The sequence below is a fragment of the Diospyros lotus genome, chromosome 5 (assembly GCF_014633365.1).
Source record: "Diospyros lotus cultivar Yz01 chromosome 5, ASM1463336v1, whole genome shotgun sequence".
Lineage (NCBI taxonomy): Eukaryota > Viridiplantae > Streptophyta > Magnoliopsida > Ericales > Ebenaceae > Diospyros > Diospyros lotus.
Window position 1 is genome coordinate 26,737,398 of NC_068342.1, and position 70,820 is coordinate 26,808,217.

A 70,820-nucleotide genomic window follows, 5' to 3' on the forward strand; every position below is an offset into this window, starting at 1 on the left:
CTTTCAGGTTCGATCATTTACTTCCGTTGGCAAAGGTTTCCATAAACGCTCCATAGATTATCATATGATTGCTAGCATTATCATGCATCACTGTGTGTGCTTGGAGAAAAGAAAAGTGGTGCGTTACACCAATTTAGTTGTGAAAAATAATCTTAATTTGTTAACAAAAATAAAAATTAGAAAATCTATAAAATACTGCCAAATTCTAAATATATATGCTAATCTTTCATATTAGTAATTGATTTTTTCAAACTTTTACAGAAAATTTGATATAAAAATTAAAAAATATATATTTTCCAGAACTAACTATCCTCTAAAATAGAAAGAAAAATAAAATAATTAATGCATAAAAGAGGATTAATTATTTAAGTTTAAATTTATTGTAAAATTGGTACATGTTGACTTCATGATCTGTATGTTTTGATGATGACTGCATGATGCCAAAAACTTTAATGTCCTCTTATGTTATGATCTTATAGGTTTATTTGTATGTTTTAAGTTAGAATATTACCTAAAGGATATGTTAAGCTTTATCTTGATTATATATATGGAGGTTGCCTTGAAGATGTGCAAGGTCAAGGATCCTTGATTGGTATATATGATTGTTCTTATATGTGTTATATTTGCTCTAGCCATATGATTTAGTGATATGTTTGTGTATGCCTCTCTTTGGGGTCATCCTAAAGATATTGCATGAGTGCTCTGTGGAGGCTCATGATATTTTATATGATAAGTGATGTATAAGTCATCATTACTCAAAGCTTAAGAGTAATGTATATTTGATGTTTGAGATCTTTTAAGTAGATAATCATATTCTCAAAGTGATGATACTTGAGTTTTGATTCATAGAATTTATATTGTCTTATTTTTTCATGATAAGGTTGTGTTAACAAACTTAGCATATTTGCGATTAATCTTGCTCTTGCTTATGTGCTTAATATATTGCATTTATAGGATTGATGATTTCAAGCAGCATTTGGTGAAATTGCTAAAAATTCATCTTCTCAATTTGATATTCAAGTAATGGTCAGTCATTCGAGTAAAAATGAAGATGCCATTAAATGGTTCTATCTAAAACATCTAGATATAGTTAGAACATTTCTTGAATGAATTTAAATGCCATATGTGTTCTAAGCAATACTTTTTAGTGTTGCTCATGTTTAGTGTTAGAACGGGAGATGCTATGGCACACACCAAGAGGGGGGGTGAATTGGTATAATTAAAAGCTTGGTAGATACTTGAAAACTTTTTGACTCAATTGAAGTTTTAGTGACTTAAAACATAGAACATATGAGATGGTAAATGTAAAGCAAGAAGAATAAAAGACACAAAGGATTTATAGTGGTTCGGCTTAAACCAAGCCTAATCCACTACCTTAGCTCCCACTAAGGATTTTAAACCAATTCACTAAAACCTCCTACTTACACAAGTAGGCCCTCTAGCTACACAAGCTAGAAAATACAACCTCCCAATTTAATGGGCCCTCTAGCTACACAAGTTAGGAAAATAGAAATGATACAAATGAAAGAGATAAGCTAAGAGTTAACACTCTTAGTTACAAGTCTTCTCACAATGAAAAACAAGGCTTAACAATAAATTTACAATGATAGAACAACAAAGCCTTGGAGAGAAAAAATAAAACAATGAAAGCCCAAACACTGTAAGCTCGAATAAAATTGTTTGCAATTGCTAGATCATCTCGTTTCCATCCATTAGCCTCTCCTTGATCATCCATGAGTTGTATATATAAGCATCCATAAAGATTGAAGAAGAAACTAGCCATTTTTATGACCGTTGGAGTTGAAAAACTAGCCGTTATAAAATTCTATGAAACACAATAGTCGACAGAGAAAAGGATTAGTTGACTATTTTTACATGTAAAGCAAGAAATAGTCGACAGACAAAACGAATAGTCGACTATCTTATAACACAAATTTTCAATAGTCGACAGACACATTCCAATAGTCGACAGATGCAAAAATGTGAAGAAAATTTTGAAATTTATGAACAAAAATAGTCGACAGACCAAAAGGCATAGTCGACTATCCTTACTCGATAGTCGAAAGATGCTAAAATAGTCGACAGATGCCTTGAATAGTCGACAGATCAAACAGAATAGTCGACTAATTTTCAGGCATAGTCAACAGAATGAAAAACATAGTCGACTATCCTTTTGAAAAGATTGAAAATTTATCAAATCCTCATTTGATTCTTTTGAATCCTCATTTTGATTATTTTGAAAGCAAGTTGAGATCATCAAAAGTATATTTTGAAACAAATCACTCTCAACAAGCAAGTTTTTCAAATCACTCTCAATCATACTCAATATTTCTTCTATAAGTTTTCATATCTTGCTTCAAAACTTATATACTAAAAAATTCATTTTCTCATTCATATAATCCACATAGAAGAAATTGATTTTCATATAGACATTTATCAAAACCATTCATTACCAAGAGATATTAGATATCAAAATACTAGGAGATAGTTTTCTAAAATGAACACTTTCTAAAATGAACACACTTTCAAAAACATGTTCTAGTTGGTCTTTTGCCTTAGAATTATTTTGACCAACGATTTCAAGGAGATTCTTTTTAGATCTTAAAACTTGTTTATGCTAATATCCAAATAATATAAAAGATCATAGATCATTTTAACAAAGCACTTTGAAATTGATTTTTGTTTCCAAACCATATGCTTTGATTGAGAAAAAAAATACATTTGAAATTTTTCATCATCAAAACTAAACACAAGAGTAAAATATCATTTAGGATAACTGCATTCAAGTAAATGATCTCTAAAGTTGCTATCTTCCAAGAATTACTCAAAATTATGCATTTGTATAGAGCTTATAGAACAAAATTCATATATGCTTTGCTAAGCTAATGTGTGCTCTTACTTTGAAAAATCATGATGCTAGAGTTAGAGCATATTGATAGTTGTTGTTGTCAAAATACAACAATTAAAATTTGTGATGTGGGGTCCACTCAAGCTCGGTGTCGGGTGAAATTAGGTTGCTGTAAGAGATGTCGCCTCAAGGGAGATTGTCGTTAGGATGCTGGCCACAAGGATTCGCCACTAGCTTTTGCCATTAGCTCTCACCACTATCTCTTGTCACTAGCTCTCGCCACTAGCTCTTGCCACAAGCTCTTGCCACAGGCTTTCGCCACTAACTCTTGCCACTAGCTCTTGCCACTAGCTCTTGCCACAGCTCTTTCCACAAGCTCTTGCCACAAGGTTTCGCCACTAGGTCTCGCTGCAAGCTTCTGCCTTCATTGCTAGGTCTCACCGCAAGCTTTTGTCTTCGCCGCTAGGTCTCGCCACAAGCTTTTGCCTCCGCCGCGAGGTCTCGCTGCAAGCTTTTTTCTTTGCCAATCGGTCTTGCTGCAAGCTTTTTCCTTCACCGCAAGGTCTCACCACAAGCTTTTTCCTTTGCCGCTAGGTTCGCCACAAAGATTTGGCCCTGCTGATGCTCAAAAAATGGGTTAGAAGGCTCGGAGGAATCTTCCCCCTCAAAGACCCTTCGATGCCAAAATTAGTTTCGAATCCCAATGTCTATTCACAAAAATCGTAAAGGTGCATTCAAAGTGTCTAGATTTTACTGAAGTTGGAAGTCCCCATCAATATCCTATAGCTGGGTATTTATAGGGCACGACTCTCAAGGGTTGCTAGTGTTGATACATGGTGACTGATGAGAGGCTTTGCCGGGAATAGGCTTTTTGATGCTTAGTTGCGAGATTGTTCACAACATGCACTCGCGGCATGCGGCTGTGAGGTGGATTGCGGCTAGCAGCCGCGAGACTGCCTCTCGTGGCAAGCGGCTGTGAGGCTGCCCCTCGCGGCTAGCGGCTGCGAGGCTGCCCGTCGTGGCAAATGGCCGCGAGGCTGCTCCTCGCTGCAAACAGGTTGGCCTCGTGGCTAGCTCATGCCGCGAGGTTGGTTTCTGCTAGCGGCAATTCTCTTTTGCCACTAGCCTCTCCATCTTTCCTTCCATTTTGACCTTATTTTTTCCAATTTTCCATGGCACAACAATTGCCCCCCACTCTTCTGTTTTGTCTTTAGATAAAATTTGAAGAGTAAAATATCAGTTACGGAGTCGGGTCTAGCACCTAGACTCAATCAAGTGTTCTAGAATACCCAATGATCTTACATCGGCCGAGGGCTAGAGTACCAAATTATCTCTGGGCAACCATGCCTTCGATAGATAGGCTCCGTTGCGAAATTCTTGCCGGGTGTCCAAACTTGCCAGGAGGCCTAAACGCCGAATCAGCCAAGGAGTCGAGTCTAGCTTGGGAGCATAGCACAAGACTCAATTAAGGGATCCCGACGAGCCTGCAGGCTGCTGCATCACTCACCCTGCATTTGTCACTTTTTGTATTTTTCTTTCACTAATTCAGCTGATTTAGCAACTAATTATGTTCACAGATAGGATGAGGCGTTTAGACTCGCCAGTGCACGAGTGTGATTGTAGCAGAAAATTTATATGTAATTTTTCCGGGCAAGACCGGGTCGACTCACAGGGAGATTACTCATGGAAGGAGATAACCACACCAGTTCTTTTGATTAACAGAATAATGAAATGAGATCAAACTAAATGTGATATAACTGTAATCTGGAAATGGATAGATCTTGGGTCAAGACAAATCTGGTGCCAAACCCAACTGATTCACCATATAGCTTTCTGTGATGTAACTAGCAGCTCAAATAGCTTGGGTTTTCAACCATTAAATGTACTACTGAGATGATGATAACTCTTTGTTCAAGCAACCTCCATACATGACATGGAGACTCTATGGTAAGAAGCTATCATAAATCAGTGTATAAATAATGTTTTGACAAAATAAGTGCTCGGGGCTTGGGTATGAGGACGTTTCCAGGTCAAGCAGCCTCCATACATGGCATGGAGACTCTAGGTTAGGCGTACGAACCAATCCAAGCCTGAGGTTTTCGTTAATAATATTTCCCAAACTGCTTTTGCTTTTGTTACTTTGACATATGAAGTTCTGTTATATTGATTCATCAGTGGCTTTGGGCACCATCTTTGCCTTAACCCAAGAATCGAATTAGCCACACATCTTCATAGGAAGTGCACGACTAAAACTAATCTCTACAGATGAATACATGATTCGTAAAGGAAATAACTGAGACAACAGATAGGAACTTGGTAAATTACTGCTGTATTGATTGCTGAAACGCACTACAACATGAAGCAGAAATTAAAATGAACTTGTAATACAGAGCTAAGATTTTGCAAGAACAACTAGTGTAACTGAAGTGCTATATCAAAGAAAGAAATACAGACAAGAACAAAAATAGGAGAAACAGACAAAAGGAAAAGAAAAATCCCTGCTTTCAAAATGATCTTCTTCTTTCTTGTATTGTTTTCTTAGTATCTTCTGCACTCGTCAACTTCTGATTCCAAAGAATGTTGGTCCCTTTTTAAGCTTTTGGCGCATGGAAGTGGGGACCATTTGTTGAAAAGTTGTTTAAAAAGTTGGTTGAATTTACCGTAGAGCCACCGCGTGTATTTGCGCATGTCAGAATTTTTGTTCGGCTGCTCATTCGAATGACTAGCAGAGACATTCGAATGCTTGCTGAGCTTCTTTTGGCTGACCGGCTCATTCGAATGAATTTTAGTCCTATTCGAATGAATTTCATGATTTACTGTTCCTTACACGGCGATTTTCTCGGTCATTCGAATGCAACAGTACTTTCATTCGAATGAATTTCTAATTTTTCTCTTGACTTCTTCATTGCATTCGGATGACCTGGAGAGCATTCGAATATGGAGTTCCTTGGGTTGCTACTCATTCGAATTACTCAGCCTTCATTTGAATAGATTTCCTTTCTTCTTCAACTTCATTCGAATGACTTGGATCTCATTCGAATATGTCTTCACTGCTTCCAAACGATTATGCTCATCCGAATTTCTTCTTATGCTCGGCTCATTCGAATGACTTGGATCTCATTCGAATATGCACAATCTGGAGATCTTGATTTTTGTTACTTCTTATTCGAATTAGGACAAGCTCATCTGAATACATACCCGATATCTTGCATATTCGAATGTCTGAATGATTTATTCGAATGTTTGAGCAGCTTTCTTCTGTTTTGCTCCATATTTGAATACCTTTGGAGACTTATTCGAATTGCTTTGACTTTCATTAGGACACCTTTATTTCTTGACTTTTTATTCCTCTTTCAATCATGCTTTTGGAGAGTATGAGTCATTCTTTCATCTCTTTTCCTTCTTTTGAGCTGCAACAAGCAATTCTGGAGATTTTAAGTCGATCGAATGGGTTAGGAGGTAATAAAAACATAACAAATATTGCATTTTTCTAACATCAATCACAGGCACAGTCTTCAGAGCATTTGGTGATCTCAGGATTGATCATTGTGTTCTCCATGTCTGTCTTTCGGGGTTAGTTTACCTCAGGGAATCTGGGTTTAGCTAGTGGTTTGGCGTGGGATTCCTACCAAACATCCGAGTTTGTCGGGAGACTTAGGCGCCAGATCAACCAAGGAGTTAGGTCTAGCTTAAAAGGCATAGCACCCAACTCAAGCGAGGATCTAGGTGAGTCTGCAGGCATAGGCATCAGATGTTCTAGTGATCCCAGGCCAACTCGTGGTCATAGGCACCAGATTGCAACTGTGTGACTCAACTCCGATAAGCAGGATCATGGAAGAACTGTCATAGGGTTGTTGTCTCTTCATGCCTTCCTTGGGCAGTCTACCTCATGGGATCTGGGTTTGGCCAATGGTTTGGCGCGGGATTCCTACCAGGCATCCAAGTTTGTTGGGAGACCTAGGCACTAGATCAACCAAGGAGTTGGGTCTAGCTAAAAAGGCATAGCACCGAACTCAAATGAGGGATCCGGGTGAGTCTGCAGGCATATGCATCGGATCCTCTTGTGATCCCGAGCTAGCTCGTGGTCATCAATACCAGATTGCCACTAGGCGACTTGGCTTTTGGGAGAGGTCTTATGCTAGAACTATCATGTGATCACTTCACTTCCTTTCCGCCCTTCTAGGGCCAGTCTACCTCAGGGAATCTGGGTTTGGCCCATAGTCCGGCACGAGATTCTTACCAGACATCCGAGTTTTCCAGGAGACCTAGGCACCAGATAGACCAAGGAGTTGGGTCTAGCCAAAAAGGCATAGCACTGAACTCAAATGAGGGATCCGGGTGAGTCTGCGGGCATAGGCATCGGATGTTCTGGTGATCCTGAGTCAACCCGTGGTCATCGACGCCAGATTGCCACTAGACGACTTGACCTCTGAAAGCGAGCTGTGCTTGAGCCACTGTACCTGCATGACACATACAAATAATCTGGGCTCATGGAGATTTTACGTGGTTCGGCTTATAGCTTTGCCTACTCCCAACCGGAAAATTAAAGAACATGGGATATATTCTTTATACATCTATTACAATGGAAAATTAAAGAACATCTCAGCTCCCAACCGGTTCGAGTGACGCTTCTGGTGAGAGGCTTGACTCTACGTCTCGCGCTTCGTCCCATTCCTTGGGGTTAAAGCCGGGAAGTACCTCTCGAGGTGCACGGTGTTCAAAGCTTTTCCTATCGCCTCGCGTTGTAGTGTTGATAGTGTGCACATGTTGGGGCCTTACATCTTCTGAATTTTGTAAGGTCCTACACACTTTTGGTTGGGTTTCCCTTCCTTTTCTATTACCTTCCCCTGCGTCCAAAATTTCCATTTGAATGATAAACTGCTATGCTCGGTTGAACAAGTCAATCACAGAATTTGGCTCGGAGAAAGCTAAGGATCTTCTAAGTCGGGCGTATGTAGTTTCGTTTAGCAGGGCTGACGTCGCCAATCCGATTGGGAGATTCTTTACTTCTTGCGTCGCGGCTCTGAAACGCTCAATGTATTGCTTAAGGGATTCATTCGGCTTCTACTGTAAGCTCATTAGATATATTGCACTCTTCTTCTTTGGGAGATATGCGGAGAATGCATTTAAGAATTCTTTCTTCAATTGTTCAAATGACCGTATATGTCTCCCTGGTAATTCAGTGAACCACTGCTGAGCCTGTCCTACTAGGGAGAGTGGGAAAGTCCTGCACCTAGTGACCCCATTCCATCCATGTAACACGGCCACTGTGACAAAATGCTGTAAGTGTTTCTAGGGGTCCTTCCTTCCTGAGTATACCGAAAGCTGTGGCAGTTCAAACCCTAGTTGCACTAATTGCCTCTGGAGTTCCTCCGATAAAGGGAACCCTTTTGGGGGAGTTACCTTTGGCACCATCATTACCTGTTTCTGCTCTAGCACTTCTATGAGGCGTTTGATGTTTGACACGCTGAGTGTTTCCTGTTTTGCTTCATTTTGGCAAAGAAGTGGGTCATGGGAACTCCTGAGTAGGTGTTTTCTATTGTCACTCTATACGTGGGAGCTTTTCTTGCCCTCCTACTATTTTTCCTTCTCGAGTCTGTTACTTCTAGGACTTGGCTATTTAGCCCTGGAGTTCTGATTCTTATCCCCTACTGAGGGGCTCTTGGAGGGTTATCTTGGGATCTCCAATGTTCTCCCCTCGTATCGATTTGTCCCATGTGGGGAATGTGAATGTCCGGCATTAGTTCATGTAACAAAGTAGTGACTTCTTGTAGTCTTCTCATATTTTCCTCATTGTTCATCCTGAGTTCATCATTCTGTTGTTTCAACTCCTCAAAATTCTTCCGCAATAGTTCATAATCTGAGAGTAAAATTGTGGGTGGAGCTATTCTTGAAGTTCCCATGAGGTTTCCATTTGGAATTGAAGACTGCCCAAATGAGTGTTGTTCCTGACTAGCGAGCGCTGCGTGTGGGACTTGCTTTTCTCGCCCTGTCGTATATCTCTTCAATCTAGCTACGTGTGCTTCTCTTTGCTCTGAATGCTCCATGTCCCCTTCCGGTGGTATGGTTGCATTCGAGCATAGGAAAGTTCCCGAAACGCATTTCGTTATTAGGATAATCTACTAAAAATTTTGGTATTGTAGAGTGCACCTGATGGGAGCCTTTTGTGGCTCCAGTCCTGGTACGAGTGCTCCTTCGGGCAGGGTCAGGTGGGTTTGCCGAACTGGCTGATCTTGTCTCTCTGGGCATCTGGTGTTAATATTGGCTTTTTGTTGCATTTCCCACAGACGACGTTAAATTGTTGTTGCTAAAATATAATAATTAAAATTTGTGATATGGGGTCCACTCAAGCTCGGTGTCGGGTGAAGTTAGGTTGCCGTAAGAGATGTCGCCTCAAGGGAGATTGCCGTTAGGATGCGTGCCGCAAGGATTCGCCACTAGCTTTTGTCACAAGGTTTTGCCACTAGCTTTCGCCACTAGCTCTCGCCACTAGCTCTTTCCATAAGTGTTTTCCACAGACTCTCGCCACTAGCTCTTGCCACAGCTCTTGTCACAAGGTTTCTCCACTAGGTCTTGCCGTAAGCTTCTGCCTTCGCTGCTAGATCTTGCCGCAAGCTTTTATCTTCGCTGCTAGGTCTCGCCACAAGCTTTTGCCTTCGCCGCTTGGTCTTGTCGCAAGCTTTTGCCTTCGTCGCGAGGTCTCGCCGCAAGCTTTTTCCTTCCTCGCTAGGAATAGGCTTTGCTGGGAATAGGCTTTTTGACGCTTAGTTGCGAGATTGCTCGCAGCATGCGCTCACAGCAAGCAGCCGCGGGGCTGGCCCTTGCAGCCAGCCTGTAAGTATTTGCAAGGCTGAGCCTCACGACAAGCCATTATGCGATCGCTAAGTGGCTCGCGGCATGCTAGTCGCGAGGCTGCTCGTGGCTAGAAGTCGCGAGGCTGCCTCTCATGGCAAGCAACCGTGAGGCAGCTTGCGGCTAGCGACTGAGAGGCTGCCCCTTGCGGCAAACGGCCGTGAGGCAGCTCACAGTTAGCAGCTGCGAGGCTGCTCCTCGCGACAAGCAGGCTGGTCTCACGGCTAGCTCATGCCGCGAGGTTGGTTGCTGCTGGCGGTAATTCTTTTGCTGCCAGCCTCTTCATCTTTTGTAACACCATCTCTCCTAGAACTGTCTGAGAAAAGGTGCTACAGTGAAATAAAATAAAACTAACTGATAAACTGCAATTTGATACCATAAATGAATATCTCAATCCACTAAAATAAAACTTTGAGTCAACATAAACTGAAAAGAATCATAAACTCTCCATACATCTTTTGTCTTGAGCGGCTCCACGTACACTGTAACGACTCGTTAGAGGGCCCATAATTTATTTAGAATTATTTAATTCATTATTGAGGTTTAATTAAGAGAATTGGCCAATTAAATTTTAATGTGGCAATTTAGAGATTTTTCATTGAGAGAATAGTATTTAATTCTTTTAAATTATGGAAATTAAATGCTAAGACATGAAGGTCATTTAGCAATTTGTGATTAGAATTTAATTATTTAATTAAAGTTATTATGTTTTGGAGGAGTTTATTCGAGAGAGTGTTTTGGATTTGTAGTCTCCTAGTTGCGTGAGGAGAAGGAGTGGGCTTTAGGGCTGCTTCTCTCACATATATATGTATATATAGAGTCATAGCATTGAGTTTCTTAACGCCATGAAGATTAGAGATTGCATCGAAGAAGAAAAAAAGGCCAAGAGAAATTGCAGTAGTAGTTTCAGTAGGAGCATTCGAATCCGATCAAAGAGATTGAAAGGCAAGTATTCATCCTGTAATTCTTTCCATTACAGGTTCATATCAGTTTTGAATTCAATTATTCCAGCGTGTCGTTGTCCGAGGGCTTGGGCCACTAACGTTGATATTATCTGGCTATGGTTAGGGATCATTTGCCTGCTCTAAGGTTGAAACTTGGAAATGTCGGGGCTACCAAGGCGGTGGGTCGCTCCGAATTTTCATTAGGAGCAGCGGTTATGCTGGCAGAATCTGACCCTTTGGAGGGTAGGAAGTACAAAAGGGGTTCGGTCATTTTTTGGCGATTCAGGAGTAAGGCGATTGCTGATAATCTAGAGGAGTGCGATAGCTGCTTGATCGTGCTTTACCAGTTTGTTTGTCCTTTGTTAGATTTCCAAGGATTTATATTGTGTGATAGTTGTAGTGTGGTAGGCAAGTGTAATGTAGAACTGTTATAAGCGTGAGGCTTGTAATCAAATGTAAATTGTTTATAACAAAAATGTAAGGCTGCGTTCTTTTTACTTTTCAATTTTTAGTTTTGAGTTTTGAATTCATTTTTAGTTTTCTATTTTGGTAGTCTGTTTTTAGAAAATTAAAAACCCATTCTCTTTGTCATTTTGAAAAACTATTTTTCAAAACAGAAAATTAGAAAACGCGTTCTCTTTGAAATTTTGAAAATATTTTTTAATGATATTTTATTTAATAAATTTGATTATTAAGTAAATTATAAATATTTAATGTTAATATATTATTAAAAAAATATATACATTTTAAAGTTAATAAATTTTGTAATATTTTTTCCCATTACAATAATAAAATATGAATAAATAAATAAATAAATATGTTTCGAGTTTTGAGTTTGTTTTGAATGAAAATACTCAAAACAACTTTTTGTTGTTTTCAGTTTTCTTTACAATTTTTTTTTTGTTTTCAAAAATGCATATTTAAAAATAGCAAAGATGAAACATTTTCATTATTTTAGAAAATTGAAAACTAAAAATGACTTGAAAACAATAAAGAGAACGCAACCTAAGTAAGGTTTTTTGTGTACTTTGTTTTGTGTTGTGTCCTGATGTAAGGTTTTCTGGGATCAAACTCAGGATCCGATGTGTGTCTGTTCGAGTCCCTAGGTCCGCGCGGGGTATGTGCGCCTGTTTGATACAAGACGTGGCTCAATAGGGCCGAGACGGGCTTGAGGCGCTTAGAACAATGACGGTGTTATGCCCAAGGTCCGCTCGGGACAGACTGACCATGTTGGTCTGGATCTCGAGCATGGCTTAAAGAAGACTCGAGGTCCTGTGCGCCTATTTGATACAAGGCGTGGCTCAATAGGGCATGCCTAGATACAATCAAGCGGGTCCTTCATATAGAGAGGATCCCGCACTTCAATTCCTGCCAAAGGAAAGTTTTATTTACACTAGTACCCCCTTCTAGAAATAACTACCCAACTTCTTAACCATTCATGTGACAGTCCTGCCACTTGCATGTTATATTCCCTTGTCGTGACTTATATCATGACAAATCACTGCTCAGAAATCCAAAACTAAGTAACTGATTTACCATGCATAGTTTAAGGGGAGGTGTATTTTGCCAATCAAGTTTTAATGGAAACTCTGGCACAATACGAGCAGTCCCCTTGCGAACAAAAAGAAAAAGAAAAAAAAAAAAAAAAAGAAAACAAATCAACAACAAATTAGCCAAAAGAAGAAAAACTTAATTATGAAATCTAATTTTCAAATATAAGAATAGGAACAAGGGAACTCAGTGACCCAGTTTCCAGTTCAGATATATAGTTCACAAATTGTTGAACTCTAGCAGAACAGGGTAAACCTGTAACTGATATACATAGGAATACAACAAATTTTTTTACAAGTCCATGTAGATTTCAAATGGCTAATACATAACAGAAGAACTGGAATCTTGCATTTGAATATTTGTATAGACAAACAATTGTCCGTATAGAATAGGAAAAAAAAACATTTGTGGAACTGAAAGAAAAGATAGAATTACGAGCAGAAGTAGAGGGGAAAAAATCAATGAGAATATAATTCAAGAAAATGTCATCAGGATCATCAATACCTTTATTTTGTTCAAAAGAGGGTCCGGCTACTCCAAATAGCAAGTTCCAGATGGCCTTTAGAGACGCATATTGCATTGCCTGCAAAGTAGTAGCACTCCAAGGAATATTAAGGATTTCTAGATATCATATTTAAACTAACTCAACAAGGGAAAAAGAGGATATGAGTCTCGAGACGAAACCAAAATACTTAGACCGTCCATATTTCTTTCCAGTTGCATACTCGTACCTTCCAGTTAGTAATCGTGAAAATGAAACATGAGGTAGCAACCCCCAGACTTCCATATCTTAAAATATCTCAACAAGAACCCTGCAATCCGTCAATAAATTATGTCTGCAACTGAAAGCTACTTGTTCTGAACTACAGATCCCATATAATTTCCTCAAAGTTCCACACTGCTACCTTACATATTTATGAACTCTGAATAAACTCCACAATTAGTAGAAGCAGATATTTTCATTAAATTGTTGTAGACAGCTTATAAGAGTAAAAGTCATTATCAATTTGCTGCAATGTTAAGCGTAATAGGTCATGAAAAATAGCATGGATTCATTCATTCCTGGACTGAAAGATAAAAGGAAAAGCTATAGGATAAGAATTGGTCTAAGTCCATATTCATACAACCATAGATGAGGTTCATGAGTTTAGATACGAATATGGAAAAAGGAAAGAACCAATAATGAGAAACAGTAAACATAATTACAAACTCTAGAGAATGGAAGCTTTTGAAGACATGAAATTTAAGCAAGCAATGAAGGAAAAACCCTTAAAATTCATAATAATTGGAAATTCCAACCAAGAAGAATTGTCAAATAAAATTCATAATAATTAGCTTGGATGCTAGCAATTAAAATATGTATTTAAGGAATGACTACTAACTGTTATTTATTTATTTATTTTTCTTTTTTTTAGGGGGGGGGGGGGGAGATGGTTGGGTATCCAAGTTCGCTGCAACCTGAACTCACCAACAAAATTCAGTCATGATAATTTCAGATGTTAAAAGATACATACAGTACCAATTGTTGGGAACTCTAAAAGTAGGTAACACGTGCAAAAAAATGTTTCAGCATCTAAAGTATGCAAGTAAAAAGCTTTGATATCTTACTAAAAAAGATGAAACTAATTTGATATCTGAATTCTATGAACACTTATAAATTCTGTAAAGTTTTGCTTAGTTTCTCCATTCTAATGCACCAGATTCACCAAGTGTTCACTCTCAAGTTTAAGATTGCGTTTCTGGTTAAAGACTAAACATGTGAACCAGATGCAATTATTTCTTTGTTTTTGAGGGAAAAAGAGACTATATTCGTAGACAATAAAAGGTTAACAACATACATATACAAATAAGAGGTTCAAGAGGGATAAACTACAGGCAGCCAATTAATCAAAAGATGAATTGATCAATCATTCGAGATACAGAATCTCTCTTACCCTCCAATTGAGAAGGCTGCATCATTTGAAGAATTTATATCTGGGAATGACCCACTCTCTCTCCTATCCTTGAGAGGTGGTGGAGACATTTGAGCAGAGGAATTACCAAGTTGGGCTCCCTGCATCTTCTCGTCTGCAATGGCCACCATCATCAGACCTCATTTTTCCACATAATACATAATCCTAACAAATACCAAGCTAATACTGCAAAGAGAATAATACAGTCAGAGTGAAATGTAGTCTTCCAATCACAAAAGAAAAAAACTACAAACTAAGAAATAGAGTCAATTAATTAATAGTGAAGAATATGCTTCAGCATTAATGAGAAGAACATTCAAACAACTAGAATGCACATTATAAAAGAAAAAGATCTTACTCATAGTTCTTTAGAAATGACACATAGCTTCACTATTCTGATTATTGATGGTACATAAAGACATTTGAAATATACATTAGGTAACTACATACTATTTGAAACAGAGCCACCACTACTTATGTCATCAAGTGAAATACTCCGTATCTCCTGTCTGATAAGTGATGGAGCAGCCTTTTTTAGAGTGTCTTCTGACAATGTTGTTGTCACGCTATACATCTCCAAGAAGAACTTGTTACTGCTATACTTAAAAAAAAAATATGCTATTGCTACATAAGAAACATAATTTTGGAGCTAAAAAGGCTTGCTAAATAAAGAATAAATAGATAAATATCTGTGCTGTATCTATAATTATGAGTGGAAACATATCGACATCCACCCACATATCTATATTTAAGTAAAATGTGCGTCCAAAGACATATTCAACCTCATCTGCACAGCTCTAGCAGCTTGCACTCCAGCTAATGCATCTTCAATAACAATACACTGAGCAAATAAGTGCATGAAATTAATGCTTTGATATCACTTAAATTGAAGATAATACAGAAATAAAACTGATCAATGGACCAGAGACCATAATGTTGGGCAGTGTTCTAATACACGCTAGGCGCTAGTCAGGCGCTAGGCTAGGGCCTAGTGCATAGGGCACCTAGGCGGGGCCTAGGAAAACTATTGGTTTTTTTTTTTTTTTTTTAACTTTGTGATGTAACTTGATGTTATTTTCAATTAAATTAAAATTGAAAGTGGCATGAAAATATATATATATATATGTTATATATATTAGATATATATCTAACATATAAATAGAAAAGAAAAAAAATATATATATATATCTAACATATAAATAGAAAAGAAAAAAAAAATATATATATATCTAACATATAAATGAAAAAATTAAATAACATAATAAAGTTTATATGTTAAATAAACCCGAACAAAATCAGTTCACTAGCTTAAAGCATTGCTAGTTGATATATATATATATGTTATTAAACATATGTTAAATATATATATATGTATAAAGTTATTAAATAAACCCTAACAACACCCAACAACAAGAGAAAGAGGGGTCTGAAGCAGATATGGAGCTTGACAGCGGCAGCAACATTGACTGAGTGAGGACGCGGCAGCTTGACAGCATAGAAGCGGTAAGGAGGTCGCGATGGAGCTGGAGGTAGCGAGGAGGTACCGGCGACGATCTTGGGCTGAGACGAGTATGAGAGGGCGAGACGGCTGAGAGGAGTAAGAGAGGCTTCGAAATCGACAAAGGGTAAGATTTAAACCCAAAAATTAGGCGTCCCAGGCGACTAGGCGCCGCCTGGGCATCGCCGCAGCTCGATTAATCAGGCTGGCGCCTAGAGGGGCCGACTAGGCCATATTTGCTGCGGCCAGGGGCTGCCTAGGCCAATTTTTAGAACATTGATGTTGGGAGTTTAAAGCTACAACAACAATCACTAGGCTTAATCCCACTAGATGGGGTAGGCTTAATCCCATTGGCACACACTCCCATATTTTTGTCCACGGTAAACCAATATATGGAGAAGATTTTTAGAAACTTTTTTGATTGGAAAATTAACAGTCTTATTCTGTTTTCTGCTTGCAGTTTGACAAAGAGATAATTTCTCAACTAATAAAGGTAATAATATTGGATGGAGAAATATGTGACTGTAATATCAGTATCAATAACTCTTTCAAGAGAGTGAAATGTTCTTGGCATGGATGTCTAGATAAATCCACAAATATACCTCATTACTTGGCATATAAAAAATTTTAGAAGCAGACAGAAAAATATCAGGGGCAGGCTTTAGATTCTCAAATGCATCTGCAGACACAATAGCATCAAACTTGCAAAAGACATCAGAATGTGTGTATTATTAAGTAAATCTAAGGAAAATAACTGTAACACCATGATTCCTCACCCACACCTACTAGTTGAAGGTAACTCTTAGGTTAATGGGACCAAGTAATATATCCAAAACCTCCAAGGTAGACCATCGATGCGGGATTTGGGTTGTGACAATAACTAATCCAATGCCATTGTAAATAAGCATATGGGAAAGAACTGTTATTGCAGCACATCAATCTGAGTCATGTCCTCCCCTTATTTTATTTTATTTTTATCTAAAATTACCATATTAACTTGTCCTTATTGTGAAATATCCATGTCTTACATCTATTTTATGCTTCTTACTCCACCTTGTGTCCCCCATAACACAAAATATACTTTCATCTTTTAGGCAACAATGACATTGCAAGAATACAAGCTCATAAATGAACTAAACCAGATACATATGCAAAAACTGAGACAAGAACAAGAAACAACAAGAAAAACAATCACAAACTTTTAATTATCAATTAAAATAAAAAAAAAGGTCAAAATATTCAGATGCATTCTTAATCAGGGCTTGGAGAAATACTCTCCATCAAAATGATAGGATACTGAAAATGGAGAGAAAAACAACTAGAAAATTAAGCAAATGAAAAGAAAATGGACTTTCGAGAGGTCCACACTCTCCCAATATCCTCACTAAAATATTCCTTCCTCCTACTCTATTTGGTTTTCTATTTATAGGAATCTGTTGCCCTCACATACCCCCATGTTCTTCCCATTCTACTCCTTAACTGAATTTGTTAGTCTGCACATGCACCAATTGGCCTTCTCCTATTTCAATTCCTATTCTGTCCTTATTGCTTAGGTCTTTGGTAGTGGAATGTTATGGGCTGCCTATCAATACTCCCCCCCCCACGGAACTCACCTTGTCCTCAAGGTGAAAAACAAGGAACTATTGTAGGGTTCCTAGGTGATCCAGGACCCAGTTGATCTTGGAGTATGTGAATCTTGTCTTCAATTTGTTGGGTTGTCTCCATGATTTGCGATAGACTCGATGGTTGTAACACCCTAACCTCTGCCTTGATTTCTGGCTTCAACTCGTTAACTAAGAGGCTTTCTAGTATGGCCTCTAAAACTTCGCCCACCGGGGTCACCAGTGTCTCAAAGAGGAGGCGGTATTCCGGCACGGAGTCCTCTTGCCTGAGGGCCAAGAGCCTCTCCTCCATTGATCCCTTATGCGAAGACCGGAATCGTCTACGTAGATGGATCGTTAACTCCTCCCAGCTCCTGACTCTATGCCGCCTTTGTTCCCATTGAAACCAGGCGAGTGCAGGCCCATCGAAACAGAGAGTTGCTAAGTCTAATTTCTTAGCCTCCGTCAGTTGGTTGATTATGAAGTATCTCTCGGCCTTGAAAACCCACCTGTTAAGGTCGCCCCCTTCGAAGATCGGCATCTCCAGTCACCGACTTCTACCATCTTAGTTTTTTTTCCATCTCTTTGCCACAAACATCTTCCATCCCTTCCACTCTCTCACAAGAACATCTATTGGGTTCTTGACACATAAGCAAACCATCTGAATTGTGTTTCATGCATCTTATATTTACTAGGTGTCACTCCAAGCTTATTATGAATAAGTTAATTTCTAATCATGTCTTTTCTTTTATGGCCACATATCTATTGTAACATCCTCATCTTAGATCTCACATTTTAAACATTCCATGCTGAAATAAGTTTAAGATAGCAGAAAAGCTTCAATGATTCATCCTATAGGGCCAAATGAAATATATAGACCCTAGCTGCTAATAATTCTCCTACAATTTAGGAGAAGATATAAGCTATCTACTTCCTAGAAACTAGGATATTTTATCTCCTAAAACTTGGGAAATAAAAACAAACTTATACAACATTATCTACAATTTAAAATACAACATTTAAACACTTGTAATTATCTATTTTAAAAATTGAGCAGCTCCCGATTCTTTATCACTTTTTCTGAGATTCTCCAACACTCCCCCTCAAGCTGAGGAATAGATACAAGTCATTCCCAGCTTGCCAATTAGTAACTCGAACCTTGGCCTTGTTGAAGGATCAAAAACGAGGATACAAAAGCATGCAACGGAAGCGTTTTAATCAAAAAAACGATCCTCGTATTGGTTAGAGTCTAGGAGACTTACTTTTACGGCGGATTACCGGTCGGAATGGGGCGATAGGGGCAGGATGCGCGGTAGCTTCTTCGCGTGGTGGAGACGACGGCTGTCCTGCTATCCTTCGGCTCCTTCGCATCAGAACTTCGAGGCTCTCTTTCGATCTTCCGAAATATGACTCGAACTCGTGGCCTCTCTTCGGTGAAGAAGAATGAAAAACGACTTGGATGAAAAAACAAATAATGAGAGAATATATAGGGAGAACCCTAGGGTTAAAACCCTAGTGGGCCAAACCCTAATGGGCCAAGATCATTTAATTAATTTTCTAATTGGGTTAGCCCAATTAATTAATTAAAAACCTTAATGAACTATTATTTTATTCTAGCCCAATTAATTATGGACCATTCTGAATAAAATAATTCTCTCTCAATGTAATTCATCCAACAAGCCAAATGTATTAAAAAATACATGAGTTACATCGAGCTACCCCGGGGACCAAAAGACAAATTATTCACGGCTACTAAAATGACCAAAATATCCCTGCTACCTAGTAGCTATATTTTGTCATTCTAAGTGTTCCAACTATCACCATATGGTAACACTGACCCCACGAATAATTTTGCATATGCCATGTCTTTGACCTACTAGTGTAATGACGAAAATACCCCTCTGCGTAACACCCATCATTTAGAAAGGAATAATGTACTAACACCTCTCTAAATGATTTCTACCATCCTTAGATCACTAGTCCAATAATCCGTGACTACTCGAATGTACTTGCTTATCACTGGGAGCTACCCAGAAGCACACACTCTTAAGTCACGTTCCCAAGGCCCTGGATTATTTGATTATTCTTGGACAATCACAAGGGGGTGAATCACAGAAACTATCTTGTATTAGTTTGTCTTAGCTAATTAGAAACCATACTCCCAACTCAAAAGGATATTGATCTTTGATAGACCTCACCTACAATGAATCTAAGAATATAGCTCTAGGTTCACTAGACCACCAACTAATACTCAAGTATTAGAGTACTCGTCCACGTAATAGCAGTGATAGACTAGCTCCATGATAATTAGTACTTTGTCATTAGCTTCTATCACAGGTCCACTCTACGCATTCCAAATGCGCTTGTACAATTAGAGTAAACGGACTGTTTACTGGCTAAGGCAAGCCATCCTCCATTAGGATCTATTGCACAATGATCTTATCATGATAGAATGCCCAGTTCTATCAAAACATCAAGAGTAATATTTTCTTGCTTATTAAGTACCCATGATTCATGCCTAACTGTGAAGAATGACCCATCACATGAATCACTTACTTAATAGCATGGACACATTTCCAACAATTAAATGCAAATAATATATGTGCCATAAACTGAATAAAAGAAACATCATTACCATAAATTAAACAAAACGTGTCTTTAGGGCATACATTTCCAACACTTGTAACGGTTTTTGTGAAGATGTCAGCTACTTGATCAGTAATTGGAATATAGGATAAGTTGATTCCTCATTCAATTTCCCTTGTTATAAAACTCTTGTCAATTCTTACATGTCTCATTCAGTCATGCTAAATTGGATTCTTCACAATACAGATAGCAGATTTGCTATCATTATAAACTTTTGTCAGTTGAGATAAAGACAACCCCAAGTCTTCCATCTTCCTTTCTAGCCAAATTACTTCACATATCCCTTGAGCAATATCACAAAATTTAGCCTCGGCACTGCTTCGGGCCACTACAGACTATTTTTTGCTCCTCCAAGTAACCACATTACCCCATAACTTGGTGCAATAACCCGAAGTTGACCTGTTATCCTCACGTGAACCAGCCCAATCAGCATCCACAAAACATTCGATTCTTCTTTCATTAGTCTTCTTGAACATCAGCCCTTTTCCAATTGTTCCATTGAGGTATCTTAGAACATGGAACACTATATTCATATGCTTTTGAGTAGGGGAATGCATATTTTGACTTATGTCACTTACTACATAGGTTATGTATGGCCTTTGAAGTGATAAATAAATTAGTCTACCAACCAACCTTTGGTACCTTTCTTTTTCAATAGGAGTGTCCTCTTTTTCTTCAACATTCCAACCCTTTTCTAGAGGAGTACCAACTGGTCTACATGCTAACATCCCAGTTTCCTTTAACAAATCAAGTGTGTACTTCCTTTGAGAGATGATCCCTCTTTACTTCGAGCCATCTCCATTCCTAGCAAGTATCTCATGACTCCTAGGTCTTTTACCTCAAATTCAGTTTTTAATTATCTTTTCAAGTTTTCAATTCCCTATAAGTCATCACCTGTCACAATAATGTCATCAACATAGACAATTAATATGGCATTTTTACCTTCTATTGTAGACTTTATAAATAGGGTATGATCAGTTTGGCCTTGTTTATATCCCAAGCAATTTAGAGTCATGCTAAATTTCTTAAACCAAGCCCTTAGAGTCTGCTTTAATCCATATAGGGATTTTTTTAATTTGCACAAATTTCCACTGCCAATTTCCTGTTCAAATCCTAGGGGTATTCTCATATATATCTCCTCATCCAAGTCACCATTCAAAAAAGCATTTTTAATATCAAATTGAAGTAGAGGCCAATCAAGATTAACAACAAGAGAAATTAATACCCAAATTGAGTTGAGTTTGGCCATAGGAGCAAAAGTCTCCTCATAGTCGATCCCATATATTTGGGTAAACCCTTGTGCAACCAATATTTCTTTGTATCTTTCAACACTTCCATCTGCATTATGTTTTACAGTGAAAACCCATCTACAACCAACCACCCTTTTGTTTGGAGATAGTTTAACAATCTCCCATGTGTTATTCTTCACCAAGGCACTCTTTTCCTCCATAGCTGTAGCTTTCCACCTAGGATCACTCACTGCCTCCTGAATATTTCTTGGAATGACAATGTTGTCAATGCTTGCAATAAATCCCTTCTATTGAGGGGACAATTTAGCATAAGTCAAGTGATTAGACATGGGATACTTGACGCGAGATCTTACCCCTTTCCTTAGAGCAATAGGCATAGCCCAATCCAAATTATCACTGCTGGTAGGCTCATTTATAGTGTTGTTTTCCAGTAGACCAGCATCTGGAAGTGATGATTGGTTTTGTTGTTCTTGAAGATGGGCCTTTAGACATCTAGAATATACTTGTAAAGGATGTTTAGCTGCTGAATATGGAGTTGGGACATGTGGTTCAGTTGCAATTTCTGGCTAAGAGAATGAATTAGGAGAAACAAGAGAAGAACTTAAGGAATCTGCCCTTATGCTATCAGAACTTAAAGAATTAACAGGTAGAGAGGCTAGAAATTCTCCCCATTGAGAGCATAAGGACAGAGGAGCATCAAGAGAAGGAAAGGAAATAGGAGTAGGATCCAGGAGAGATGGAGATGTAGCAACTGAAACCGATGAGGGGTAAAATGATTGGAGTAGGATCCGTTCTCCAAGGACGTGCTTAACCATGCGCTTCCTCCTAAGTTCAAGCTACCACACTTACTTGAGGATAGTGGCAGAAAGGACCCCATCCTCTACACACAGCTCTTTGAATCCTTGGCATATCTTTACAAGTGGGGTGAAGCTACTATGTGTTCAGTCTTCTCGCAATCGTTGATGGAATACGCTCACGCATGGTTCAGCGAATTGCCCTCCGACTACATTACCTCCTATGAGCAGTTATAGGCATACTCGTCACATCATTTGCAGCCCATGCCTCAAGAGAAAAGGCTCCCACCTACCTCCTTAGTGTTTGATAGGGTCCCAAGGAGTCCTTCAGGTAATACATCGATCGCTTTTGGAGCACTAGAGGTACAAGACTTATCGGTCGGTGTAGCCGTCTTAGCCTTCTTACAAGGAACAACCCTCATACCCCTCAAGGAATCTCTTGCCCTCAAGCAACTAACTACTTTGGCAAATCTGTTTGCCCCGTGCTAATAAATATGTGGTATATAGCTAGACATCATGCGGACTTTTGAATTAACTAAGCACCCTGAAGAGGGAACCAAAAAAAGAGGCCGACCTGTAGGTGATAAGAACAAACAAGCAGATGGAAAGGTTCCTCAACCCGATGACTACTTCAGGCACTGTCACCAAACATACATACCACCTCCATCTTTTACCGTCCCTCCTACAGGACTTATCAACTTCCCTTTTTTACTCTAAGGAGCCGAAAGAGAAGAATCCCCCTCCTTTTTGCGAACTTGATCAGTGCTTAGGTCACTCCACGAAGAATTGTTACACATTCTGTGAATAAATAAAAAGATTGGCCAGGGAAACCAAGGTCGACCAATTTCGGCCTATGATAGCCGAAGCGCCTCAAAAAGCACCACATTATCCACCTCGACAAGATAGGTTCCCCAGGGAAAATCATGGCCCACCAAGAGGACGATCTCGGGGTGGCAACAATTAGTTGTATCGAGCTCCCCCCAAGCAGTAGAGGGTACCCCAATAAGGAGAGCCCTCCCTCTACGGACAATGAGCCCACACTAGAGGACATCCATGTTATATCTGGAAGAGAAACTTTAGCTAGCGATTCTTCAGCAGCCCGCAAGTCATATGTGCGTCAAGCTCAGCATGTGGATTATGTGGCTCACGTGGCACACAATGAAGAGCTACAGATGGTGACCTATTTATAACATAAGTTGCAATTACTATTTAAAGTCAAGGCTTTGAAACCAGATTGTTAAATAAAGAAGCTCTCTAATAGAACACACTCACAATTCACACACAAAAAATGAATAAACACAGAAATAGAATAGTAAGAACAAAACATACAAGGCACAAATTTATCATGGTTCGGATCATCAGGAATCTGATGAACCACATCTTGCCTTAAACTCAAGAGCAAGATTTTACTATCTTGATATTCAGACCAATGAAGGAAATGGAGGTCATAGGATATCTGCATGCTGACTATAGGGGCTCACTAGTGGATAGAAGGTCAACTACAGGGTACTGTGTCTATCTTGGAGGCAACTTGGTATCCTGGAGAAATAAAAAACAAAAATGTGGTGGCTTGGTCTAGTGCAAAGGCTTAGTTTAGAGTAATGGCCCTTGTTTATGTGAGCTATTGTGGATAAAGATAGTGCTGGAAGACCTAAAAATCCCTAGCAATGGACCAATGAAGTTGTGTTGTGACAATCAGTCGGCTATCAACATTGCACATAATCCTATGCAACATAACAAGACCAAACATGTTGAGATTGATTGTCATTTCATTAAAGAGAAGTTGGAAGCTAAGGAGGTTTGTATGCCCTTTGTTAAGCAAGTCAGATTGAACAAAGGGTCTACCTATCAAGAGATTTGAGAAACTTGTAAGCAAGCTGGGAATGATAGATATTCATTCACCAGCTTGAGAATGAGTGTTGAATGATTCACAAAGATTGAAAGAGATTAGAGGAAAGGATCATGAGCTAACTTTCCTACAATCAAGACAGATATCCTCTCCAAGATTAGGAATGTGATCCTAATTTAAGAAGTTTCCTAATTCTGTAATTGTATCTTTTAGTTTCCTTGTAATAGTGTACAACATATTTACTTTCCTTTTCTATAGCTTCCTATTAGTAGGGAATGCATTCAGTGTCTATAACATAATAGAACGATTTCATTCTTCTTCTTGTTCAATCTATACCAATTTTTACAAAAACACATTAAATATTGAGAAGATAATTGTTAGTATAACTACTCAAATTTTGTATTGATAAATATAAAGTCTATCATGTAAGCCTCAATTTAGATTGTCAATGACAACTAGGAGAGCTATTCAAGGCCCAATCTAATTAGGATTGCTACATATAAATAGATATCCCCGATTCAATTGTTAATTAGAATATGCCTTGAGATTATTTGTATCTTTGAAATTTGACAAACCAGTTATCGAGAGGTTGTGTTCCAGGTGTTTCACAGTTAGTTACTTAGATTTGTTGGGATTATGAGGGCTTTCTCGGTTTGTCATAAAACTGGATTATTCTAGGGATTTTAGTTATATCCAACCAAAAACTACTTGGTGGATCTTATAGTTTTCCTTTCAACAACTATGTTTGGTGGATCATTCCATTATTGTGAGAACGTTGATGTAGGAAATTGCCCAACCAAGTTAAATTTGTTGTGTTCCTATTTTTCTCTTGATTTCCATGTTTGATGTGCCCAATCCAGAATACTAGCAGATTTTGTCACAGCGAAACATTCTTCAAGATACTCTAGGAAAACACAGAGATGAAATACATTATACATTGTACTCTCTAAACCCTTTTTGGATCATGCTTGTAATTGCAAGATGGACTAACATAAATTGTTTAATTGTTAGATAAAGTATGGTTTTGCGCAGGTAATTGCCAGACTTATCAACATAACTTTATCAAATGAGGTATTCAACTTGGTTTCATGGTCGGTAATGGCAACACGTAACAAAATAAAGTTATTTTATGGAGAGATTCAGCAGTTAGGAAACTAAAATACAATAATACTAGCAAACCTAGTCAATCAAGGAAGCTACAACAACTGCAGCTTGTGTCTTGTGAGAAAGTTCACGAAGAAAGCACCCAAACTGCAGACGGCAATGGAAAAGGCCAAGAGGGACAACCACCAAAGCTAGCACACAAAATAAATAGTTAAAAAACAAGATGACATTATCAAATTTGGATTGCATGAAAAAAGAAAAGTTCATAGCTACGCCATAAATGGTTGAGAAACTACATCTTAACTAACATGAAGTAAAAATCATGAAACCAAGACCAATAGACATGGTAGAAACATTCCTTGCAACCTCAGAAATTTACACTACGTGTCCTTAGATAGGTTACTTACCAGTTCCCCACTGCGAGTAACATTGAAAAATGCTATTTCCTGCAACCATCAGCAACTATGAAAAACCTTCACATAGAAATTGTTTCAATGCTATTAAGTTTGAAAGTATGTGGAAATGACAAGAAAAATGAATCTCCACCAACAAAATGGGATTCACTGTGTTAGGATAGATTATTCAACTTACAGGGAAGACTTGAACTAACTTGGTGGATGACACGATTGAACAAGTGCTTCTCAACTGAACAACAATCCTTTCACAAGCAAAAGAAAACAACCATGCCTGAAGTGCTATGGAAACTAAGCTATAACGGAACAAGAGATTTCCAACTTCTTGGGATGAGATAATTATAAAGTATACATGGCTTGAAATGAAGTGGTTACTTAATAGAAATCCAATCTTTTAATACTCAAAAGTAAGAATAATCCATAACCAAAATTTTCAATCTTAGAAGCTTTGGACTTCCCAAGAAGATGTCCATAGCACCACATTTTAATCTTAATGATTGGGTTTTTGCTGTTAAGATAAAAAAAAAGGAATGCAGCATATCACACAAACTAAAGCCAATGAGTTTTGAGATAGTCTCACCCAACTATGACAACAAACAATAGGCCAATTATGTTGCTCTTGATAGCATCTAATGTTTTAGCCGTTTACTATGTTGTTTTGACATCCATTGGCACAACAACAAAGATTTTGCCACATCATTTACGCTGCACCATGAATGTTAAAAAGTAGAAAGCTATCGTGGCCCAATTTGTTAAAAATGGAAAAGGACTATTTTAGCATCATGATTGAAATAGGCAAGATAGATAAAAAAAGGGATAGAAAAAATAAACCAACAGATTCATATCAATAGAGAATTAAAAATGCATTAAGTATTAGAGAGAGAAATAGGGCGCGGGGGGTCGGGGGGTGTTCTGGGGAAGGAGGGGCAAATTTGGAGTTTTTAGAAATTTTAGTTGTGAGGGTAATTGTTAGGATAACTCTTCAAATTCTGTTATGATAAATATAAAGTCTAATATAGGCCCTAATTTTGATTGTCAATGGGGAATAGGAGAGCTACTCAAGGCCTGGACTAACTAGGATTGTAGCCTATAAATAGATATCCCTGGTTCAATTATTAATTTAGACCCCACCCCTCAAGATTATTTGTGTTTTCAAAACTTGATGAACCAGTTATCAAGAGGTTATGTTTTCACAAATAGTTACTAGATTTCTTAGGATTATGAGGGATTTTTTGGTTTGTCATAAAAGATGGCTATTCTATGATTTTTAGTTATCTCATACCAAAAACTATGTTTAGCGGATTATCGCATTATTGCGGGATTGTGGATGTAGGCAATTGCCCAACCATATTAAATTTGTTGTGTTCCTATTTTTGTCTAGATTTTTGTGTTTGATTGTTCTCCATCCAAATTCCTAACAAATTTCGTCACAGTGCACATTCTTCAAAATACTCTAGGAAAACATAGAGATAAAATACCTAATATCTTGTACTCTGTGAACGCTTTTTGAATCATGCTTGTAATTGCAAGATGGAATAACATAAAGTTGTTTAATTGTTAGATATAATATGGTTTTGCGACAAGTAACTACTAGACTAATGCAGCTATCCTAATATTGTTTGTATCGTGTAGTGTTTTATTTGTTTGTTTAAATTTAATGTATTTAGCAGATGTAGTTTATTTCTTTTTCCTTTTTGTACATATTTCCTAAACTAGTTTAGTAAACTATCTAATTAGGAAACTGTTGGGATTCCAAACAAATGTTTTGAATTTCTATTCAATTCCTCAATTCCAATTGGAGTTTCTACACAGCTTGCTAAAAAGAAAGAACAATAGGGCATTCGAGAGGCCCCAACTCTCCAACAATGTAACACCCGAGATTTTGTTTATTTCCTTTCTCGGTTCAAATATGTAATACCCAAAAATTTTATATTATGTAAAGGTTGCATGTTGTAATAAAATGTTTCAAATGAAAGTTTAGAATTAAAGTATAAACATGAATGGTTTTAGGGCATTAAACCGAACCCGAGTGCAAATATCACAACTTGAAAAAGGGATAGCTTGTTTCCAACAAAAGGAATGAATGCAATAATGAATCCTTATCCTATAAGCTATGTGTTGGAGAGATAGGATTGGTTGAGAATTTTTCTAAAGTCTTAAAGTGTTATAATTGTAATGATTGATTTCTACCCTAAAAGTCTAAACTTGGAGGACTAGGATTGGCTAGGATTTGCTTGCAAAGAAAGAAGATGATAAGGGCTTATCTTGAAGGTGTATTTGGAGGCCTAGGATTGGAAGAAGTGGAGGCTTACTTGAGAAGATTGAAAAATTTCAAAGTTGTGATGATTACTAGGGTGAAAAATGAGTAACTTGGAGGCCAAGTGAAATCTTGAGGATTTGGGAATTTAAAGGCTATATAAAGGGCAGGAGGTAAGGCCACGTGAAGCTAAGGAGAAAGGAAACAAGCAAGTGCAAGAAAAATCAAAGAAAAAGCAAAGAAGAAAGGATAGGGAGACCTGATCGGAAAACCATGAAAACAGAAAGGAAAACGAAAAGGTAAGCTAATTTTATTTCCATAGAGTCGTAGAACACGAAAATAGGAGTCCGTAGGTTCAAACGGAGAGCGAATCGGATAAAAAATGAGCAAGTTATAGCATTTTTAATTTTGGATTGCAAAATCCGTAACAAAGAAGGAGGAGGCGCGTGGCCACTCTTCCGGGGGCGCGTGAGCTCGCGTCTAGCCTCTGTTTGGCCTGAAATTTTTACTGTTATTCTCCTATTTTAATTACCTACAACCCTATATAAAAATAATTTAAGTTTGTCTTATAAAAACCCATATTTTCTACAGAGAAACAAAACCCATTTAAGGTGTGAAGGCCTTAAACCTTAAAAAAATCTGTCCAACCAAGTTGAGGTAAGTACACTATGAACTATTTATGATGTTTAAGCTTGCCCATGAATTATGTTATGTGGTCCCTTATGATATGTTATGTTCACGCAAGTTTCAGGACCGGAGCTTGGTAGCGCTACGCACAAGGGTTCTTACCCCTGCAAGTTGGTGGAACCTCTTGTGTCTCCATATGACATGCTATGTTATGTCATGACTTGTTTAAATACATATGATGGTTCTCTTGTACTTACTAAGACTCGCATGAATCTCATCCCATATTTTTCTCCCCCAGGTGATTATGAATGAGGAGATCGGAACGTGGACGTGGAGTGTGGTGGCTATTTAAAGATAATTTTTAATAGTCGAAATGATGTTTCTCTCTTCTTGTATTAGAAATATTTTCAATATTACACTCTTATGATATATGTACACTATTGCTACACTGTATGTCATTAAAGCTTATATAAGTTTATGAAAAGAGCCAAGTCTCATTTTAAGTCCGGATTTCTCAGTATGGATGCTATTATATTTGCTAAGTCTTTCTTTCTTCTACTGAAGCCATGTTTTCAATATCAAACCTTATATTTACACGAAACATGCTCTGAATCTTATTATGTTTGAAACTTTACTAAGTTTATAAAAGTTTTGTTCCTCAAGTTTTCATCTGCGCTAAACCTTGAAGTCCATAAGAATATTAATATTATCATTATTATTATTAAGTATGTTTTAAGTCACGGGTGTCACAAACAACCTTCTACAAAATTCCACACCTCTTTCTCACTTTCTTTCTCTTATTTATTCCCCATCCTACTCAGTATAACTGCCTCTGGTAACACAAGCTGGTTTGTTACAAACAAACTAGCTATTTCCCCTACTACCCTCCACCCACTTTACCTCCTTGCCCCTGTCCCTTGGGATGCCTTTGATAGGTCCAAAGGACCGGGGGCCTATCATTATCCCCCCCTCACTTTCACCTTGTCCTCAAGGTGGAAATCTGGAAATTGTTGCTGAAGGAGGTTAATCGGTTCCCATGTTGCTTCTAAAGGGGGCAGCCCCTTCCATTGTATTAAAACCTCCTTGCCTTGTAGATTACTTCTCGTTCTCGATCGAACCCCCAAAATTTCCTCGGGCTCCACCAATAGCTCCAAATCTGCACTCAGCTAGCTGGGAACTTGCACACTAGCCCTCAACGCCCCTCTTGCCTCACGTAATTGGGACACGTGGAAGATGGGGTGGTTATTGCAATGGGAGGGCAGTGTTAATTTGTAAGCAACCGGTCCTACCTCCTTTTCAACTTCAAAAGGACCATAAAATCTAGGAGCTAATTTCTCGTTGGAGCGACTCGCTAACGATTTCCGACGATATGACTGCAATTTCAAATAAACAAAGTCCCTCACTTTGAAGTTTACCTCTCTTCTCTTCCTGTCAGCACCTCTCTTCATTACTGATTGAGCCCTCGGCAATTGAGTCTTCAAGTCATCCAAAATCTTGTCCCGTTCAACTAGTTGTTGTTCCACCATTGACATGGGTGTGGTACCTCTTTCAAACCTCACCAAGGCTGGAGGTTCTCTGTCATACACCACCTGAAAAGGGGTCTTCCTTGCAGCTGTATGGTAGGATGTGTTGTACCATAGTTTAGGCCAAGGCAGCCACATGGACCATGATTTCGGTTGAGAGGAAGCAAAACAACACAAGCAGGTTTCCAAGGTCCGATTCAGTACCTTTGTTTGCCCATCAGTTTGTGGCTAATAGGCGGTGCTTCGATTTAGTTTAGTACCTTGGAGGTGGAACAATTCCTCCCAAAATCGGCTCATGAAAATTTTATCCCTATCCGATACAATGGACCTTGGGAGGCCACATACCTTACTATTTCCTTAACAAAATTTCCAACCACTTCCCCTGCAGTAAACGGATGTTTCAGCCCAATAAAGTGCCCATATTTACTTAGTCGGTCTACTACAACCAATATTGAATCCATTTTGCCCAACCTTGGTAACCTTTCAATAAAATCCATAGCAATATCCTCTCAAACTTGATTAGGGATGGGAAGAGGCTGCAATAATCCCCCAGGTGTTAAAGCTGAATATTTGTTCTGTTGGCAAACAACACTTCTCCTCACATAGTCGTGAATGTCCTTCTTCATCCCTTGCCAATAAACACTAGCCGCCACTCGCTTGTAAGTCTTCAAGAACCCTGAATGACCCCCGAGACTGCCATCATGTCCCTCATGTAGAATCAATGGAATGAGAGATAACCCTTTTGATATGTACAACCTCCCTTTGTAGAGTAGTTAGCTGCCTACCCATTGAAAATTGGGTTCGGCAGAAGGATCAGTGTGTAGATCCTTGATAATTTGCTGCACCCTGTCATCTGTTCCTACTTCGCAGGCTAATTGATCTAGTTGGATTACTTTTGGTACTATCAAAGCCATGAAGGCTGTTGTATGGTTGATGCGTGATAACCCATCAGTGGCCTTATTCTCCAATCTTGGCCTATAATGAATCTCAAATTGAAATCCCATTAGTTTCACCATCCATCTCTGATACTCGGGGCTTACCAACCACTATTCCATCAAGTATTTGAGGCTCTTTTGGTCAGTCCAAACCTTAAATTTCCTCCCTAAAAGATAATGTCTCCATTTTTACATCGCAAAGACTATGGCCATCAATTCCCGCTCATAAACTAATTTCATTCTTCCTAACTGATTGAAAGCTTGATTGAAATGGCAATGGGTCGGTGATTCTGCATTAAAACAGCACCCATGCCCTCCCCCGAAGCATCCGCCTCTACCATAAAAGGTTTATCAAAATCCGGCAAAGCGAGAACGAGTAGGGAAATCATCTTCACCTTAAGCTATTGGAAAGCTTACTCGGCTACCACATCCCAATAGAAATTATTCTTCCTCAACCGTTTAGTTAAGGGTCTTACCATCTTACCATAGTCTTTCATGAAGTGCCAATAATATCCCGTGAGCCCCAAGAAACGTCTCAATTCCTTCATTGTTGTAGGAGTAGGCCAATTTACCATCGCTTGCACCTTAGCGTGATCAGCTGACACACCTTGTTGAGAAATGATGTGGCCCAAGTATTCAACCTCCAGCTGCCCAAACAAGCACTTTTTCCTGTTAGCAAGTAGCTGATTTTCTGCCAACACTTTTAAAACACAACATAAGTGCTTTGTGTGTTGCTCTAAACTCTTACTATACACTAATATATCATAAAAAAAAACCAATACAAATTGCCTTAAATACTCCCTAAAGATATCATTCATTAGTGATTGAAAGGTTGCGAGTGCATTTGTCAACCCGAACGGCATAACTAGGAACTCGTAGTGGCCTTCATGTGTCCGGAAAGCTATTTTGGGAACATCTTCAGCCCTGACCCTTATCTAATGGTAGCCAAATTTTATCTGATGGAGAAAACCACAGCCCAGTGCAACTCGTCCAGCAGCTCCTCAATCACAGGTATAGGGAATTTTTCGGGGATGGTTACCTTGTTCAAAGCCCTGTAGTCGACACAAAATCGCCACTCTCCATCTTTCTTCATAACCAACAACACCGGGCTAGAAAATGGACTGCAACTTGGCTGCACAATCCTAGCTCCCAGCATCTCGCTCACCAGCTTTTCAATCTCAGTTTTTTGCATGTAAGGGTAATGGTAAGGTCTCACATGTATGGGTGTTGTTCCTGGTATCAAGTTAATAGCATGGTCTCTTTTTTTGCATGGTGGCAGCCCCTCGAGATTAGAAAAGACCCCTTCAAACTCGTCCAACACTCCTTGCAACATCTTAGGGATTGCCCACTGTTTTTCTTCAAATTTTGTTCTAATGGCTCCCAACTCCAACAACATCCCCTCCCCACTTCCCTTAAGAGCTTTCAGCATGGCCTTCAAAGACACAATGGTTTTACTTAAGCTTGGGTCTCCTTGCAGTGTTACTACCATACCCCCTACTCGAAACTTCATTGTTAAAGTTTTCCATTCCATATTCATTTTCCCAACTGCGACTAACCACTTCATTCCTAAGATAACATTTGAGCTACCCAGCTCTAAAGGCAAAAAATCCTCCACAATTTGTAGGTTTTGTAGGTGCAATTTCACCCCCTTGAAAATACCAGCCCCTTGCACTGCCATTCCTGTCCCCATAATCACCCCATACCCAGCCGTTTCTATTCTTGGCAACCCCAACCGCTGCACCAACTCGGCTACTATAAAATTATATGTCGTCCCTCCATCAATAAGTACTACCATTGGCTGCCCTTCAATATCCCCTTGTAGCTTCATGGTTTGTGGCGTTGTTAATCCAACAACTGAATTCATTGAGAGTTCAATGACCTCGCTGCCTTGCTCCACTTCTTCTTCCCTCTCTTCCCCTGTTTCAGCCTCAACTCCTTTCTCTTCCATCTCTTCATCATAAATCATCATAACTTGTAGCTCCCAGTTCTTACACCGGTGGCCAATAGAATATTTCTCATCACAATGGAAACATAGACCCTTTTCCTTTTTAGATTTCCACTCGACGTCATTGAGTCGTTTAAAAGGGACAGTGCTGCCACTGGCAGCTTGTTGCTCACCTGGCTAACAACTCTCGAATGAGGAGTTGGGCTTTTTGATTGTATGAGAGGGGGTCGAAAAATGTTGGTTGTAGAGTGGGTCGAGAAACTACTCCTCGCTGGCCCGAACGTCCTACTACAGCTGAGCATGGCTGCATTCTTATCCTCGATACATTGAGCCATCGACATGATCCGATCCAACCCCCTCAGTTGCAGTACCCTGATCTCAGCCCGTATTTCCGGCTTAAGGACATTAATGAAATGGCCTTCCAAGAATGACTTAGAGACTTCCGTCACTGGCACGGCCAAAGTCTCGAACATCAACCTGTAATCCTTGACAATCCCTTCCTTTCGGAGAGCCAAGAACCTCTCCTCTAGTGACCCTCTTGGGTTGGGAGGAATTGGTTGAGAATACCTTGCTTGAGCCCTTCCCAGCTGCGGATTCCCCTGCGCCTAGACTCCCACTTGAACCAAGGAGGGCCTCTGCCTCGAAGTAAAATGCGGCGGACTCGATCTTCTCATCATCATACAGTTGGTTGATCATGAAATACCTCTCCGCCCGGAATATCCAGTCATCCGGATTCTCTCCCTCGAAGGTCGGCATCTCCAGCTGCCGACCTCTCCCATCTTGCCGCCATCCGGCGCTCGTGCCCCCCTCCATTCTTCAGTTCATGCCGACTCCAAGGGTCACGTCAAAATCTTGGGTAAACTCCGTTGGCCATTCGCCCCCATGGTGTTAGTGTAGGTGCTCTAGACCCAATCAGATTGGGCATGTTGTACACTGATAATTGTAATCATGTTTATTATTTGAATAAGGAGTTGTTCAAATTCACAAGATGTCATTCTATTAGTTTCTTGTTATTATTGTAATAACCGAATGAAACTAGATAGAAGTCCATATGATGTATATTGTGATTAATCTATAAAGATGTGAGATGATGCATCACAGTTTCTAGACATAATTAAACGTCCCAAGTCGTAGCAATGTCAAGAATGGACATTGACAATTACAGTAAGACTTGTATGTGCTATGTTTTTTCTATGTGATAACAATGGGGGTCTCACATTCATAGGCATGGGGATGCCTAGATAAGTACATAGGTGACTAATGTTGGAGAACGTGTCACTGGATTTGACTCGCCATGAGAATCCATTTTGGTTATATGTTGATGGTATTCTCATACGAGATGGGTGTAACTAACCTTGGACCTGAGGTTATCACGGTCATCTCATAAGAAGACCGGTATGCTTTGACATCGTTTCGATGGGCCTAGACAAAGGCTGCACGTGGGCGATCGTTGGGTATATCGTGAGGCTTATGGAGATTGGTGTATAACTAAGATGAGACTCGTCTATCCCTTGATAGAGGATGATGTATCTAAGGTGCCTTCGGTGGATATTCACTTTAAATCCATGGCCATGGTGAAAGAGATCAATAAAGAGTTATTGATTTACTTTCTATTAAGTGAAGATATCCGGAAGACCGAAGAAAAATCATGTGATCATTATCAAGCAACACATCGCCATACTTGAGATCACATAAGATACATTGACGAGAGGATCGAATTACACGGTAACCATGCTCGTGAAAGGTTATCTGCAGATTATGAATCCTTCTGAATAATTGGGTAGGCATGATGCCTTACTAGAGGCCAATCTTGTCTTATGTGTTCGTACCGACACATTGCCAACATATTCAGAAGCGTAATGATTCATACGCAATAGGCACGGTCCCTGGCTTAAACTAGGAGAGTGGACGTATGGTTAAGTGGGACACTTCGGCAAGAAGTTGTGTCGTCGTAGGTTCTCATGGAAAAAGAACAAATAGACGTAATGACGTCGATATGACGAGGAGTCATCATAATGGAAAGAGTTTCCTAAAATGGCAATTAATTAAATTAGGAAGGAGTTTCTAATTTAATAATTTTCTATTTGTTGGAGTGGCAAATAGGAAATAAAATATATTTGGGCTTAAGTTAATATTTGGACTAAATTAGATTTGGGCTAAATATTAAATATTATATTTGGACTTGAATTAGATTTGGGCCAAAATATTTTATTTAAACTTATAAAAGGATTTGGGCCATTTAATTATATTTCTAGTTGGACTAGAATAAGCCCACTTAATATTCTAATTAAATTAGAATTAATGGGCTAGCCCAATCTATTAGGGTTTTAGAAACCCTAGGATATTTCACTATAAATATCCCTTTATGGGTTGCCCAAAATTACAGGGGTTTTTGGTGTCATTTTTCAAGAGTTGAAAAAAACGTATTATCGCTCACTCTTTCCCGTTTCTTTTGGCATCAATAGGAAACGAGGGCGTTCTTCTTCCATTCATACACAAGCCGCGCAAAGGAAAAGGAGCTAGCACTCCTATTCTGCTCTCCTTGCCAACGAATGCGTACCGTGTATCACGAGTTAGAGGCCGAATGTTTGGACGGCTCGAATCCGCAAATGACTCGATAATCTAAAGGTTAGATTTATTTATTTATTTGTGAATGATTTGATTTCGACGTTGATCCAATCGCTGGGATCGGGGTAAGGTTCAAAATTTTTGAACTACGCTGCTTGCCCCGTAGCGATCATGCTTTACTTTCACATGGGTCTTCGCCTTCCTCTCCTGCTCCTGTTCGTCTGATCTTGTTCACAGGATGGCGAACTGTTCGAGCATCTCCGCTATGTTCCGGTCTATGGCTTGAATTTCTCCCCTCATGGTATCGACCTTCTCCTCCAGGTCCCCCACTCTCTCGCTCAAGTTTACCATGGTGATCGACAATTGCTCTAATACCAAAATGTTTGGATTCCAAACAAATGCTCTGAATTTCTATTCAATTCCTCAATTCCAATTGGAGTTCTACACAACTTGCTAAAAAGAAAGAACAATAGGGCATTCGAGAGGCCCCAACTCTCCAACAACCTTCTACAAAATTCCACACCTCTTTCTCACTCTCTTTCTCTTATTTATACCCCATCCTACTCAACATAACTGCCTCTGGCAGCACATGCTGGTTTGTTACAAACAAACTAGCTATTTCCCCTACTACCCTCCACCCACTTTACCTTCTTGCCCCTACCCCTTGGGACGCATTTGGTAGGTGCAAAGGACCGGGGGCCTATCAAAAACTTCCTAATTAGACAGACTTATGTGTCTGGAATCTATTAGAATGAATAAGATTGGTTTTTTACCTTCTTCTTAACATGGTATCAAAGCCCTAGGTAGTGTTTGAAAATGCGGCCTAAGAGGTCGACTAGGCGCTAGGCGGTCCCTAGCCGTCGCAATTAAGGGCAACTCAGCACCCCTAGGTGTCGAGCTTGATAGATCGCTGGTGGCGGTGCCTAGCCACTTGGGTCCGGCGCAGCTGGTTCCCCTTCGCCTTTCCCTTTCTCTCTCTGGTTGTTCATCACCTGGGTCGTTTCTCTCTCTCTCGCCGCCATCGCCGATCTCGTCCCTTAGTCGTTCTCTCTTGTCATTGATCTCGTCTTCCTCTACTATGTATGGATTGCTCCTTGCTACAGCAAGAAGCATACGTAACCGACTCTATAACAGATGCTTGTTGTTGCCGCTCCTTGCTGTAACAACTACTTGTTGCAGTTGTTGCAGCAAGCAAGAACCTTTGTCCTAGGCGCCCTAGGCGCTAGTTGGCCTCCTAGCGCCTAGCACATTTTAGAACACTACTAGGTTCTGTCCTCGAAGTAAGGTGTTCCTCAGTTGTTTGTGAACGAAACCTTCTTGAACCAATCTTCTTTCATAATCCTAGAATTATATCAGACTCCATGGAATCCAGCAACACAACTAAAGTCCCATTTACGAGCAGTTCTAGCCATTGTGCGATCATCAATGGAGAATTACAAAACATCCAAGTAGCCTATCAGCTGAATGGAAAAAACTATCTCAAATAGTCCTAACTGATTAAAACGTTCCTAAAAGGAAAGAGAAAGTTGACTCACTAGCTTGGAACCAGGCTGAAGGAGAGTGATCCCACGTATGTGCAAGGCGTTAGTCGAGCGCCTAGGCAAGGGCTTAGGAAAACTGTGTTTTTAAGAACTGAGGCGGACTTAGACAATGCTCCTGTACTCCTAGTCCCATTCGACATCATCAGTTTATATATATACACTTGTAATCGAATAAAGCCTACAACAAATACCTATATAGATATATATATATATACACCTACAAACAGAACGACGACAATGGGTTGGGTTCGGAGAAGAGAATGATGATGCGTTGGGTTAGAGACTCTACACGGTACAAGAAAATGACAACAAAGGTGGGTTGGGTTGGGTTCGGAGAAGAGAACGATGGCAGGAACGATTCGGACAAGAAAACAACAATGGGTTGCAAACTTACTTACAGTGGTGATGGGGGAAAGAGACGATGGCTGTAGGCTGTAGCAGCAGTAGCGAAGAGGGAAGAGTGAGGAGAATTAGGGATTTCTTTGAGGAGAAGGTTGAGGTATCACACGAAGTAGGGAAGGGGGGATTTCTTTGTGGATTAGCATCATTTTCTGCTTTGGCCAAAAGGACGTCCTCAAAAAAATTAGGTGACCCAGGCAGCTAGGCACCACTTGGGCCTGATTAATTGGGCCTGATGCCTAGCATGCCGACTTGCACGTATTTGCGGAGGCAAAGGGTCACCTAACGCCTCGGCCACGTTTTAGAACACTGCTCACTAGTCATGTCCTAGCTCTGGAACGCCATGATTCTAGCAATCACTGACACGGTGATGTTCCTTACAACAGCTAGGCACATTTAGGGAGCAGTGAAGATCACATATTCAAACGTAAATGATGCTACACAAATCTATGAGATTGGAACCAAGGTAGCAGCTACTAAGCAAGGAACTAGGTCAATAACTGAGTATGCCAATTTGTTGCAGAGCTTGTGGCAAGAATTGGATCACTAGCAGTGTATCCAAATGAAGTGCAGTGAAGATGCTATCATTCAAAAAAGGTTTGTGGAAAATGAGAGAACCTATTATTTTTTAGCTGGACTAAACGTGGAGTATGATGCAGTTAGGGTCCATATTCTTCGCAAGACAAATTTGCCTTCCTTAAATGAGGCAATATCCATAGAGCGTGCGATAGAAGGCAAAAGAGGGGTGATATTGGAGAATAATCATATGCAGAATTCAACCCTTTTAACCCTAAAAGGCTTTGGTCATAAGAGATTAACTAGAGAAGATAGGAAGGTTGTGGATCCAAGTAAAACCACAAACAATGATAATTTGTGGTGTACATATTGCAAGAAACCTAGGCATACCATTGGAAAGTGCTGGAAGCTTCATGGGAAGCCAATCAAATGAGGACAACCAAAGGGATAGGCCTATGTGACTAATAGCCAGCAGGTTATAGAAGGGGAACCTCCAGAACAGGCTAAATTAATGGAGCTCAACTAGGAGGAAATAGAGAAGCTGAGGAACCTACTAGGAAACTCTTGAAAAGGGGCTAGAGGTAGGTACTTCTAACCCATCCTTCATAGGTATTACTTCCACTTCTCTTAACTTACATGCTTTAGATTTAACCTTTAAAAATACTTGGATTCTTGACTTCAAAGCCACAGACCATATATCCCCTTCCTCACACATATTTTTGTCCTACAAACCATGTCCTAGCACAAAAAAAATAGTATTAGTCGATGGTTCCTTAACAATTGTAGTTCGAATTAGGGATATACTTATAAACAACCACCTAACCTTGAAGGATGTCCTTCATGTCCCTAAGCTTTACACCAATCTTATTTCCATTAAAAAAATTAACCCATGATGCTAATTGTCGTGTCATCTTATATCCTTTCTTTTATGAATTTCAAGAAAAGGACTCGAGGAAGATGATTGAGCATGCTAGGGTAAATGAGGGACTTTATCATCTTGAAGACCTTAGTGGACAAATTGCTAAGAGACAGATTTCCCCTGTATCATTTTTAGTTAAATCCAATAAGGATGTACTTTGGTTTCATCACTTTCACCTAGGACGTCCATCTTTTAAAGTTCTTCAATTTATGTTTCCTTCTTTGTTCAAGGGATTAGATACTAGGGATTTCTAATGTGATGTTTGTCAATTAGCTAAACATAGAAAGGTTTCATCCCTTCTCAATAGTAAGAGAAGTTTTCTTCCCTTTACTCTAATTCATAGTGACATATGGAGTCCTCCTCTCATTCCTAATCTCTCAAGTGCTCAGTGGTTTGTGTTGTTTGTAGATGACTTCACACAAGTGGTACAGTTATATCTATTAAAAGTCAAATCAGAAGTATGCACCATTTTTCCAAACTTCTACACTATGATTAAAAATCAATTTGGAGCTGAAATAAAAAGGGTTCGAACATATAATGCCAAAGATTTTTCAACCAAACCTTATCCAATTTTTTCAAAAGAAGGATATAATCCATAAGTCTTCTTATGTTTATACTCCTTAGCAAAATGAGGTGGCTAAGTGGAAAAATGGCCATTTGTTTATTGTTACAAGGGCCTTGTTGTTCCACAATAACGTTCCTAAACATTATTGGGGAGAATTTGTCTTGACAGCAACCTATCTCATAAATAGTTTACCCTCTAGAAGGAAGAACTGAACTCACAATTGGAAGCCATTAATGCTAGTTAATTGGCTTTGATACCATGAAGTGAGAGCTTCACAGTCGAAAAGAATAACAATCAGAGATAGAAAAATACCTCAAAAATATTAATCTTTTGTGCTTGCTGAGCTGGAAGTGAGCCAAGAACGAATAGAGTTTCTTTCATGACCTTCGCACCCATAAGTAGACAAACAGTTTTTACTTTCAAAAAAGTCAAAGATAAACAGAGGTCATAGAAAATAACAAAAAGAAATATGTAGTCTCTAGATGAAACTACTGGTATGCAAACTACCTAAGCCCACCGCCACGTAATGCCTATCATTTTAAGTTGTGTATTGTGTCCCCTACCCAAATTTACCGTGATCTAGGTGACCATACTCTAAACTTATTACAAAAAAACCCTAATTTCAATTTCTATCTTTCCTTGCATGCCCACACATCCATTGTAATATCCTCAATTAGCTACATGCATATTTTGCTCTAATATTCTATGAGATAAAACAAACTTGATCTTATAGTCATCCAATAAAACTTTCTTTTAAGTTTGAAAGGGAATTTTATAATTGCATAACATGGTGGAAGCATTTCTCCACTCATTTCTTAAAAAAATGAGAAATCTAATCTAATTTCTTAAAAAATTAATTTTGGGAAATCAATGATCTCCTCATTTCTTGAAAATTTGATTTTGGGAAATCAATGATCTCTTAATGATCTCCTCATTTCTTAAAATTTTTTTTTTGAGAAATCTAATATAATTTTTTCTTGAAATAATTTGATCCAAGTCTCATCATAACATCATCCATAATCCTATTTTTACTACAATTACATCCATATATTTTATTTTCAACCCACTCAATTTGAAGCCTTCTTATGTGTGCCTCCATAAGTCCATCTTAGTGTTCGTGCCTACTTTTATATCATTAACTAACACAATATCTTTTGCGAATAGTGACCAACACACCTCTTCTTAGGCATGCCTAATCAGTTCATCAATCACTAGAGCAAAATGTAAGGCTTAATGCAATTCCTTTGATGTAATCCAATTGCAATTGAAAAGTCATAGTATCTTCTTCGTGAATCCTAACACACGTTTATGCTCTACGGTACACGTTTTTGATAATCTAAATATAAGCAACCCAGACTCCCTTTCAAAAACCCTCTAAAGGAAACACCATACTTAGTAACATAAATACTTTTGCTTATCTCTATGCCACTACATCAAATGCCCAAGCAAATAAATAGCTATTGTTGTTTACCTACTAAGCATGAAACTAAATTAGTTTTTATACTAGGATTCTTTTCTTTAGCTTTTGCTCAACAATCATTTTCTTTGATCACAACCTAAAACATTAAGTCTTAACCACCACCATTGTAAGCCAGCTATGAGAAATTAGAAGGTTCTTGCTAAGAGAGATTACTAGATTTCTAAAATATGACAATAGAATGTTCATATAAAAAGTGTATAGAGTTTGTGGTATCCTTGAATCGAGTACCAAATAAAAAACAAATGATAGAGGAAGGTCAAGAATCCAAAACTGACTTACCTATATGAAAAGAGCCAAAAAGTTGCGCCATTATTCTTGTGATCACATCTTCATCATCAATAGCCAAAGGAACCTATTATTCATTTATAAGGTTCAAATAAAATGCCAATTTCAATACCTTCTATGGAAATCTAAAATTTCAGATGAGCAAAATATGTCGTTATCATTACTACCGTTGCAGAGTGGCTCAGGTTCTCACAATCATTGTTGTTAAAATCATGAGTCAACTCGTACGATTTTACAAGTCAAGATGCATAAAATGAATCAACTCGCTTGTAGGATCGGGTTTTATAGAATCAGACCCGAGTCTACGAGTTTACCGATCTGAGTTTACGAGTTTATTGGATCCGAGTTTACGATTTTACGAGTTTACCAAGTTTAGTCTTGCTCACAATTTTGAGGTTAGAAACAAAATATTTTCATCCTAACCAACATATATATATATACAATTGTTGTCAATCTCCTATTATGGTTCTTCTACAAACCCTAAACGACGTTGTGTCTACGTGCTTGTTTCATTCACTTGTTGTGTCTTTCTGCAAACCCTAATTGTTGTTGATCTTGTTTTGACTGACCTTCTTCTTTCGCTCACCTTAAAAGTTCGAAGAATCAAACCCAACCCAAGTATGTGAGTGAGAGTGACTATGTTTTGCTAAGTCCGATAATCAAATGTCGCGTGTGCGTTGTGCTGAGCTCTATGTTGCGTCCAATTAATGTGTTGAGTGAGTGTGTTGTGCAGCTGTACTTGTGTGTGTACATTCTCATTTGTGATGTTGCTATCTACACATGTAAGTAAGTGCAGATTCAAAGAATTAATCTTAAATATGTTATAATCAGATTGTGGGTGGGTCTAATTTTATATTAAGATTGATGATTAGCAAGAAACAAATATACCTCTTTGGCATTGGTAACGTAATTAGCGTAATGACATAATATAGAAGTTTAACAATATTTGTTGTTTTTATGACTTAGTATTTTTAGTTATTTTTAACAATGTTTGTTGATGATGATGGCAATGTTTGTTGTTTGAAATTTTGATTATGGATGGATGAATGATGAATTTAATATTTAGAAATTTCATATTATTTAGTATTTTTGAAATTGATATATAAAGTAATTTTGAAATAGGTACATCTATTTCATTTATAATAAAGAATATGTCATTATAAATATATATTTACATAAATTAAAGGGTATATTTAATTTTTCGTATAATCTTACGATTTTACAATTCGATTTTACGATCCGATTTTATGAACCCCCTTACAATCCCACTTAAAATCTCAATTTTAACAACCTTGCTCACAATCTTCTCACCCCATATATGTCACTGGCTCCTCAGCATCACTTCTTCGCTTATTTGTTTATATCCACATATAACATTGACCTGAGTAATGTTAGTTATTACAAGTAAAATAATTATAAGAAACAGAGTATTATTAACTAACATATAAACTTTCTCACTTTCTTAATAGACTTAAGCCAGGCATGAATATCAGGATGTCATGTACTAACTTGTAAGAGGGAGTTTATTATAATTAAAGATAGTAGGAGGGTGAAAATAGTATATTTTGTAAGCTGGATGTAATGGGTTGTACCTATTAGTTGTTGCATCAGGCACCGGTACATTCCCATGCACATGTGAAAGAACAAGAATTAATCTTTCATATATCAAAACTAATTAATACAATCTTACTTATAACACACATACTCATAATCCTTGAAGAATTCTAAGACTATTCAACCTCCTAACAATTCTCCTAATGCATAGGAGTTGATTATTCTCTTATAAATTAGGAACCCTACTAGATTACAACAACTCAAAACATTAATGAAATAAATCAACTGATAAATCCAACTACCAACAGTCCCCCTCAAGCTGGAGAATGGATGTCCCACATTCTTAGCTTGCTTGCTAGATCTTCAAATCTTTTTACTGGCAACCCTTTTGTCAATATATCATCAACTTGTTCCTCTGATGGAACATATGGCAGGTGAATGAGTCCAGCTTCCAACTTCTCTTTTATGAAGTGTCTGTCTATCTCAACATGCTTAATCCGGTCATGTTGGACCGAATTATGTGCCATACTGATTGTTGATTGGTTATCACACCACAACTTAACTGTGTCTTGGACTAAAATTCTTAGATCATCAAGAACAATTCCTATCCATAGAATTTCACATAGAGCAAGGGCCATAGCCCTAAATTCTGCCTCTACACTTGATCTTGCCACAACACTTTGCTTTTTGCTTCTCCAAGACTCCGAATTCCCTCCTAGGAATACACAGTAGCCACTTATAGATCTTCTATCAGTCATGGACCCTGCATAATCTGCATCTGAAAAACCTTGAATGTTCAATTTATTTCCTGCTTTAAATAGGATCCCTTTACTTGGAGTAGCCTTGAGATAACACAAGATTTTTCTAACCGCTAACATATGCTCCTCAGTTGGGTTGTGCATGAATTGACTTACCAAGCTGACAGGAAAGGCAATATTTGATCTTGTGTGAGAGAGATATATCAATCTTCCAACTAGTTGTTGATACCTTCCTTTGTCTATAAACTTGCTAGTAGGGTTGTTTCATAGCTTGCAGTTAGGTTCAATAGGAATTTTTGCCCTTTTTCCTCCAATCAATCATGTTTCAGTCAATAAATCAAGCACATATTTCCTTTGAGAGAGAAAAATACCTGCCTTAGAATAAGCTGCTTCAATTCCCAAAAAATACTTGAGCACACCCAGGTCTTTGATTTCAAATTCCTTAGCTAGCCTTTCTTTAAGCTTTGCCTGTTCTCCTTCATCATTACCAGTTACTATCATGTCATCCACATATACCAATAGCACAGTAACCTTTCCTCCTATCGAGTGTTTGATGAATAAGTTATGGTCCCCTCCCTACTTTGACTATAACCGATAGTATGCATGGCTTTAGATAATCGCCCAAACCAAGCTCTAAGGGATTGTTTGAGCCCATATAAGGCCTTATTTAGCCGACATACCTTCCCATTGAGTCTCTCATGAAATCCTAGTGGTAAATCCATAAACACTTCCTCTTCTACATCTCCATGGAGAAACGCATGTTTAACATCTAGTTATTGTAGATTCCACCCAAATGAGACTACCAATGATAGGAGAATACAAACTGTGGTCATCTTTGCCACTGATGTAAATGTCTCTAGGTAGTCAATCCAATATGATTGAGTGTAGCCTTTAGCTACCAGACTTGTCTTATGCCTCTCAAGTGTCCCATCGGCCTTATACTTGACATTAAAAATCCATATACACCCCATTGGATTAAGTCCCTCAGGTCTGTCCACAATATCCCATGTATGGTTCTTTTTTAAAGCCCTCATTTTCTCAACCATAGCAAGCTTCCAATTCTGATTTCAGAGCCTCAATTACTGATTTTGAAATAATAATTGAATCTAGAAATGTTAGGAAGCTTTTATGGTTTTGGGAGAGGCAATGATAGGATACGTAATTAGCCATTGAGTGTTGGGTGGTGGAGCTTCTAACTCCCTTCCTAAGAGCTATGGGAAGGTCGATATCATCAAGGATTTAGTTGATAGAGGCTGGAGGTATTGTCTGCATGTGATCCCGGCTTTGAATGGGAGAGGAGTTTGGAGCTTGTTGGTCTTCTAGGTTTGGTTGTTTTCATTTATATACATAAGGAGACCCCTTATATCTTCCTTGCAATTGCTGGTAGCCTTCTTGCTCATCAAATTTGGCCTGATCATCACCATGGTTAAGGTTGTTTGAGTGCTAGAGAGATAGACTGGTTGTAGGGTCAGGATTAGAGGCATGACTAGGCTGAATGGAGACCAAATGAGGATCAGCATTAAGCTGAAGAGTGGACTAGGAAGATGGTAGAGAAAAGAAGATGTCACTTGGGTCACTATAGAAAGTCTCCCCCTGGTGACCAACTTGGATAGAGCCAAAGAATGGAGTAGTCTCGACAAATGTGACATCCTTAGAGACATAGAGCTTGCGAGTGGGAGGATGATAGAATTTATAACCTTTTTGTGTGGGGGAATACCCAAAAAAGACACACTTCACAACTCTTGGATCAAGCTTATCCCAAGAGGATTTGGAAATATGAATGAAGGAAACACACCTAAATACTCTAAGAGAAAGAGTGGTGTGGAAATTAGAGTCGGGAAAGTGAGTAGTAAGGCAAGAAAGAGAACTTTGTTAGTTTAGAACATTGGTAGACATGCAGTTAATAAGAAATGTGGCCGTAAGGACAGCCTCCCCCTAAAAGATTTTAGGAACAGTATGATGGTGAAGCAATGCTCGAGCTACATTAAGGAGATGACTCATCTTCCTTTCAACTACTCCATTTTGTTGTGGAGTATCCACATAGGAAGATTCATGGACAATCCTTTCTTGTAGGAAAATGTGGTTCATATAAGAGTTAAAATAATCTTGAGCATTGTCAATTCGAAATTTCTTTACAAGAGTTCCAAATTGAGTCATCATCATTTTACAGAAGCTTGGTAAGACTGTTTGGATGGCTACTTTGTCTTTTAGCAAAAAAACCCATGTCATCCGAGTACAATCATCGATAAATGAGTCCAATTCTGCCTACTTAGATATGCTGGAGAGACCTAAGGAACCTATGGTTATTCTGGATAAAAGGGTGATATACAAGCACGGGGCTCCCATCACTCAAGTATTAGTACAATGATCAAGCCTTCAACTAGACAATAATACCTAAGAATACCTTCCAGATTTACTCAACCAATTCCATCATGTGGCAAGCCTTCTCAACATTTCTTGGGGACAAGAAAATTTTGAAGGGGGGGTATTTGTCATGTATTAACTTGTAAGGGGGAGTTTATTGTAATTAAAGATGGTAGGAGGGTGAAAACAATATATTTTGTAAGCTGGCTGTAATGGGTTGTATCTAGTTAGTTGTTGCATCAGCTGCTAGTACATTCTCATGCACATGTAGGCGGTTACTGCACATGGGAGGTTAGGAAATCAGCTATATATAGTGTTGAATTTCCCTTCCACGGATATATGAAGAAATCTAAGAATATTCAGAATCTTTTTATCTCTATTCTCTCTCCCTTAATTCTACATTCTTCTTCTCCCAATTCTCTATCGATATCTCCCTTCCTTTCTCTCTCGATCCTTCTATTGATCGAGATCCATTGTCAAAATCCGAGGAGTTGACACAAGACTTGCATGTTCCTAACCATCACAAGTACCGGAACCCTAGCCCATAGTGTTCAAGGTATATATCTGGAATTCAGAAATCATATTTTGAAAATAGCACATTTTAAGATGTGATATATAGGAAGGTGAATTGCATGGGACTTCGATGAGAAAGAATCTTTTAGTTCCTTATCCACAAATAACCATATATTTATCTCTCACAAAAAATTAGCAAATACAAGTGTCTAATATGGCTATCAAGTTAGAAAAACATCTTGTACCCTAAGCAATATCATATCACGTTGGCATAGGCAGTTGTAAATGATAGTCCTTGTAACATAATATACTTATGAGGATGACATATTTGACTAATAATAATAGTCAATTGTAAAAGTTAGATGGACAATACCTTAAGGGTAAAACCACGCCCATGCACTGCACATCCTTGGAAGCGCAACGAGACCTCTTTATAGAGGTTCATGAGAAAATGATGACACTGGAGTAAAGAAGTTCACTATTGTCACCCAATAAAATAAACGAAAAGAACAATAAATGTTTCCATAGCATCAAAATGCCCACATCTTCCAAATCATTAAACCTCACACCCCAATTTACTTCAACACCTATAGACTTGCTTTCTTGTGGATTACAAGAAGTTGATATTGGTAAAGAAACATGTTTAAATGTTTTTATAAACCAACACAAAAATATTACTAACATGGAAAGATAACAAAGAAGTAGAACCTGACGGATATAACTAGATATAACACAATAGGGAACGTTGGACCATACAAGTCTTTTACTCAAGTAAAAAATGTTTTACAAGCATAGATGTCTCAATTGTTGAACTGTATCTTCATCAATCCACCTAGATATGCAAGTGTTGTAATCACAGTACCATCATTACACGATTAATCATAGTGGTTTGACTGTATAAAACACTAAAACATATATCAATATCGAGTTCGTCACAATTGTCTTAGGCAAGGTGTGGCAAATGATATTTATGCCTCAATTTATTTTCAACAATAAGTAAGCATAAGTTACACAGTACCCTTTCTAACATACCCCTTAAGACAATATTTAACAAATATTTATCTCTCACTGGTTAACGTAATTTTGTCACCCCAACCTCATCAAATATATGCCAAACCAAAACAGCAAGGAATAAGAAGAGAAACACATATCAAACCTCAATCCCACAGCAATAGGATAAAGAAAAAGACAGTAGTAGAATAGAATATTACCTTCAAAAAAAGGAATAGTTAAATCAATGTCTTTGTCAGCTACCAAGAATCTCAAGTTCGAAAGAAACAGAGCACATTTGAACATTTTCATTGAGCCACAAAATCACAATTTCTCGCTAACCAAAATGAAAAATTATGGGGCAACAAGAATCACAATTAATTAAATAAAAGGAAAGCAAAAGGCAAATACTTGTGGATGAATCTGAGTACATAAATAAAAGCATAGCATATTATAGTTTCTGCAAGGTCAAAAAATGCAGCAAGATAACATCTCTCAATAGAATTTAGATAACAAAATCCACGAGGGAATCAAAACAGCATTCTATAAAGAATAAATGTTCTAGAAACTTTAGAATTCTGAAAGAAACATTTAAGAGGAACAATCCAACACCCATACCGTTTCCTCCAGCACTGGCAAAATTTTCGATGACACGGCATAGACTAAACATGCCTATCCCACCAATAATAACACTTGTTGATATAATAACCCCAATATCATTTCCATGTACATCAAACATATGTAATTCAACAGTGTTACTTAAGATTCCTATAAAATCAAACCATATTTAAGTACAAATAGGTAATCTAAACTAACTTAAAGTAATAATAGCCAAAAACACAACAGAAACCATCCTCGTGAAAATTGCAAGGATAGTAGCTCACATGGTCATAATTATCTCTTATCATAGAACTAAGTTGCCATCAGTCATTATGAAACATTGCTATAGACGGATTATACTTGGTTAGATCTTGCTTTGTGAAGGCTAGCAATCAACTAAAACATATATCAATATTGAGTTCCTAACCAATGTCTTATGCAAGGTGTGGTAACTAATATATATGCCTCAATTTATTTTAAACGATAGGTATGCAAAACTTACATGGTACCCATTATAATATACCCCTTAAGACAATATTTAACTGTTATTTATCTCGCATTGGTAAATATAATTTTGTCACCCCAACCTCATCAAATATATGCCAAAAAAAAAAAAACAGCAAGGAATAATAAGAGAACAACATATCAAACCTCTATCCCACATCAATAGGATAAAGAAAAAGACAACAATAAACCAAAATATTACCTCCAAAAAAAGGAATAGTTAAATCAATGTCTTTGGCAGCCGCCAAGATTCTCAAATTCAAAAGGAACAGAGCACATCTGTACATTTTCATTGAGCCACAAAATAACAATTTCACGCTAACCAAAATGACAAACTATGGGGCAGCAATAATCGCAATTAATTAAATAAAAGGAAAGAAAAAAACAAATACTTATGGGTGAATCTGAGTACTTAAATAAAAGCATAGCATATTCTAGTTTTTGCAAGTTCAAAAAACACATGAGAATAACATATCTCAACAGAATTTAGATAACAAAATCCACAAGGGAATCAAAACAACATTCTATAAAGAATAAATGTTCTACAAACTTTAGAATTCTGAAAGAAATACTTAAGAGGCACAATCCAACACCCATACCATTTCCCCCAGCAATGGAAAAATTTTAGGAGACAAGGCACAAACTAAACATGCCTATCCCACCAATAATAACACCTCTTGATATAATAACCCCAATATCATCTCCATGTACTTCAAACATATGGTATTCAACAAAGTTACTTAGGATTCTTATAAAACGAATCAATATTTAAGTACAAATAGATTATCCAAGCTGAGTTAAAGTTATAACAGCCAAAAAAACAACAAAAACTTGGGAAGAAAGGAGACTACATAATCAGTGCCATTAACGTCAAAATTGCAAGGATAGTAGCTCACAAGGTCAAAATTATCTCCTATCATAGAACTAAGTTCCCATCAGTTATTATGAAACATTGCTATAGATGGATCATACTTGCTTAGATCTTACTTTGTGAAGGCTAGCAATCAACTAAAACATATATCAATATTGAGTTTCTCACCAATGTCTTATGCAAGGAGTGGCAACTAATATATGTGCCTCAATTTATTTTAAACGATAAGTATGCAAAACTTACATGGAACCCTTTATAATATACCCCTTGGGGCAATATTTAACTGTTATTTATCTCTCATTGGTTAATGTAATTTTGTAACCCCAACCTCATCAAATATATGCCAAATCAAAATAGAAACGAATAAGAAGAAAATAACATATCAAACCTCTATTCCACAGCAATGGGGTAAAGAAAAAGACAAACGTAAAACAAAATATTTCCTTCAAAAAAAGGAATAGTTAAATCAAAGTCTTTGGTGGCCGCCAAGAATCTCAAACTCGAAAGAAACAGAGCATATCTGTACATTTTAATTGAGCTACAAAAGCACAATTTTCCACTAAACATTATGAAAAATTATAGGGTAGCAAGAAACGCAATTAATTAAATAAAAGGAAGGCAAAAGAAAAATAGTAATGAGTGAATCTGAGTACTTAAATAAAAGCATAGCATATTATAGTTTCTGCAAGTTCAAAAAACACAAGAGGATAACATCTCTCAATCGATTTTAAATAACAAAATCCACGAGCGAATCAAAATAGCATTCTATAAACAAAAAACACCCAAACCGGTTCCTCCAACAATGGCAAAATTATAGGTGACAAGGCACAGACGAAACATGCCTATCCCACCAATAATAACACCTATTCATATAATAACCCCAATATCATCTCCAGGTACTTCAAACATATGCAATTCAACAGTGTTACATAAAATTCCTATAAAACCAAACCATATTAAAGTACAAATAGGTTATCTAAACTGACTTAAAGTAATAACAGCCAAAAACACAACAGAAACCATCCTCGTGAAAATTACAAGGATAGTTGCTCACAGGGTCAAAATTATTTCCTATCATAGAACTAAGTTGCTATCAGTTATTATGAAATATTGCTATAGACGAATTATACTTGCTGAGATCTTGCTTTTTGAAGGCTAGGAATCAACTAAAATATATATCAATATTGAGTTCCACACCAATGTCTTATGCAAGGTGTGGAAAATGATATTTGTGCCTCAATTTATTTTAAATGATAAGTATACAATATTGAGTTACACGGTACCCTTTATAATAAATCCCTTTAGGCAATATTTAACTGTTATTTATTTCGCATCGGTAAATGTAATTTTATCAGCCCAACCTCATCAAATATATGCCAAACCAAAACAGCAAGGAATAAGAACAGAACAACATATCAAACCTCTATCTCACATCAATAGGATAAAGAAAAAGACAACAGTAGAACAAAATATTACCTTCAAAAAAAGGAATAGTTAAATCAATGTCTTTGGTGGCCGCTAAGAATCTCAAGTTCGAAAGAAATAGAGCACATTTGTACATTTTCATTGAGCCACAAAATCACAATTTCACGCTAACAAAAATAAAAAATTAAGGGGTAGCAAGAATCGTAATTAATTAAATAAAAGAAAAGAAAAAGAAAAATAGTTATGGGAGAACCTGAGTACTTAAATAAAAGGATAGCATATTATAGTCTTTGCAAGTTCAAAAAACGCAGGAGGATAACATCTCTCAATAGAATTTAGATACCAAAATCCATGAGGGAATCAAAACAGCATTCTATAAAGAATAAATGTTCAAGAAACTTTAGAATTCTGAAAGAAATACTTAAAAGGCACAATCCAACACCCATATCGTTTCCCCCAGCAATGGCAAAATTTTAGGTGACAAGGAACAGACTAAACATTCATATCCCACCAATAATAACACCTGTTGATATAATAACCCCAATATCATCTCCATGTACTTCAAACATATGCAATTCAACAGTGTTACTTAATATTCCTATAAAACCAAACCATATTTAACTACAAAAAGGTTATCCAAACTGACTTAAAGTTATAACAGCCAAAAACACAACAGAAACTTGGGAACAAACGAGGCTACATAATCAGTGCCATCCTCATGAAAATTGCAAGGATAGTAGCTCACATGGTCAAAATTATCTTCTATCATGGAACTAAGTTCTTATCAGTTATTATGAAACATTTCTACAAACAGATTATACTTGGTTAGATCTTGCTTTGTGAAGGCTAGCAATCAACTAAGACATATATCAATATTGAGTTCGTCACCAATGTCTTATGCAAGGTGTGGCATTTATTTTCAACGATAAGTACGCATAAGTTACACGGTACCCTTTATAATAAAACCCTTAAGGCAATATTTAACTATTATTTATCTCGCATTGGTAAATGTAATTTTTCCACCCCAACCTCATCAAATATATGCCAAACCAAAAGGGCAAGGAATAAGAAGAGAACAACGTATCAAACCTCAATCCCACGTCAATAGGATAAAGAAAAAGACAACAGTAGAACAAAATATTACCTTCAAAAAAAGGAATAGTAAAATCAAAGTCTTTAGCAGCCGTCGAGAATCTCAAGTTCGAAAGAAATAGAGCACATCTGTACATTTTCATTGAGCCTCAAAATCACAATTTCCCGCTAACCAAAATGAAAAATTATGGTGCAGCAAGAATCGTAATTAATTAAATAAAAGGAAAACAAAAGAAATATAGTTATGGGCGAATCTGAGTAAATAAATGAAAGCATAGCAAATTATAGTTTCTTCAATTTCAAAAAATGCAGGAGGATAACAACTCTCATTAGAGTTTAGATAACAAAATCCACGAGGGAATCAAAATAGCATTCTATAAAAATAAATGTTCTAGAAACTTTAGAATTATGAAGGAAATACTTAAGAGGCACAATCCAACACCCATACCGGTTCCTCCAACAACGGCAAAATTTTAGGTTACAAGGCATGGACTAAACATGCCTATCCCACCAATAATAACACCGGTTGATATAATAACCCCAATATCATCTCCATATGCTTCAAACATATGCAATTCAATAGTGTTACTTAAAAGCCCTATAAAACTAAACCATATTTAACTACAAACAGGTTATCCAAATTGACTTAAAGTTATAACACCCAAAAACATAACAGAAACTTGGGAACAAAGAAGACTACATAATAAGTGTCATCCTCGTGAAAATTGCCACGATAGTAGCTCACATGGTCAAAATTATATCCTATTATAGTCCTAAGTTGCCATTAGTTATTATGAAACATTGTTATAGACAGATTATACTTGGTTAGATCCTGCTTTGTGAAGCCTAACAATCAACTAAAACATATATCAATATTGAGTTAATCACCAATGTCTTATGCAAGGTGAGGCAAATGATATTTGTGCCTCAATTTATTTTCAACGATATGTATGCAGAAGATTGCGGTACCCTTTATAATAAACCCCTTAAGGTAATATTTAATTGTTATTTATCTCACATTGGTAAATGTAATTTTATCACCCCAACCTCATCAAATATATGCCAAACCAAAACAGCAAGGAATAACAAGAGAACAACATATCAAACCTCTATCCCATAGCAATAGGATAAAGAAAAAGAAAACAATAGAATAAAATATTATCTTCAAAAAAAGGAATAGTTAAATCAATGTCTTTGGCGGACGCCAAGAATCTCAAGTTCGAAAGAAACAGAGCAAATCTATACGTTTTCATTGAGCCATAAAATAACAATTTCATGCTAACCAAAATGAAAAAATAAGGGGCAGTAAGAATCGCAATTAAATAAATAAAAGGAAAGCAAAAGAAAAATAATTATGGGTGAATCTGAATACTTAAATAAAAGCATAGCATATTATAGTTTTTGCAAGTTCAAAAACGCAAGAGGATAACGTCTCTCAATGGAATTTAGATAGCAAAATCCAGGAGGGAATCAAAACAACATTCTATAAAGAATAAATGTTCTAGAAACTTTAAAATTCTAAAATAAATACTTAAGAGGCACAATCCAAAACCCATACCCTTTCGCCCATCAATGGAAAAATTTTAAGAGACAAGGCACAGACTAAACACGCCTATCTCACCAATAATAACACCTGCTCATATAAGAACCCCAATATCATCTCCATGTACTTCAAACATATGAATTTCAACATTGTTACTTAAGATTCTTATAAACCCAAACAATATTTAAGTACAAATAGGTTATCCAAACTGACTTAAAGTTATAACAGCCAAAAACGCAACAGAAACTTGGGAACAAAGGAGACTACAAAAACAATGTCATCCTCACAAAAATTGCAAGGATAGTAGCTCACATGGTCAAAATTATATCCTATCATAGAACTAAGTTGCCATCAGTTATTATGAACCATTGCTACATACGGATTATACTTGCTTAGATCATGATTTGTGAAGGTTAGCAATCAACTAAAACATATATCAATATTGAGTTCGTCACCAATGTCTTATGCAAGGTGTGGCAACTAATATATGTGCCTCAATTTATTTTGAATGATAAGTATGCAAAACTTACATGGTACCCTTTATAATATACACCTTAAGGTAATATTTAACTGTTATCTATCTCGCATTGGTAAGTGTAATTTTGTCACCCCAACCTCATCAAATATATGCCAAACGAAAATACCAAGAAATAAAAAGAAAACAACATATCAAACCTCTATCGCACAATAATAGGATAAAGAAAAAGACAACAGTAGAACAAAATATTACCTTCAAAAAAAGGAATAGTTAAATCAATGTCTTTGGCGACCACCAAGAATCTCATGTTCGAAAGAAACTGAGCATATTTGTACATTTTCATTGAGCTACAAAATCACAATTTCTCGCTAACCAAAATGAAAAATAATGGGGCAGCAAGAATCGCAATTAATTAAATAAAAGAAAACCAAAAGAAAATTAGTTATGGGTGAATCTGAGTTCTTAAATAAAAGGACAACACATTATACTTTCTGCAAGTTCAAAAAACTCAGGAGGATAATATCTGTCAATGCCATTTAGAAAAAAAAAATCCACGACGGAATCAAAACAGCATTCTATAAAGAATAAATGGTCTAGAAACTTTAGAATCCTAAAAGAAATACTTAATAGGCACAATCCAACACCCATATCGGTTCCTCCAACAATGGCATAATTTAAGTGACAAGGCACGTACTAAAACTACCTATCCCACCAATAAGAACACTTGTTCATATTATAACACCAGTATTAATTCCAAGTACTTCAAACATCTGCAATTCAACATTGTTGCTTAAGATTCCTATAAAACTAAATCATATTTAACTAAAAACTAGTTATCCAAATGGACTCATAGTTACAACAGCCAAAAACATAACAAAAATTTGGGAACAAAGGAGACTACATAATAAATGCCATCCTCATGAAAATTGCAAGGATAGTAGCTCACATGGTCAAAATTATATCCTATCATAGATCTAAGTTGCCATCAGTTATTATGAAACATTGCTATAAACGAATTATACTTGCTTAGATCTTTCTTCGTGAAGGCTAGCAATCAACTTAAATATATATCAATATTGAGTTCGTCACCAAGGTCTTATTCAAGCAGTGGCAACTGATATATGTGCCTTAATTTATTTTCGACGAAAAGTATGCATAATGTACACGGTACCCTTTATAAAATACAACTTAAGGCAATATTTAACTGTTATTTACCTTGCATTGATTAATGGAATTTTGTAACGCCAACCTTATCAAATATATGCCAAACAAAAACAGAAAGGAATAAGAAGAAAACAACATACCAAACCTCTATTCCACAGCAATAGGATAAAGAAAAGACAACAGTAGAACAAAAAATTACCTTAAAAAAAAAGGAATAGATAAATCAATGTCTTTGGTGGTCGCCAAGAATCTCAAGTTTGAAAGGAACAGAACACATCTATACATATTCATTGAACAACAAAATCACAACTTCCCGCTAACCAAAATGAAAAATTATGGGGCAGCAAGAATCGCAATTAATTAAATAAAAGGAAAGCAAAAGAAAAATACTTATGGGTGAACCTGAGTACTTAAATAAAAGAATAGCATATTATATTTTTTGTAAGTTCAAAAAACGCAGGAGGATAACATATCTCAATAGAATTTGGATAACAAAATCCACGAGCGAATCAAAACAGCATTCTATAAAGAATAAATGTTCTAGAAACTTTAGAATTCTGAAAGAAATACTTAAGAGGCACAATCCAACACCCATACCCTTTCCAGCAATGGCAAAATTTTAGGTCACAAGGCACAGAATAAACATTCCTATCCCACCAATAATAACACCTGTTGTTATAATAACCCCAATATCATCTCCATGTACTTCAAATATATGGTATTCAACAAAGTTACTTAAGATTCTTATAAAACCAAACAATATTTAGGTACAAATAGGTTATCCATAAAGACTTAAGAGTTATAACAGCCAAAAACACAATAGAAACTTGGGAACAAAGGAGACTACATAATCAGTGTCGTCCACGTCAAAATTGCAAGGATAGTAGTTCACGTGGTCAAAATTATCTCCTATCATAGAAATAAGTTCCCATCAGTTATTATGAAACATTGCTAGAGCCGAATTATACTTGCTTAGATCTTGCTTTGTGAAGGCTAGCAATCAACTAAAACATATATCAATATTGCATTCGTCACTAGTGTCTTATGCAAGCTGTGGCAACTAATATATGTACCTCAATTTATTTTAAACGATAAGTATGCAAAACTTACATGGTACCCTTTATAATATACCCCTTAAGGCAATATTTAATTGTTATTTATCTAGCATTCATTAATGTAATTTTGTAACCCCAACCTCATCAAATATATCTGCCAAACCAAAAGAGCAAGGAATAATAAGAGAACAACATATCAAACCTTTATCCCACATCAATAGGATAAAGAAAAAGACAACAGTAGAATAAAATATTACCTTGAAAACAAGGAATAGTTAAATCAAGGTCTTTGGAGGTCGCCAAGAATCTCAAGTTTGAAATGAACAGAGCACATCTGTACATTTTCATTGAGCCACAAAATAACAATTTTCTGCTAACCAAAATGAAAAACGACGGGGCAGCAAGATTCGCAATTAATTAAATAAAAGGAAAGTAAAAGAAAAATAGTTACAGGTCAATCTGAGTACTTAAATAAAAGCATAGCATATTATAGTTTTTACAAGTTCAAAAAACAGAGGAGGATAACATCTCAATAAAATTTAGATAACAAAATCCACGAGGGAATCAAAAAAAGCATTATATAAAGAATAAATGTTCCAAAAAATTTAGAATTCTGAAAAAACACTTAAGAGACACAATCCAACACCCATACCGTTTCCCCTAGCAATGGCAAAATTTTAGGTGACAAGGCACAGACTAAACATGCTATCCCACCAATAATAACACCTCTTGATATATTATCCCAATATCATCTCCATGTACTTCAAACATATGGTATTCAACAAAGTTACTTAAGATTTTTATAAAACCAAACAATATTTAAGTACAAATAGGTTATCCAAGCTGATTTGAAGTTATAACAGCCAAAAACACAACAGAAACTTGGGAACAAATGAGACTACATAATCAGTGCCATCCACGTCAAAATTGCAAGGATAGTAGCTCACAAGGTCAAAATTATGTCATATCATAGAACTAAGTTTCCATAAGTTATTATGAAACATTGCTAGAGATGGATTATACTTGCTTAGATCTTGCTTTGTAAAGGCTAGCAATCAACTAAAACATATATCAATATTGAGTTCCTCACCAATGTCCTATGCAAGGAGTGGCAACTAATATATGTGCCTCAATCTATTTTAAACAATAAGTATGCAAAACTTACTTGGTACCCTTTATAATATACCCCTTAAGGCAATATTAAACTGTTATTTATCTCTCATTGGTTAATGTAATTTTGTCACCCCAACCTCATCAAATATATGCCAATCAAAAACATAAAGGAATAAGAAGAAAACAACATATCAAACCTCTATTCCACAGCAATAGGTTAAAGAAAAAGACAACAGTAGAATAAAATATTTCCTTCAAAAAAAAGAATAGTTAAATCAATGTCTTTGGTAGCCCCCAAGAATCCCAAGTTCGAAAGAAACAGAGCATATCTATACATTTTCATTGAGCCACAAAAGAACAATTTTCCACTAACAAATATGAAAATTATGAGACAGCAAGAATCGCAATTAATTAAATAAAAGGAAGGGAAAAGAAAAATAGTTATGAGTGAATCTAAGTACTTAAATAAAAGCATAGCATATTATAGTTTCTGCAAGTTCAAAAAATGCAAGAGGATAACATCTCCCAATCGAATTTAGATAAACAAATCCACGAGGAAATCAAAACAGCATTCTATAAAAAATAAACACCCATACCAGTTCCTCCAACAATGGCAAAATTTTAGGTGACAAGGCACAAACTAAACATGCATATTGTAATACCCCAAGAGCCCAGAGAAGTTAGTATATATCGAGGATAGTGTAAGAAAGGAAACAACACCAGTTGGATACCTTTTGGGCTGAATGTTGGCAAAGAACTCCCAAGTTAAGCGTGCTTAACCTGGGGTAATCCAGGGATGGGTGACCCCCCCTGGGAAGTTCGTGAAGGCCCATCAGGGTAAGTTGTTCCGGTCCTTCCTATCGCTCGATCGGGTCGTTACAAGGTGGTATCAGAGCCGACCCCCAAGCCTCTGAGCGTGGTGGTGGGGCAAACCTCAGCAAGGAGGCTGAGTCCCGAGGGGGGTGTGTGTAGGCCCCTATGGGGGGTGCATGTAGGCACCTTAGGCGAATCCCACGTCGGCCATGCAAGGGGGGAGATCTGGGATGTTAGTGTAGGTGCTCTAGACCCAATCAGATTGGGCATGTTGTACACTGACAATTGTAATCATGTTATTATTTGAATAAGGAGTTATTCAAATTCATAAGAAGTCATTCTATTAGTTTCTTGTTATTATTGTAATAACCGAATGAAACTAGATAGAAGTCCATATGATGTATACTGTGATTAATCTATTAAGATGTGAGATGATGCATCACAGTTTCTAGACATCATTAAACGTCCCAAGTCGTAGCAATGTCAAGAATGGACATTGACAATTGCGGTAAGACTTGTATGTTCTATGTTTTTGCTATGTGATAGCAATAGGGGTCTCACACCCATAGGCATGGGGATGCCTAGATAAGTACATAGGTGACCAATGCTGTAAAACGTGTCACTGAACATGACTCGCCATGAGAATCCATTTTGATTATATGTTGATGGAATTCTCATACGAGATGGGTGTAACTAATCCTTGGACCTGAGGTTGTCACGGTCATCTCATAAGAAGACCGGTATGCTTTGACATCGTTTCAATGGGCCTAGAAAAAGGCTACACGTGGGCGATCGTTGGGTATATCGTGAGGCTTATGGAGATTGGTGTATAACTAAGATGAGACTCGTCTATCCCTTGATAGAGGATGATGTATCTAAGGCGCCTTCTGTGGATATTCACTTTAAATCCATGGCCATGGTAAAAGAGATCAATAAGGAGTTATTGATTTACTTTCTATTAGGTAAAGATATCCAGAAGACCGAAGAAAACTCATATGATCATTATCAAGCAACACATCGCCATACTTGAGATCACATAAGATACATTGACGAGAGGATCGAATTACACGGTAACCATGCTCGTGAAAGGTTATTTGCGGATTATGAATCCTTCTAAATAATTGGGTAGGCATGATGCCTTGCTAGAGGCCAATCTTGTCTTATGTGTTCGTACCGACACATTGCCAACATATTCGGAAGCCTAATGAGTCATACACAATAGGCACGGTCCCTGGCTTAAACCAGGAGAGTGGACATATGGTTAAGTGGGACACTTCGACAAGAAGTTGTGCCGTCGTAGGTTCTCACGGAAAAAGAACAAATAGACGTAATAACGTCGATATGGTGAGGGGTCGTCATAATGGAAAGAGTTTCCTAAAATGGCAATTGATTAAATTAGGAAGGAGTTTCTAATTTAATAATTTCCTATTTGTTGGAATGGCAAATAGGAAATAAAATATATTTGGGCTTAAGTTAATATTTGGACTAAATTAGATTTGGGCCAAATATTAAATTAAATGTTATATTTGGACTAAATTGGATTTGGGCCAAATATTAAAATAAATATTATATTTGGACTAAATTAGATTTGGGCCAAATATTAAATATTATATTTGGACCAAATTAGATTTGGGCCAAATATTAAATAAAATATATTTGGGCTTGAATTAGATTTGGGCCATAATATTTTATTTAACCTGTAAAAGGATTGGGCCATTTAATTATATTTCTAGTTGGACTAGAATAAACCCACTTAAGATTCTAATTAAATTAGAATTAATGGGCTAGCCCAATCCATTAGGCTTTTAGAAACCCTAGGATATTTCCTTATAAATATCCTTTTATGGGTTGCCCAAAATTAAGAGGTTTTCGGTGTCGTTTTTCAAAAGTTGAAAAACGCATTGCCGTTCACTCTTCCCCGTTTTTTTTTTTTTGCATCAATTTGAAACGTGGGTGTTCTTTTACCGTCCATACACAAGCCGCGCAAAGGAGAAGGAGCTAGCACTCCTATTCCGCTCTCCTTGCCAACGGATGCGTGCCGCGTATCACGAGTTAGAGACCGGACGCTTGGACGGCTCGAATCCGCAAACGACTCGATAATCTAAAGGTTAGATTTATTTATTTGTTTGTGAATGATTTAATTTCGACGTTGATCCAATCGCCGGGATCGGGGTAAGTTCAAAATTTTGAACTACGTTGTTTACCCCGTAGCGATCTTGCTTTACTTTTATGGGATTGGTTGTACGGTCGCATGACGAGAACGTCATGTGCTTAAGGGGGGGAGAATGTAATACCCCGAGAGCCCAGAGAAGTTAGTATATATCGAGGATAGTGTAAGAAATGAAACAACACCAGCTGGATACCTTTTGGGCTGAATGTTGGCAAAGAACTCCCAAGTTAAGCGTGCTTAACCTGGGGTAATCCAGGGATGGGTGACCCTCCTGGAAAGTTCGCGTAGGCCCATCAGGGTAAGTTGTTCCGGTCCTTCCTATCGCTCGATTGGGTCGTTACAAGGAATGTAATACCCGGTATTACGTGGTATTGAAAAATAAATAAATTTGGATTACTTTGTCAGGACCTCGGGTGGTCCAGGAAGCCCAAGAGTTGGTTTCGAGTAATTAATTATTAAGATTTGACGAGTTAGCGGCCGGGAGTGCCTCGGGACTTGGATGTCCAGGGAAGAGGACAAGAGATTGATGAGTGTCTCGGGATGAAGATAATGGTGCTGAAAGCAGTTCGATTGGGAATAATTTTTGGAATAAATTCTATATAAGCCTGAGTGGGTGCTAATACCGAATTGTCGGAGGGGACCTCCTGGAAGCTGAGGGGACCCTAGGGGTGGTTCGGTTTTCTAAGTAAGGCAACCCTTAAGTGTTTTCGAGTCAAATAAAGGTCCCGTGTAGGCGCAGGGACGAAGCCGGTATTCCCGAGTAGCGATAGACTATTTATTTTGATAAATGAAGATTTGGTGTAGCTTGGTGGTATAATTTAAAGTCTTGGGAGGGTCCAAGAGCAATTATAGAAAAATCCCTAAGTGTAATTATTATATTCCTTAAGTGAAATTATGGAGAAATTAGTGGGTTAAATATGTAATTAGTACATATATATATATACATATAAATAGGCGTGAGGAAGCTTCCTTGAAGCTTCGCGCCTCTGATATTGGAATGGCTGAAATAGAAAGCTCGTGTGAGGTAGAAAAGTGGCTGAGTGATGGAAGAGATTGTGAGAGAGAGATGATGCGAGAGATGAAGAGGAAAGTGGTGAGAGAGGGAGAGCTCAAAGCGGCGGCAGCCATGGTTGCCGTTCGCTGGCCAAACCAAAGAAACAAAGAGTGGGAGATGGAAAGCTGAGGCAGAGCAATGGGAGAGAGGGGGAGCCGAGCCAAGAGATCAAGAGGTGGCCGGTTGAAGGCAACCTGAAACGACCGGGGTGGCTGGCAGCGGTGGCCGCTTGGAGTAGCGGCCATGGCCGACACATCAGCAGCAGCGGCGAGCTTCGGGAGATTGGGATAGAGGCTAGCAGGGGCTCGCGACCGAGGCGACGCTTGCAGTGGTGGTCGACGTTAGCTTGAGTAGCAGCAACCGACGGCATCGGTGGGGGGAACCAGGGGCCGCGTCAATCGGCCATGGCAGCTCGCGAGTGCCGCTGTTGTGCGCGGGAAGCTAGGCTGTAGTGGGTTGCGTCTAAGGCGGCGGTGGCTGACGGTTGCGTGGCGTTGAGGAGCGACCGGCAGAGGCGTGCAATTCGGCAGTAGTGTGCATGGCCAGCAGCCATGCACGGTGAAGAAAAGAGGAAGAAGAAGGAGCAGTGAGGAAGAAAGCGCGCAGGAGAGAAGATGAACAGGGGAAGGGAAGAAAAATAAGGAGAAAAGAAAAAGAAAAATAGAAAAGAAAATAAAAGGAAAATCTGGAAAAATGGGAAAAATATAAATAAATTCCAAAAAATTCTAGAAAAATTCTAGAAATTATTTTGGGGCTTGAGGAGTGTGTCAGAAGCTCGAAAATGGGTTTTGAGCGCAAGTGGGAACTCGAGAGCCAACGCCAATGTGGGCGTCTGATCGGTTTTCTCCTTCAAATTAGTCGAGGTAAATTAATATTTTTTCCCCCAGTTATTTGCATTAAGCGAGTTAATGTAAAATAGTTAATTGTTGGATTAAACCCTATGTCGGGGTTGTTTGGAAAATTATTGATGGCTGGTCTATGCCAAGGTTGGTATTATTTTGCTGAGTTGTTGATGGATGGTTTTGATGGTGTATGTGGCGAAGTTGAGGGCATTGGTTTAATGTCGGATGTTGATAGAGTTGGGTTTGTGTATATTGTACCTAGGTTCGACCGGGGAGGCAGTGATCTTAGAAGAGCTTGGAGTTCGGGCTGGAGTTCATGTCGAGGCAGAGATGAGGCTTCGAGCCAGGTAAGGGACTGCCCCATGTGGAGGTGGCCTTGCAAGTTGGTAAATGTGTTTGATAATGTATCTATGTTGCATTGGCATGTAGTGATCATATCTTATGTGATGCAAGACCTAGTGGACTGATGGCCATATGGAGTACTAGTGTGGTAGGGGCTGATAGGTTGATGCCTCAAACCTTAGTGGGTTGTGAGGATGAGTGGACCTAGCCTCATTTGCATGCATCGGCATACATAAATATGATTATATTCATATTTACATGCATTGCACCCTTACTGAGTCTTTATGACTCATGAGGTTTTACCTCATGTGTAGATGATTCAAGTCCAGATGCAAGCAGGGATGGCGCCGGGAGGCTGTTGTGGCAATTACCTTGTTGCCTGAGATGTGTTGTTGTGTAATCTCCTGTAATTTTTATATGTATTCATGTAATTGAATGTAAACGATATTGAGCACTAGATGTAATTAATTGTTGAAATCATCGTAGTGTGATAAATGATTATGAGATTGTTCGTGGTATATGGCTTAGTTGGTAAAGCCAAGTTTCGGATCGAGTAAAGATCAACGAGGTATGTTCTCATAAATCCCCAATACTCAGCGATGTGTTGTTATGCTAGCTTTGTGCCTGGGTCACCTCTGGCTTGCTATGGGGAGAGCTGAAGAGAGGTGAAGCTCACTTAGGTTTCGGGTCTCGGTCCGCTGAGTTTTTCTTGTTTGAGTTGAGATCGATTCCTGAGTGGAGCGAAGGGAAGGATGAAGCCTAGTTCCCACCTAGGGTGTTTCCTGTTGAAACATAGTCCAACTCTTCAGTTGTGGTTCGTCGGGTGAGTAATCCGGTCGATTATTTACCGGTGGCGCCCGTAAGTGGGAGCGGGTTGTTGCACTTATCCCACCAATAATAACACTTGTTCATATAATAACCCCAGTATCATCTCCAAGTACATCAAGCATAGGCAATTCAACAGTGTTACTTAAAATTCCTATAAAAGAAAACCATATTTAAGTACAAATAGGTTATCTAAACTTACTTACAATAATAATAGCCAAAAACACAACAAAGACCATCCTCGTGAAAATTGCAAGCATAGTAGCTCAGATGGTCAAAATTATCTCCTATCATAGAACTAAGTAGCCATCAGTTATTATGAAACATTGCTATAAACAGATTAAACTTGGTTAGATCTTGCTTTGTGAAGGCTAGGAATCAACTAAAATATATATCAATATTGAGTTCCTAACCAATGTCTTATGCATGGTCTGGCAACTAATATATGTGCCTCAATTTATTTTAAACGATAAGTATGCAAAACTTACACCGTACCCTTTATAATATACCCTTAAGGCAATATTTAACTATTATTTATATCTCATTCGTTAATGTAATTTTGTCACCCCAACCTCATCAAATACATGCCAAACCAAAACAGCAAGGAATAAAAAGAAAACAACATATCAAACCCCTATCCCACATCAATAGCATAAAAAAAAGACAATAGTATAACAAAATATTACCTTCAAAATAAGGAATAGTTAAATCAATGTCTTTGGCGGCTGCCAAGAATCTCAAGTTCGAAAGAAACAGAGCATATCTGTACATTTTCCTTGAGCCACAAAATCACAATTTCACGCTAACCAAAATGAAAAATTATAGGGCAGGAAGAATTGCAAATAATTAAATAAAAGGAAAGCAAAAGAAAAATACTTATGGGTGAATCTGAGTACTTAAATGAAAGCATAGCATATTATAGTTTCTTCAAGTTCAAAAAATGCAAGAGGATAACAACTCTCATTAGAATTAGATAACAAAATCCACGAGAGAATCAAAACAACATTCAATAAAGAATAAATTTTCTAGAAACTTTAGAATTCTGAAAAAAATACTTAGAGGCACAATCCAACACCCATATCGATTCCTCCAACAATGGAAAAATTTTAGATCACAAGGCACAGACTAAACATGCCTATCCCACCAATAATAACACTTGTTCATATAAGAACCCCAATATCATCTCCATGTACTTTAAACATATGCAATTCAACACTGTTACTTGAAATTCTTATAAACCCAAACAATATTTAAGTACAAATAGGTTATCCAAACTGACTTAAAGTTATAACAGCCAAAAACACAACAGAAACTTGGGAACAAAGGAGACTACAAAATCACTGTCATCCTTGCAAAAATTGCAAGGATAGTGGCTCACATGTTCAAAATTATCTTCTATCATAGAACTAAGTTGCCATTAGTTATTCTAAAACATTGCTATAGAGGGATTATACTTGTTTAGATCTTGCTTTGTGAAGGCTAGCAATCAACTAAAGCATATATCAATATTGAGTTTGTCACCAATGTCTTATGCAAGGTGTGGCAACTGATATATGTGCCTAAATTTATTTTCAACGTTATGTATGCATAATTTACACAGTATCCTTTATAATATACCCCTTAAGGTAATATTTAACTCTTATTTATCTCGCATTGATTAACGGAATTTTGTAACCCCAACCTCGTCAAATATATGCCAAACCAAAACAAAAAGGGATAAGAAGAAAACAACATATCAAACCTCCATTCCACAGTAATCGGATAAAGAAAAAGACAACAGTAGAACAAAAAAATATTACCTTAAAAAAAAGGAATGGTTAAATCAAAGTGTTTGGCGGCGACCAAGAATCTCAAGTTCGAAAGAAACAGAGCACATCTATACAATTTCATTGAGCCACAAAATCACAATTTCCCACCAACCAAGATGAAAAATTGTGGGGCAGCAAGAATCTCAATTAATTAAATAAAAAGAAAGAAAAACAAAAATAGTTATGGGTGACTCTGAGTTCTTAAATAAAAGGACAGCATATTATACTTTCTCCAAATTCAAAAAACTCAAGAGGATAACATCTGTCAATGCCATTTAGAAAAAAAAAAATCCACAACGAAATCAGAACAACATTCTATAAAGAACAAATGTTCTAGAAACTTTACAATCCTAAACGAAATATTTAAGAGGCACAATCCAACACCCATATCGGTTCCTCCAACAATGCCATAATTTTAGGTGACAAGGCACAGACTAAACATGCCTATCTCCCCAACAATAAAACCTGTTCATATAATAACCCCAGTATAAACTCCATGTACTTCAAACATATGCAATTCAACAATGGTACTTAAGATTCCTATAAAACCAAACCATATTTAACCTCAAATAGTTTATCCAAACTGACTTAAAATTATAACAGCCAAAAGCACAACAAAAACTTCCGAACAAAGCAGACTACATAATCAATGCCATCCTCGTGAAAATTGCAAGGATTGTAGCATACATGGTCAAAATTATCTCCTATCATAGAACTAGGTTCCCATCAGTTATTATGAAACATTGTTATAGACATATTATACTTAGTTAGATCTTGCTTTGTGACGGCTAGCAATTAACTAAAACATATATCAATATTGAGTTCGTTACCACTTGTCTTATGCAAGGTGTGGCAACTAATATATGTGCCTCAATTTATTTTCAACGATAAGCATGCATAATTTGAACGATACCCTTTATAACATACCCCTTAAAACAATATTTAAATGTTATTTACCTTGCATTGATTAATGGAATTTTGTCACCCCAACCTCATCAAATATATGCCAAACCAAAATAGTAAGGAATAAGAACAAAACAACATATCAAACCTCTATTCCACAGCAATAGGATAAAGAAAAAGATAACAGTAGAACAAAATATTACCTTCAAAAAAAGGAATGGCTAAGTCAAGGTGTTTGGCAGTGACAGAATCTCAAATTCGAAAGAAACAGAGCACATCTATACAATTTCATTGAACCACAAAATAACAATTTCCCACTAACCAAAATAAAAAATTATGGGGCAAGAAGAATCGTAATTAATTAAATAAAAGGAAAGCAAAAGAAAAATAGTTATGGGTGAATCTGAGTTCTTAAATAAAGCATAGCATATTATAGTTTCTGCAAGTTCAAAAAACTCAGGAGGATAACATCTATCGGTGCCATTTAGAAAAACAAAATCCATTAAGGAATCAGAACAACATTCTATAAAGAATAAATGTTCTAGAAACTTTAGAATTCTGAAAGAAACACTTAAAGGCACAATCTAACACCCATATCGGTTCCTCCAAACAAGACACAGACTAAACATGCCTATCCCACGAATAATAACACCTGTTGAAAAAATAACCCTAGTATCAACTCCATCTACTTCAAACATATGCAATTAAACAATGGTACTTAATATTCCCATAAAACTAAACCATATTTAATTACAAACAGGTTATCCAAACTAACTTAAAGTTATAACAACCAAAAACACAATAGAAACTTGGGAACAAAGGAAACTACATAATCAGTGCCATCCTCGTGAAAATTGCCAGGATAGTACCTCACATCGTCAAAATTATCCCCTATCATAGAACTAAGTTCCCATCAGTTATTATGAAACATTGTTATAGACAGATTATACTTGGTTAGATCTTGCTTTGTGAAGGCTAGCAATCAACTAAAATATATATCAATATTGAGTTCATCACCAATGTCTTATGCAAGGTGTGGTAACTGATATATGTGCCTCAATTTATTTTCAATGATAAGTATGCATAATTTACACGGTAGCCCCTTATAATATACCACTTAAGGCAATATTTAACTGTTATTTATCTTGCATTGATTAATGGAATTTTGTAACCACATCCTCATCAAATATATGCCAAACTAAAACAGAAAGGAATAAGAAGAAAACAATATATGACCTCTATTCCACAACAATAGGATAAAGAAAAAGACAATAGTTGTAATACCCGGTATTACATGGTATTAAAAATAAATAAATTTGGATTACTTGGTCGGGACCTCGAGTGGTCCGGGAAGCCCAAGGGTCAATATCGAGAAATTAATTAATAAAATTTCTGAATTGGCGGCTGGGAGTGCCTCGGGACTTAGATGTCAAGGGAAGAGGGCAAGAGATTGATGAGCGTCTCGAGATGAGATTAATGACGCTGGAAGCAGTTCGATTGGGAATAATTTTCGAAATAAATTCTGTATAAGCCCGAGTGGGTGCCAATACCGAATAGTCAGAGGGGACCTCCTGGAAGTTGACGAGACCCTAGGGGTGGTTCGGTTTTTTGATTAAGGCAACCCTTAAGTGTTTTCGGGTCAAATAAAGGTCCCATGTAGGCGTAGGGATGAAATCGGTATTTTTGAGTAAATGCTGGTTATTAATTTTTGAAGAAATAGAGTTGGGAGTGGCTTGATGATAATTAATTTAAGCCTTAGAGGGTCTAAGTGCTATTATTGAAATCCCAAGTGTAATTAAATTTCCTTAATTATAATTATGGAAATTTAGAGGGATTAAATAGTAATTTGTGTGTTTATATATATGTATATATATGTATGTGATTACGTGAGTGCTGGGAAGATTTCAAATTCAAAATTTAAAACAGAGAGGGAGATTGAGAGAGAAGAGCCGAGAGTGAGCTCGAGAGAGTGAGATCGCGAGAGTGTGAGAGTGAGCTCGAGAGAGAGAAAGTGTGAGAGCATTGCGGGAGAGAGAGAGAATGCTGAGAGAGCCGGATGGCCGATCGGCCATGGCCGACGAAGAAGAGCTGCAGCAGCAGCGGTCCAAGTATGGCGCGCGGAGAAGCAGTGGCGGAGGCAACCTGAGGGGTCGCGACGGGGCCGTTTTAGGCTGGCTGGTGGCTTGCGGTAGCTGATGGCTGGCCGGTTTAAGGGCGGCCATGGTTGTTGTGACTGAAACAGCCGCGACCAATGGCAGTTGAACAGCAACGGTGTGTGTGCAAACTGCTGGGGGGAGGCCGCCGTGCTCGGCGAAGCTGGCAATGTGGGCTGGCGATGGCAGTAGGGCCGAGGACCATGGCTGCTAGTGCGCAGCCGTGTGCAGTTGAAGAAGAAGAAGCAAGTGAGGAAGAAGAATGAACAGTGTTGCGTGCAGGAGAAAGAAACAGGGGATAAGAAAATAAAGAGAAAAGAAAAAGAAAAATAGAAAAGAAAAGAAAAAATTTGGAAAAATGGGAAAAAAATAGGAGAAAATTCCCAAAAATTCCAAAAAGGTTCTAGAAATTATTTCAAGGCTCGTGGAGCATACTGGAAGCTCGAGAAAGAGATTTTGGGCGCAAGTGGCGGCTCAGGAGCCAACGCCGGTGTGGGCGTTTGATTGGTCTTCTTCTCCAGATTAATCGAGGTATTTAATTCAATTATGTTCTAGTTATTTTCATTATGTGAGATAATGAATTGTGTAGTACTGGTTGGATTGAACCCTCGGATAGGGTTGATTGGAAATTTTTAAACGGCTGATGTATGCCGTGGTTGGTTGTTTGGAGTTAGTGTTGATGGTGATTTTGCGATGTGTGGCAAAATTGAGGGCATTGGGTTAATCCCGAATTTTAATGGAGTTGGGTTTTGTGTGTTTGCCTCTAGGTTCGACCGGGAAGGCGGTAATCCTAGAAGAGCTCGGAGTTCGGGCTAGCGTTCTCACCGAGACAGAGATGAGGCTTCGAGCCAGGTAAGGGACGGCCCCATGTGGAGGTGACCTTGCAAGTTGGTAAATGTGTTTGATAATGTTTTTATGTTGCATTGGCATGTAGTGGTTATATCTTGTGTGATGCAAGCTCTAGTGGACCTGTGGCCATAAGGAGGACTAGTGGTGGGGGCTGATAGGTTGATGCCTCAAACCTTAGTGGGTTGTGAGGATGTGTGAGCCTAGCCTCATTTGCATGCATTTGGCATACATAAACATGATTATACTCATATTTACATGCATTGCACCCTTACTGAGTCTTTATGACTCATGAGGTTTTACCTCATGTGTAGATATTGCAAGTCCAGAAGCAAGCAGGGATGGCGCCGGGAGGCTGTTGTGGTAATTAAATTTGTTGCCCGAGATGTGTTGTTGTGTATTCCCTTGTAAACTTTTATACGTATTCATGTAATTGAGTGTAAGCGATATTGAGCATTAGATGTATTTAATTGTTATAATCATCATAGTGTGATAAATGATTGTGAAATGGTTCTTTGGATATGGCTTAGTTGGCCAAGATGGGTTTTTGGACCAAGTAAAGATCAGCAAGGTACGTTCTCATAAATCCCCAATACTCAGCGAAGTGTTTGTATGCTAGCTTGTGCCTGGGTCACCTCTGGCTTGCTATGGGGCGAGCTGAAGAGAGGTGAAGCTCACTCGGGTTTCGGGTCTCAGTCCGCTGTGTCTTCTTGATTGAGTTAGGACCGATTCCTGAGTGGAGCGAAGGGAAGGACGAAGCCTAGTTCCCACCTAGGGCGTTTCTCTTGAAACATAGTCCAACCCTTCAGTTGTGGTTTGATAGGTGAGTAATCTGGTCGATTATTTACCAGTGGCACCCGTAAGTGGGAGCGGGTCGTTACAATAGTAGAACAAAATATTACCTTAAAAAAAGGAATAGTTAAATCAATGTCTTTGGTGGCTGCCAAGAATCTCAACTTCAAAAGAAACAGAGCACATCTGTACAATTTCATTGAGCCACAAAATCACAATTTCCCACTAACCAAAATGAAAAATTATGGGGCAGCAAGAATCGTAATTAATTAAATAAAAGGAAAGCAGAAGAAAAATAGTTATGGGTGAATCTTAGTTCTTAAATAAAACCATAGCATATTATAGTTTCTGCAAGTTCAAAAAACTCAGGAGGATAACATCTATCACTGCCATTTAGAAAAACAAAATCCACGACAGGATCAGAACAACATTCTATAAAGAATAAATGTTCTATAAACTTTAGAATCCTGAGAGAAATACTTAAGAGGCACAATCCAACACCAATATCGGTTCCTCCAACAATGGCATAAATTTAGGTGACAAGGCACAAACTAAACATGCCTATCCCACCAAGAATAACACATGTTCATATAATAACCCCAGTATCAACTCCATCTACTTCAAACATATGCAATTCAATAGTGTTACTTAAGATTCCTATAAAACAAAACCGTATTTAACCTCAGACAGGTTATCCAAATTGACTTAAAGTTATAACAGCCAAAAACACAACAGAAATTTTGCAACAAACGAGACTACATAATCAGTGCCAACCTCGTTAAAATTGCAAGGATAATACGTAACATGGTCAAAATTATCTCCTATCATAGAATTAAATTGCCATCAGTTATTATGAAACATTGTTATAGACAAATTATACTTGGTTAGATCTTGCTTTGTGAAGGCTAGCAATCAACTAAAACATATATCAATATTGAGTTCGTCACCAATGTCATATGCACGGTGTGGCAACTAATATATGTGCCTCAATTTATTTTCAACATTGCGTATGCATAATTTACATGGTACCCCTTATAATATACCCGTTAAGGCAATATTTAACTCTTATTTATCTCGCATTGATTAATTGAATTTTGTAACCCCAACCTCATTAAATATATGCCAAACCAAAACAAAAAAAGGAATAAGAAGAAAACAACATATCAAACCTCTATTTGACAGCAAGAGGATAAAGAAAAAGACAACAGTAGAATAAAAAAATATTACCTTCAAAAAAAGGAATGGTTAAATCAAGGTGTTTGGCAGCAGCAAAGAATCTCAAGTTCGAAAGAAAAAGAGCACATCTATACAATTTCATTGAGCTACAAAATCACAATTTCCCACTAACCAAGATGAAAAATTATGGGGCAGCAAGAATCACAATTA

At 37.7% G+C, this 70,820-nt stretch overlaps 1 protein-coding gene and 1 long non-coding RNA gene across 5 annotated transcripts; both read right to left on the reverse strand.

Annotated features, from left to right (window-relative positions):
• Positions 1 to 12,329: 12,329 nt before the first annotated feature.
• On the reverse strand, positions 12,330 to 15,221 carry LOC127801321 (protein SUPPRESSOR OF QUENCHING 1, chloroplastic-like). 2 transcript variants are annotated; one of them, XM_052336314.1, is made up of 3 exons: positions 14,598 to 15,221; positions 14,130 to 14,262; positions 12,330 to 13,007 (listed from the first exon to the last, which is right to left on the reverse strand). In XM_052336314.1, the coding sequence occupies exons 1-3, from the start codon at positions 14,719 to 14,721 to the stop codon at positions 12,986 to 12,988; spliced, it is 279 nt and encodes a 92-aa protein (XP_052192274.1). In that variant the 5' UTR covers positions 14,722 to 15,221; the 3' UTR covers positions 12,330 to 12,985. The 2 variants fall into 2 exon arrangements, 1 of the variants encoding a protein (XP_052192274.1); XR_008023000.1 differs by lacking the exon at positions 12,330 to 13,007 and having other exon boundaries at positions 13,618 to 14,333.
• Positions 15,222 to 25,126: 9,905 nt separating this feature from the next.
• On the reverse strand, positions 25,127 to 50,596 carry LOC127801577 (uncharacterized). 3 transcript variants are annotated; one of them, XR_008023074.1, is made up of 4 exons: positions 50,493 to 50,596; positions 46,425 to 47,262; positions 40,857 to 40,929; positions 25,127 to 25,547 (listed from the first exon to the last, which is right to left on the reverse strand). It is a non-coding gene; the product is annotated as an uncharacterized LOC127801577 (long non-coding RNA). The 3 variants fall into 3 exon arrangements; XR_008023072.1 differs by lacking the exon at positions 50,493 to 50,596 and having other exon boundaries at positions 25,127 to 25,362; positions 25,500 to 25,547; positions 46,425 to 47,683; XR_008023073.1 differs by lacking the exon at positions 50,493 to 50,596 and having other exon boundaries at positions 25,127 to 25,362; positions 25,481 to 25,547; positions 46,425 to 47,683.
• Between the last annotated feature and the right edge of the window lie 20,224 nt (positions 50,597 to 70,820).

Bases quoted from the DNA above. Each gene is read 5' to 3' on its own strand.
- LOC127801321 (XM_052336314.1), bottom strand. From the start codon at position 14,721: ATGTATAGCGTGACAACAACATTGTCAGAAGACACTCTAAAAAAGGCT. The intron at 14,263-14,597 runs GTATGTAGTTAC...TGGCCATTGCAG, and splicing joins TGGTGGCTCTGTTTCAAATA to ACGAGAAGATGCAGGGAGCC. The intron at 13,008-14,129 runs GTAAGAGAGATT...GACGGATTGCAG, and splicing joins GCAGCCTTCTCAATTGGAGG to GGTTCTTGTTGAGATATTTT.